The sequence below is a fragment of the Theobroma cacao genome, chromosome 3, assembly GCF_000208745.1.
Source record: "Theobroma cacao cultivar B97-61/B2 chromosome 3, Criollo_cocoa_genome_V2, whole genome shotgun sequence".
Taxonomy (NCBI): domain Eukaryota; kingdom Viridiplantae; phylum Streptophyta; class Magnoliopsida; order Malvales; family Malvaceae; genus Theobroma; species Theobroma cacao.
In genome coordinates this window covers 31,435,909-31,496,856 of record NC_030852.1, presented here as the reverse complement: position 1 = coordinate 31,496,856, position 60,948 = coordinate 31,435,909, and the positions used below count along the sequence as shown (strand labels likewise).

The window sequence follows — 60,948 nt, the reverse complement described above, 5'->3', positions numbered from 1 at the left end:
ATTCTTTGTATAATGTTACGCGATAAAATAATTTTTTAGAGAATAAATATTAACCAAAATCGACTATCTGCAACATGTAACAGTAAAATTTTTTTTTTTCAACATGACGTGTAATAATCTTTTTAACCATGACATATAACATATTTTTGTATAATATATTTTTGTACATGATGTATAACAATAATTTTTTTTTAGTATAACGTGTAATAATCATTTTTAATCATGACGTGTAACATGTTTTCGTATATGGCATGTAGCAATAATATTTTTTTTCAACATGATATATAATAACTTTTTTAATCATGATGTGTAACATCGTTAAGAGTAATTTTATTCAATTTAATTAAAAATAATTAAAATTGTAAAAGAGTTATTTTTAAAAATATTTTATTTGTAAGGGTTTTTTTAAAAACCCTTTTTAAATTATTGATAGACTTTTCTAGAATAGAAAAAAAAAAAAAAGAAAGAAGGGGGGCAAGAATATCCAGTTTAGAATGCGGAGAAAAGCCAACAAAAGTACAAACAGAGCGGTCCCCTTCTTGTTTGCATGCTTATCTACGGACCTGGTATGGTTCTCTGCAGTCTCTGGGTGTCATCAAGTTCTTGCAAAACTCCTGCCCATACTTCATGGACTCTTCTTCAACAATTAACTCTTTTGGTCCCTCCCTGACTGATCTCTTCTAGTCGTCTTCAACAATTTTTTATTTGTATATTTTCCTAGCCACATAAGTATATATATATATATATATAATTTTCATTTATTCAATGTTTTTCTGTCTTCAATACAATGATTGTTCATGCATCATTCTTATAATGATCCGAATTCAAATATTATTGATTTAATAATTTTTTAAAATTAAATTATGAGATGTTTAAAAACTTAAATTATTAATAATAATAGATTTAAACTTTTAAACAAATCTTAATAATTACAATTACGGGACATACAAATTGAAATATCATAATTCTGTACCTGCAGTCAAGAATTCTTAAAAATAGTATCAAAATCAGCTAATCTCAAGCCGTAGGTTGAACAAAAAGGATCTACCCTAGATTTCGATTTCTATTAGTAGCATGTAAACATTATGGGGTCTACAAAAGAGGAGAAAATGAACTTACAGCTAAAGAGTAGTTGAGTAGTTGAGGTGGCTTAGATGATGAGTCAGGCTTTAAACCACACCCTTAAAAGTTATAGTAAGTGGACATCTAGCAAAAATAAGCTTGTGGAAGTTGGTTTAACAGTAGCCTGCACATGGTCTAATGGCCCTCCAAAACACTAACAGGAGATGCAAATGCAATGTAGGACCAAAATAATTAAAGATGTAGACAGTAGAGAGTAGACCCCAAGTGTAGCCTTAACTTCCTAAACACCCAGAGGATGATGTATCAGTAGGATTGTGGCTTTCTGTTTCCTATACACATGGCTGAGAGGTTAGAAATTGTATTGCCCCGTGTTCATGACTTGTGCTATTCTTTTTTCTTTTTGTCATGTCTGTTTTTGATGATAATGATGATGCTGATTTGACTTTAGGGTATATCAAACTGTATCCATGTACAAAGCTAACAAAAAAGCGTATCGCAGAGATTTAGAAGATGGTTCTGATATCTGGTTTAGGCTTTGATCATAGGTCCACAAATAGATGAATCCGCCAAAAAACCAGCCAACGTCTGGAGAGGGAAATAATTGCCTGAAGATAGAAGATGCACACCCACCAAATCCCACGGTCCTGTCACAGTCACAGTCAGTCTCCAAGGCTCGGCCATCATAATGCAACGGGAACAGGACCACCAGCAAAAGGGTTCCAGGTTTTGCCAATATCAAACTAATTTGACAGACGGTCCTGATTGCCTTTTGCTGTGTGATGTGGTTGGCTGGTGAGCCCTCCATTTCTCCCATGGGAAAGGAAGCGCGTGGCTGATTGTAACACTCACGTGCATGCAATGTTTTACACTAAAAAAAGCAAAGCAAAGCAAAGCGACAGCGACAGAGGATGTGGGGCGCAGAGTTTCTGCCCCAAAGTTGATCTTGATATGCCACCAAGAGCAAAGGGCGTTAAGCAAACCGCCAATGACCATGACCAAGCCAATCAATTACTACGACCCGTACATGTACATGTGGGATTAAAATGAGTAAGATAAGGACAAAGTGAAAGTTCATACTGCAATAGTATTTTTTCACCAAACTGAACTCAGAAGGAAAACAATAAAGATCTCCTTTTACACCAGCTTCTTAATTTCACCAAGATAAGAAAATGAACTTTTTTTTTTTCTCTCTTTTGATAAGGTGAAAATGAAAGCTTTCAGTTGACATTTGCTCCCGAAGATGAACCTGATAAGGAACATAGTAAAAAAGATAAATCTTTTTTTTTAACAACTTTTTCTCTATCTTGGTCCGTTCTAAACTTAATCCTCTCTCTCTCTCTCTCTCTCTCCTACNCTCCTCTCTCTCTCTCTCTCTCTCCACTTCATCTGCAGACTGCAAACTGAACAGGTATGTGTTTGCTCCACTTCATTTTCATTGTTTATTAAGTGTCCTCAAGCTTCCTCTCTCTCTTTTTTTTTTTTTTTTTGCATATATCCATTTACACCATCTTCTATAATTCTATAAAAAGGTTTCCAAGTTGGGAATTAGGTATCTTGTTTGTTATGCATCTCTTTTACACTCCCTTCCCCATCATTTCCCTTCTCTCTAACGGTTAACTGGTATGATTTTAATTATAGTCCCTTCTGTTTTGCACTCTTAGCACTTTCTGAATTCATCGAAGTTGCTATATTTATGCTGTTTCTAAGTGTTGTTATTTTGTTTTCTTTTTGTCGACATGGTAAGAATGGGAGAGACATCGGTGCTCTCTGTTTTTGAGGTAGTGAAGTATTAGGAGCCAGGAAAGGAAAGTTGACCTCTGTCTGATTTTACAATGCCAGTTCCTCTTGCTCCATACCCGACACCTCCAGCGCCATACACTCCTCCTGCCAATGGTATCTTTTTCTGTTCTGCAGACAGATTTATCTTGAAAAATGTGAATCCTATTTACTGTTTAGTTGCTGAGACAAAGGGAAGGGCCTTCTTAAGAAACTTTGGTCAGCTGCAACAGCCAAGTGATAGTACAAATGCAGTCAGATTATGTATTTTCTTTCATTATCCTTCCTATCCTTCAGAGAAGAGTTAAGTCTCACTGTAACTACATACAGGAAAAGACAAAGGAAAAATGGATCCAAGCAGTATATACTTTTTTTGATAAAAATTAGGAAAAACAAATCTAGAACAAATACGAGTTCATAGTGTCTGCTTCATTTTTCTTTACCCTCTTCTCCCTTTTCTTTTTCTGATGTTTGTGTTGCAAGGACATGGCTATTGCATTAAGACACAGCTGGTTAGGGACGTAACTACCAACATTAGAAGTTTAGTTTCAAACTCTAGGTTGGATTCTAACAGGCTTGGCCTCGTTAACAAACTGGTCAAAGACAGGATATGCTGTGAATCTATCTTTCTGCACCGGAAAAAGTTATTGTGGTTCTATCTTTCTATTTTCACTGATCTAGTGACCAAAATCTACGTCATCAGGTGCTCAGAGCCAGCTTGTGTGTTCTGGATGTAGAAACCTATTACTCTATCCGGTTGGAGCAACCTCTGTGTGCTGTGCTGTTTGCAATGCAGTAACAGCCGTGCCGCCTCCTGGTACATCATCTGCTATTTATAGTACTATTTATTTCATAACTTTTTAATCTTATCATGTAACCCTGGAACATCACATCGTCTGAATCTCCCGTCTGTTTTAAGTTTGTTTCTATCTCTGTTAAATGAAAAAAACTGGGGAAGGGCTATGCCTAAATTGTAAGTCAAAACTCTAAACAGGCACAGAAATGGCCCAGTTGGTTTGTGGAGGCTGCCATACCTTATTAATGTACATCCGGGGGGCCACAAGTGTTCAATGTTCATGCTGTCACACCGTCAATCTGGCATTGGAAGGTATGCATGTTGTGGTTCCTTTTTAACTTAATAAACTTATGATGTTTCATAACTTCAACAATGCTTTTCTCAACCATAATTAAGATTGAAAACCTCGTAAATTAAGTTACTATTTTTCGGTCTAAGCTTCAAATGTTCCTTCACTTCTGACAGCAAATCAGGTGGCACATGTAAATTGTGGGAACTGCAGGATGCTACTAATGTACCAGTATGGAGCACGATCTGTAAAATGTGCAGTTTGCAATTTTGTGACATCAGTTGGGGTAAGTACAATATATTTTTTCTCTCACACAGTAACTGTTTAATAACCTTAGGATTCATCCACTTCTTAGAAGCCTCCATGTACAAATTTAGAGAATACCGAGTTCAATTTTGTTCTCTCTGCAAACCTAAGTAGGATTCCGTCACTGTGAAAAATGAATGGAAAAATAACAATGAAAGCCAAGTGCAATAAAAAACTTTGCTTGCAAGTTCTTGCTCTAATTTCATAAATATGCTGCACAGTGAAACCAATGCAGCAGTAAATGAAGTACAAGGAAGCAGATAAGATAGCTCCTATAAGATTAAGAAGTGTGTTGGTTGGTCTGATTTGTGTGCGTGTACATTCTTTTTTCTATTCCCTAAATATTCTCTAACACATCAACCGCTCAAAAAATCTGTACCTCTGATTTCTTCATGTAACTTTCTCAAGAAAAGTCATAAATCTTGTTTTTCTTACCCTTTGGCCTGTTCTCAACTTGATGATTATGCAGAGCTAATTTGTAGTATGTCCTTTTTAATCAATTTTAAAAGTGGATATACAGCCATTATGTAGGTCACTAAGAACACCTAGAAGAGAGCCACTGGGAAACTTAAAAAACAATTGGAACATCAGCTGCACTGCAATAGTTTTAGCTAGTTGGCAACCCATGTTTCAGTGTCTTATGCACATTGCAGAAACTGTTTCCTTCCTCTGAAAAGATGGTCTTGTCACTATTTTTGTTTTCATCCGCTTTGCAATGTTGTTCAATGTTGTTCTAATGAATGATGCAGGCCTCAGCCAGTGCCACTGAACAGAAGTTCAACAGCTAAAGATTTTATTTTCACACCCAAGTTGATTACTTAGAAGCTACAACTTCGGTTTTCCAACATTACAATGTCCTCGGCCACGGTTGCATCTCTCAGCAAAATAGAGGAAATCCCCTCCTCAAATGTATAGAGTTATTTTTCCTTGCGTGACCTATTTATGAATAAGCAGTTTTGGCGGCTGGTTGGATGTATGATAAGTGTTTCCATCAGAAAGACTTTCTGTTATCTTCCGATAAGATAAACTTGGTTTTCTGCTACTTTGCTTTATGAGTATGAGTGGCATTAAATACACGGCGCAAAGTTAATTTCTGATACTTTTTTCTGCTTCCTAATTGTCAATAGTCTAAGTTCAAACCATTGTTTCAGAGTTTTTCATGATACCATATATGTTGACCCAAGAAACTTACATAGGGGACCAAATAGATTTTTCGTAGCAAATGTTGAGGTGCAGATTTCTAGGGAATCTAGTTGATTGCATGGTAGATGATGTGTGATGACATCAACTAATAACCTCTTCAGAGTTCAGACTATCCAGTTCATAAAGAATCTCTAGATGAAAAAGACAGATTTACCCGGTTATGATCTGGAAAAACTTTTCGAAAGGTTAAAAAGAGAAGAACAAGCTGAGGAATTTTTCAGAAATTGTTTGATTCAGCCTGATTAACTCATAGGAAAGGAAGTATCAGAACCCCATTATTTGAATGTTAAAATTGTGAGATGAAACCAGAATCAGACTCATTGTTATCAAACCAATACTAAGTTTTATCTCAACTGCTTAAATCCTGGATTCTTTCAAGTTTCAACCATGTTTAACTCAGCATGGACTAGGTTGTTACCCATCCAACAGTCTCAGGATCAAGGATTCAACACCCCCTTCCTCCTGGCATTGTCCACGTGTAGTCCTCCGACCCACAACAAACAGATCTTTTCAATAAAGTAATGACAGTCCTCCATAAATGAGTAGCCAGGTGGACCTCTTCTATATCCAATAAATTATTCGTTTCCTGAATAATTGAAATTCCATTCATCTAGAAGAAACAGGAAAAAATTTGCTGCTAAGAGAGAATTGTGCAAGCTATTCTAAACTACCAAGTATGTACGTGTTTGCCTTTAGAGAGAAGTTTACAAGAAAAATGTTGGTTTTTCAGAGGTTATACGAAAAAATCTAGATTCTGAGCAACTTCCGTGACAGTTAAAGATGAAAGAATTCTTAGGAGAAGCAGGATAAGCCGAAATCAGTGTCTCTAATCTGTTCTTTGCAGCCCTCTAATCAGGATGATTGGTCATATTATACATCAAACACTAGATCCTTTAATGAAAATCGGATTTCCAGCGCAGACTATCAAAAATAGTACTAGCATTTGGTCTAGACTTGCCTAGTCGACCTTAAACTATCGGTGAGCACAAAATACAATCTACTGGACCCGAACACTGCAACACTCCTTTAATTCTTCTTGTCCGGTAATCTTTATTTTGAGAGATTATGCTGAATTCCTTTGCAACATTGTTTAATTCTAGCAGACATTACATATATCTGAAAAAGATTTGCTGATTTAATGAATTTTGCTGCTTTTGCCATGCCAATTTGTAAGTTCTCTGAGCACCCTCATAAGTTTCTTGTGCTAATCTGATGTCATTTTCAGATGTCATTCATCAAACTATAATATCCAGGGGGTATATTCTCTGACTGATAAAGTTGAGACCACACCATCTGTGGCCAAAGCTTATGTTATCTGCAGGAAGCAAAGCACCTAAAGTTTGGGTCTACGGACCGTAACTTGGTCCCAAGAAATGAAGCCTTGAGACCAATGCCAGCGAGGTCTACATAAGCCTATATTTCCTTATGTGGGGCCTCAAAAACGAGGGCTTAATAACCTAAACTTTCCTTCTCGTAATTAGATAATTGGCGTTAGCTTCACCAGAAAGTGAACTGTTTGCACCGGTTGACGCTTGATGTGAAACAACGGTTACGCCTTGAGACAAGTTGCCCTGTAGACAATAACTGAAAGTCACTGTTTTTGTACTGTTAACAATTTCCGTTTCAATAGTTCATTTCACTCGCTGTCTGGGTCTGTTCCGTTTCTGGCAAAGAAGGATAGGATCCTCAACCTAAGGTCGCTATCCAAATTCACCCGACGTCGCATCCTATCGTTTGAGGCAACCCCTCTCATTCCTGTTGAGTTCCATCAGTTGGCCGTTGGCCCAAAATCAAAATGAATCTCTCAAATGAAGTATGGTCAGAAAGCACATAATGCAAACTTCTATTTCAGGTGGTCCTTTATGAATTCTATCTCCTCGGGCACATGGACAAATATATACAGAAGGAGCCAGAAAGTGATCGGGAACTAAAGCCAACATACACATGAATTTAACTCTCTCTGTGGCCTGTCGAGTGTGCTACATGCAATAAAGTCAGTTCCAGGCATAGAAAACCTTCAGGAATAAGGTTATAATCGAAGAAATCTTTTCTGCAAAACCTTCCATATATAATAAGGGTAGCACACTAACCTCCTTTCGTTTGAATTTTAGTCCTCTCACATGTTTTGCCAAGCTGATCTAAATGGGGCATGTGCTTTTATATTTATTTTTATTTTTTAAGATTTAAGATAATATATTATAAAGACACTTGACACTTGCCACTTGACACTTGACACGTACATTTAATTAAATTGTAAATTAGATTTATTTTTAGATTTTTGAGGTTTAAGGTTAAAATGCACTTGGAATCATTGCATTGTTCTTTGTATCTTTTCGCCATCTGTGTTCTAACAATAACATCACAGTCACAGACCAACTCAAAAGAGAGATTTAACTTTTAAGATGAGATTCATACTTACAGAAAATGCATGCACGAGTAAGTGATTTGCAGACTAAAGTAGCATATATACGAAGGGCCTTCAAGCTTTGTGGTGGCAGCTGGGTGGGGCAAAGTAGAACAAGGTACGAACTCTAGGACAACAAACTTTGAAGCAGCGATAATACTCCACCATAACATGACTCATCATCTCCGAATAAGAGGATAGTCGAGACTGGATTTTACTCTATGTAACAGTCAATCTCTGCTCCCGACTAAGCCAGATCATGTCAGGCTAACTCTCTAGCATGACACTATCAATTTGTAATCGAAGATATGAGTCCAACGAAGCAGTTGGAAACCCCAAAATGTCTAAACCTTTGTTTCAAAACCTCTATTCCTCGGTACAGGATTGTTTTCCTCTGCTTCTGGAAAGTTACAGTTGTAGAGAATATGTGCTTTGTGGGTGGAATTTGCGATTCAGGGATTTTTATTAAGCAATTTTCCTAATATATGGCGATTCAATCCTTGATATCAAAAGATTAACCTTACAATGGGGCTGCTTCCGAAGAGAAAATGGAGGGTTTACCTTCCTTGTGTTCCATCGGAGTCTCGTGAGTGGAGTCTCTTCAATTCAACAACTTCAGCATGCATTTGGACATTCTGGCATTATCTCACTCCTTGCTTATCCAGAAAAGTTTCATCACCCCTTCTATTTACTCATGCTGAAGCTTGCTCGGAAGATGCTGGCCAGGTCACGATTCGACCAAGAATCATTTCAATGGGTATGTGCATGTGTAGAAACACCCATATATGCAGATAATAATCTTGTATGGAATAAAACAGAGATATAATTAACTGGAACTGAAGTATGGCAACAGAACTACTGAAAATGCTGGATTCGCACGGTGAAGTAAACATTGAAAAAGTTAATTTATGTAACTGAGCATGATCACAGTTCTATAAAATGGGAAACTACAGAATCCGCAGCAGGCTTTACATGGTTATGCTCACTTCCGCTTAGAAAATCTAAGTGGCTTATTCATCACCCATGGCTAGCTCCAATGCATAGTCATCCCTGTCCTGCCAAAGTTCAAAACATACACTTCTAAGATAACTTCAAAAGCTAAACAGTTTTAAATATTAAAACATCCTGAAAGAGAAAAATAACTGTGCATCAGCTCATTTCTATTTTCTCTATGGCATAAACTTCTCAAATTTTCAATTTTAACAATATCATTTTCCTTTACTACTACGAGTTGCATATTACTGTGTAACAAAAAGTTCTAGTGCTCAGAGCTTACAATTGGTCCTCGAGCAAAATATCGTCCAAATTGAAGCCAATACACCTGCACATGCCAGTAATTTCAGATTTTGACCCATATAGTTAGCACTGCTTTCTGTTTTTTAAAAATCAGATAAATGCAGATGGAGATGCATTCAAATGCCACAATTAACATTCGAGGCACTTTCCTTTTTTTTTTGCTCAGCCAAAATATGGATTTCATTAATAAACTGCATAAAGCAGTAATAGTTACAAGCACTGCTTAGTGCCTATGCAGCAATCAGCATCGTCTTTTTTCGTTGATCATCTCTGGTTTAGTTGTCGAATGGAGTTTCGCTTTTTCATTTGCTGGCTTCTCTGCTTGCGGCCTGATTTTCCTGCATGGGTTCTTTGGTGCTTTCTGCCTTCTTGATGGCTTCTTGGGTTGTTTCTTCTTGTTATCTTTGGGTTCTGTTTTATGGCAGCGATGCTTCTGTATAGGCTGCTTTTTCCTTTTATTGAGCAAAATGCTCTGTTTTATGTAGTTTAGATAGTTTCTTTGGTTCTTGTAATGCTACCACTACTCTTGAGTAGCAGACAAATGTTGGAAAATGTACAAAGTCCTCAACCTCACCAACTCCCTTACGCCATGAAGAGTCCTTTGCAGTCAAGCTTAAGACTCAAAATGGCAAATTGGTGAGGAGATCAATAAAAATCACTTTTTAAAAAAAAAAATCCAAAGAGCAGTTATTATTTGTAATGGATTGTTGCCATTTTTCACATTACCTCATCCTCATCCTGTGTTTCCACTTCAAGATCAGACGAAGGAAAACCAACACATAGAAGTGCATATCCCTACATTTAAGTATAAGAAAAAAAGAGAATCAATTTCCAATTCACTGCGAACATTAACACTATGTTTGATAGGAGGTAAAAAGGAGGAAAGGTAGTGGAAGGAAAATAGTGTTTCTTCCCTTCTCTTCCTTCATTTGGTAGAAGGGAAATCGGAGGGTGGAAGGGAAATGGATGGATTTTCACCTTTCCCTTCCCTCAAAATCTAATCCTTTAAAATTGGGAGGAAAACATTCTTTCTACTGAAGATAATCATTTTATTTGCAATTTTACCTTAGTTTCTTTCTTTCCCTCTATTTTCCATCCTTTATACGAAATACAAAGAAGGAAAAACAACTACCCTTCCTCTCCTTCATCTTTTTTTTTCCTCACCTTTTTTCCATCCTATTAAACATAGTGTAAGGTAATAGAATGATCATGAATGAAGTTTTAGATGAGGTAGAACAATACATTTATGGGCATGCAGTTAAGATAATGTATATTCGTAAGGGTAATGATGTTTTTTCTTTATTTGATACATTTATGACTCATAATTGTTCGTTAGCAAGATGAATAAGAAATTGCTGTCTGTGAATCCAATGAGTAAAAGGGTTGCAAGGGAGTCCTTTCAGACCTAGTGCGCCTCAAATGACTGTGGACACTAATTGAATTTTGTATTGGTTTGCTTTGGTCAGCATCTTGATAAATTGTAATGGTCATAACAAGGATCACATTATTGTTTTGTATTTTATAATAATTGCCTAATCAGTATTCCAGCAGTAATTTAATTGAAAAAAAAAAAAAAGCAAGATGAATAAGAAACTAAAGTGAAACGTGTTAACCAGGACATAAATAACTTTTGTTAAGAGGGATCAAATACCTCAACATCTAACTAGGAAGATTAAAGCTTCAACTGAACATTTATATGTTAGTATCCATTCAGTTATAACATCCAGAAATTTTCAACAAAAATTTAACAACATCAATTCGAAGAAGTTTACATGTCTTCCAAAATAGGTAACGATACTCATAATTTGATTAATTTAACTGAAACAAGGACTACATGACAGTCACAATCAAACCTGTCTTATGAATCTTCTTCCATTTATGCTCTCATTCCTAGTGCATTTATACAACATTTATTTATTTATCTTATTCGTATCCTATTTGTTAAATGACTAGAATTCTTAAAGTTACTCTGACTTCATATAGAAACCTATAGTATGGTCAAAATGATAACTAGATGATGAGAACACAATGAGATAGGAGCTTAATGTTTGAGTCGAAACTCAAATGCCAAATAATAAGCAAAACGAGCAGATGGATCCATGCCTTTGCTTTCAATTCAGTAGATATCCCAAGAGCTTCAGGCTGTCTTATTTGTCCAGACTTTACGCGTACGGCACAGCTAGTACAGCAACCTGCCATGTAAGGAGCTATTCATCAAAACCTATCCCATCCAATAAGAAAAGATTACCATTCAAAAGAATCAAAATAGCCTTAATGTCCAATTAATAAACTCCATTGCAGTATCTTAATGACGACCACAAACTCAAATCGTCAATAAATGTGACATGTTCGCGACATTTCAAAACATAACTTCTGCAAATTTTAAAGAACAATACCGTGCCTGCAAGCGAATGGAAGCGTAATGTTTTGGGATTCAGCCGTATGTAATATGTATTGGTCCTGCACTTGCAATCAAATATGCCCTAAATTAGTCTAATCAATCATTTAACAAGTTTGCTAGGTAAAGCATCAACTGTAAGCATAATAAATAAAAATGTGTGTCCGAAAAACTTTTTAAAAAATTGACAATTAATTGTTCTAACCAGAAAATAGGTCAAACTTCTGCATTTGATCGGGAAACAAACAGAGAGGAAGTCGTACCTCTGGAACTAGAAATTCGTGAACGACACCTTGTTTTCTGTCGTGGACAGTGACTTTATGAGTGGGAATTGAAGGAGAGAGGTTACCGTCTGGGCTGGTAATGCTCACCGGCGTCTGGAGCTCTGACGTTGTTCTGCGTCGGCATTTGAAGGAATTGAAGGGAAAACTGCAGCGTTTTGGAGAAGAGAGTCGCCGGTGAAGAGGCGGTTGCCGGTAAAGTGGAGTGCAGGAATTGCAGGGAACCACAAGGTCCATTGATACCGGTTTTAGAATCTAATCAGTTACTGGTCATGAGGAGATAAAACAATAAGGGGCAAGAGGTTTTATATCGTACTCCTCTTTGTACGCAATGTTTTGTAGAACTGAAACTTTCACCGTCCGATTTGATTTTAAAAAGCCCATTTTTTTTTTTATATTTTGGTACGCGAAACAGTTGCACTTGTTTTTATTTCCTATAAACAAATTTTATATAGACAAAAAGGAAGAAACCACCAATAAAAGGTCATTGATAAGAAGCTAATTTCGTTTATTGATGGATTTTTTAATAAGAAGAAGGTATTTAGTTTCATTTTCGCTTTTGATCTTAAAGACTCAGATTATTGGAAATATTTTTTCTTTTGCGTATCCAATTATTTTAGTTAAAAAATAAAAAAATAATTTTGATAATAAAAAATATAAAATAAAATAATATTTTTTATTTTTATCAATTTTTTGAGATTTATCTCATGTGATAGATTCGTTGTTTATATTAAAAAATTTAAAGTGATGATAAAATGCTTATAAAAATATCTGAAAATTTTAAATATAATAAAAATATTTATAATTATTATGATTATTTTTAAGTTGAATATTAGTTTTAAAATTAACGAGAGCAAGAGCAATGTGAAAGTGTGTTATTATTTATTATAACTTATCAAAAAGAGAAGGATCGCGCGTAAGTGGCTTGATAGATTGTCCAACGTGACAGCAAATCCAGGACATGATCTGCGTTGCATGGATGACGTGTGGCTATTGCATTAAACGTGGTTGATGTAATTTCGGGAATTATGATCTCCGGAATTTTGGGAATTAATAACATATTTTATTAAAAGAAAAATTGATGTAATAAAACTATAGAAGGTTGATGCTGATCTTTTTGTTCCTATTGTAATCGGTGAAGGAAAACAGAGGACTGCTTTGGAATCATTACACAGTTTAGCAGCTGAGAAAGATGCAGTCAGTGAAGGAGAAGATTAGCAACATGGCCGGTAGCGCCAAGGAACACATGAACATCGGCAAAGCTAAAGTTGAAGAGGATGTACTTCTTTCTTTCTTTCTTCCTTTCAAGTTTCTTTTTGCTTCTTTTGATTGTACACATATTGGAGTTGAAGAAAATGGGTTTACAAGTATAAGGGTGAATGTAGCAGATGGAGAAAGCTGCGGCTAGGACAGCAGAAGAAAAGAGGTTGGCTACTGAGAGTAAGAAAGCCAAGGAAGCTCGAGCAAAGATGGAGCTGCAACAGGATAAGGTCAGGCACGCGAAGGAGAGATTGAGGTCTAAACAACCGCAATATCTCCATGGCTATGGCTACGACCATGCGCCACCAGTCTCAGGCACTCATGGACAACAGACTGTCGGAAGTGCAGCTCCAGTGGGTGGAACTAATGTTCCTACCTATCCTCTTGTAGGGCATCCCCAACCTCATGGCCATAAGATGGGTTAATAAGGTTGTCATGGGACAGCTTACACACAAAACGGAGTGTTTTGTCACTTGTGTGCTTTACTCCTTTTAGTTTTGTTTGTAGTTATAAGAATGTGTTTTTTCTTTAAGCTTGTTCTTGTCCATGCTGAAATAGTAATTCAAACCACTCTCTTTATCTTATCATTTTGCCTATAACCCAAGAGTAACTGCATCCATGCAGAGACAAACAGACAATTTGACAATCTCTACAAATCCTCTAATCAACCAACTTAAAGGAACATCAAAGATGCAAGAAAGGCAAACATGAGAAAATCTATAATACGATCATTCAACATACCACTTACACAGAATGACTTCATTGATGGAACAGCCAAATCTGAAAATTCTGAACCAAAATCCTCTTAGAAACCACAAAAAAAAAAAAAAAAAACCTTTTTGTACATCATACTGATACAGTGAATGCAGGTTATTACCATTAATACAGAAGTTAGAAGAAAGAAAGAGAAAATCTAAATCTATTCAAAAGAATTAAATTGGTAACACGCTTTTTCGCTATATTAGACCAAACAAATGAAATATACCAACAATCATACCCACTGCAGACTTCCTTGGTACTCCACGCACTGCTGGATTTTCCCATCATGGGACAAGACCTGGGTCTTCACCTTAGCTGGTCTCGTAGTGTACTTCACTTTGAACTTTGGGAATGGCTTCTGCTCATTTTCTGCACTAGCTGCGCTTGATGTTTCTGGCAAGACTTCGTCAAGGAACTCATCTGCTACATCTCCATCTTCATCTATCCTAAGACGCTTTGCATACCATTTCAGACCCTGAATTGAAAAGTCAATACAGAAGTGTTAGCTACTTGAAGCAGGCTTGATGAAGATACATGATGTAAAAGAAGTAGCATAGCAGGTTGAGACAACCAAAAGAGGGGAAAGAAAATGATTACTGGTGAATGTATGCTGAGAACTCAGAACATGCCAATGAATGAAACCAACAGTAGGAGATACAACTACCAGCTGGTGTAAAACACCAAGATGCCAATAATGGCTACTGCATCTTCCACATGGACATTTATTTGACAAAGAGAACAATGGTAAATCTAAATACGAAAGTATTGTCATGCCCAGTAAATTATAGTTTGAATGACTAAGATTTCATATCTATTGTCAATTGCTTCTGTTTTCCAAACTGGTAGTGTTAGTTTTGTAACACTACTACTAATTGTACATAATATATCTTTTTCTTGATAAGAAGATTACTCATAAAAGTGAAAGAGTTAGAAAAAAACAATCAGAAGCAACAAAGTCCAATCATAAAATGAAACTAAATACCAATAATCTGACACCTTTATTTTTCATAAATCTAACAAGTGCTGGAGCAAAAGGACTAATCTTAATAAGAATAAATGAGTTGACATGCGCTTGGATGCTTTCAGACTTGTCCATGCATAGCACTATATCTTCTCAAAACAAAAACAGATGTGGAGAACAGCCATCAAAGTTTCATTCCCAAACAGAGAGAGAGAGAGAGATAGGGAGGGAGGCTGTTCCAGAAAAACTAAAGCAACTGACTTCTTTGCCTTGGTAGATTCAGTTACCTCAAGATAAAAGACTTTTCCAGTCTTGATAACAAAAAGATTTTAAAACTTCAGGAAATTAAGACATATAACAAACAGGCTTCAGTAATATTTGGTGGAACCACTACCACTGATGTTAGGACAGGAATTTGAGGGAGAAAGATTAAGCACAGTTCAAAAAGAGAAGGGAAAGCGTAGATCTTTTCCTCCATGTGTTTATTAACTGAAAAAAAGAAGGAAGAAAAGGATAAAATTAAATGATTGATAGTAGAAACGTAAGTTAAACAGAAGTAATGATTTACATGCAATACATAAATTAAACCTAAATTTAACCATGCGTTGGAATGCAGCTTCCTGAAATGAGCATCAACTACCTCTGGATCTAACCTATCCTAGCATTCTTTTCCTCATTGCATATTTTCCATGAACATCAGAAATAATAATGTGAAGGAATTTTGATAATTGACTCAGAATAGCCTCCTAGAAGGACTATTATTCTTGCTGCTTACTTTATATTAACCGTTAAAACTCAATTCCATCATAATTTACAACAGCAATCATGCATGTCACTTGATTTCATTGACAGTAGATTCAACTAAACGTTCCAGTAGCAAGTCCATGCTACAGATTGCAGATAACATCATATACAATCATTAACTTTGATAAACTTTCTGATGACATTATCAGTCAATAAAGACAATAGGAAAAAACAAAATAGCATGTCCATCATCCTCGATGAATGACTTCTACAAACTTACAAATATTATAATAAGCAACTTTAACAAAAGTTCTGGCATCTTTACAAAATTGACTTGAAAAAAGAAATAATATACACATAACACACATAACACCGGAAATGGACAAAGGAACTAGTGCAGAAAACTATCAGGGAGCTCAAAATTTTATAGACCACTTGTAAGACCTGTAGTGGAAATTTTAACCAACAGAAGCAGACGTTTTCTATTCAAGGCAGTAACATCAATGGACTTCAGACCAGCCCATTAGAAGAAAGTGTTACACAATGTAACTAAAACATGATTTAGGTTTTAAGATTAAGCAGTGATAGCATTTTGTTCATCACATAAAGACAACGAATCTAACAGGAGCAGCATTAGCGGAAAGGAAGCAATGGCAAAAACACATGTATGTAGGCCACTTCAAATTCAGCACATTATTGTAATTGTACAGGAAGAACATGATCTTGCCTGATAATGCCCTCTAAAACATCGGTCCCATATTCAAAGACATCAAAGATTCCGGATACCCAATTTACTAAGCAAAATGATTATAGTAAATCTTTAAAGCCCAGCAAACCTCAAGCTCTTTTAAACCAAATTAAACAATTCAAAGTCACTTCTTTCTTACATATGTTTAGTTATTCGCGCTATCTTGTCTTAATTCCAAACTAATTAGTTCGGAAATTGCTTTCTTCTTTAACCATGCTAAAAAGGATTAGCAATAATTAATCGCTTATGCATAAAATCACCTTAAAGCTTCCTAATTTTATTACCCAGAAGTCAACTCGTAACTACATTTACCATTAAAACAATACATCAAAAACCCACATCTTAGAAAGAAAAACACCAATAAAGAAAATGAAAGAATCTGAGATGGACCTGGACGCCGCCGTCACCGGAAGTGCAGGGGAGGAGCAGAGGGCCAGGCTGGGGACGATCGACGGCGACCTGAACAGGGACGCTGAATCCCCTTCGTGGAAGGCCAGTTTCTTGGAAAACGGGACGGTTGCTGGGCGGTTGATTATTGTTGTTGTTATTGCTGTTGTGATGGTCGTTCTCTTCTTTCACTTCGTGCCCATCGTCTCTGACAAACCCCAGAAGCCCCGCTATTCTTCTAAAGAATCGCATAATCAAAGATCAATTCTACTCGACCGATATTTCGATGAACTAAGCGAAAATAAGCTAAGTAAATCGATGTTTCAGGAAAATGAAATCTACAGTTTTGGAAGTGTTGAGAAGAAAGAAGCGAAAGATGGAGAGAGAGAGAAATGTTTAATTTCGGTCTTGTTCTAGTGGAAAGGAAGCTCAAGCATCCGAGAAGAAAAGCAATGCAAAGAATACTAGCGGAGAAACATGACTTAACAACACCATAAATTTCACATTTTGTAGCTTAATGAAGTGATAAAATTTCTTTGATAAATGAATAATCAATGGTAGATAAAAATTGACATAATTTTTAAATAAAATTTTAAATTATTTAAAAATAATTAAATAAGTTTATTTTTTTGAAAGGAAATTTTTATTAATTTCTAACAATTATTGAGAAACAAACTCCCAATACATCATTGAACATCCTTGAACTGATTTCTGGAGGTGATACATCAAACAGAATAAAGCTATTATCTAAATTAAAACCAATGTTAGTCATACCATCAACTATCATATTTAGTTCTCGATAAATATAATAAATTTTTACCTCTTAGTCAAGTTGCAACAGTCCATGAATAGCGTTTAGTAAATCAGAATTCGCACATGGATACAATGCACTAAAGGTAATTGCCTGAACCACGATTTTATTATCCACCTGTAGCCATATCCTATGAAATCCTTTATCCTTTGCTATACGAAGGCTATGTAGGACTCCCCATAACTCGGCCCTATAGGAAGAACACTTCCCCAATTTTGCAGCAGAGCCACCTAACCAATATCAGTTGTAGTCCCGTAAAACACCACCTGCAGCTGCCTTGTTTGTATTACAACGTAATGCACCATCAGTGTTTATTGCCACCCAACCTTGTGGAGGGTTTTGCCATCCAACTAGCATTTCTCTTTTATATCCATTCAGCCTACTATGTGTACAGAGAATTTGGACAGCATGATATGATGCAGCAACTAAGCCTTTTATCATCGATAACTTCCTATCCATGGGTATCAACTTTTCGTCAAAAACTTTTACATTCCTCCACTTCCAAATATACTAGCAAGTAAAACCAAATAAAATAGCCCAGGGAATACCATCAACACAAATATTATAATTTTTTAGATTAGTTAACAGTCAATCTGACAAAAATAAATCGAAGAAGTTCCCATAGCCCATTCGTGACCCCAATTTCAACCATACCTCTTTTGAGTGTGGGCAATCTCTTAAGAGGTGTAATACCGATTCATCTGATACTGAGCATAACGCACAAGTAGTCAAAGATGACATGTTCCTTCTCCTACGCTCTAAATTAGTCAATAACTTTCCATGAAGACATTGCACTAGAAAGGTGTGTATTCGTTGAGGACCATCCCACTTCCACGCAATAGCCCATTTTATGCTTTGTTGTCCTATGTAATTTGGATAATCTTCTCACAACACCTCATATGTTAACGCTATAGTACAAACCCCTGAAGCTGATGGAGCCTAGTATGGTGTATCTGGTTTGAAAGATAACGATGGAGGAAGAAACACCAGAATCTTGTTCACTAAATCACTAGGTAGGCAGGTAGCTAACTTCTCACGATTTCACTCATCAGTATCTAATAAGAATTCCCGAACGCAACAATTCTCACTTGTTACAATATTAGGAGTATGGCTTGTTCTAAAAGAGAGGTATCTTCAAACCAAATATCCTTCCAAAAGTGAATCGAGAGACCATCACCTAAAACCCATTGTAAATTATTGTTGAAGACATTCCACAGTTTACTCAGTGCATTCCAAGTATGCGATGCTCCATGACAATAGATTGATCATACTTTCCATTAATAATGCGAACCCACAGGGACTTAGGATGAGTCACTAGTTGCCATAACAGTTTCATCAAGAAGGCATTGTTCATCACGTGTAGCCTTTTCACACCTAAACCTCCTTCCTCTTTAGGTCTGCATATTTGATTCCACCTAATTAAGTGAATACGTTTATGATCAGCATCACCACCCCAAAGAAAATTTCAACAGTAACGTTCCATTTGTTAATATATTCAATCAAGTTAATATATTTTTATTTTAAATCATATAAGCTTTTATCACTAATGATTGATAATTGTCATTAGTTAAAATACCACCTATCATTTTATATCTACATAATACTAGCATTAATATGAAAAATAAAAAATACCATATGATCATATTATTATGTCAAAATAGCATGTCATGATATAATCAAGTATGATATACCAGTATATCACATCATCATCAATTATGATATTTTAGCATATAACGTCAACATTATGTTGTGTTAATGACAAATAACATTTTGACTAAGTTAATCATTAATCATAACAATATATTTGACTCAAAATAAAAATATAAGAACTTGATTGAACGTAATAAAAGTATAAAGATTTATTTATATCTTCTTAAATAATTTAGGATTTTTTTTATATATTATGTCATAAAAGTTTTAACTCAATAAAGTAATAGTAAACAAGAATTAAATAGAGATTATAATTTTGAAATGATACTACTCTCTCTAATTCTTTCTTAGTTTTATAAAGTGATATTTTGTTTAGTAAAAAAAAGTGATAGAACTATTTTATATAGTAACATTGGACATTTAAGCCAATAAATTTAAAAAATAAGTAAAGTATAAAAATAAGCCATTCATCTTGTTTATATATGATTTTTTTTCTTTTTATGGATTGTTATAAATTATATATTCAATTATAAATTTTGAATTCATATTTAATGCACTATTAATGTACAATATTTTATACATTATCATTTCGTTATAAAATGTCATCTCGTAAAACATGTAAAAGTAAAAATTCAAAATCATTCAAAGTTAATACATTTTAGATTATAAGTATTTATTTTTGAAGGTTCTATATTTTAAATTTATTTACTAATGAAGTGATAAATTTATTATATCAAATATAAATTTTAGAATTTTTTTAAAATGGAAAAAATAAAAATAAAAAATAACTAAAAATTTCAATTGTCATTATGTGACTAGTACTCATATAAATAAAATTTATCTTTCTATGTAGTATTTAACTATTAATATATAAATTACTTTTTGATAAATCTATATTGACAAGCAGAAATTTTTGACATTTAAGTGAATAAGTGGTGTTGTCCATACCATATCTTGTGAGGTGTTGTCCGCTCCCCTCTAGAAGCTGTCATTTCTCTAGATTTTGTCAACTTCTCTTCAATGTAGGATTCACATGGTTATTTGCTAAAACTGTGACATTCTCCCCCACTTCATTCTTTTCAATGTGAGATTCACATGGTTTTACACTAGGACCATGACATTCTCTCCCACTTTCAGAGCTAGCTTTTGGGTGAAGCCACCAAAGTAAGGGCTTTAGGTCTCCAATTTGGGAAGACCCCAAATTTGAAATGGATTTATAATTTTATAATAATTATAATATATTTAATTATATTAAAAATATATAATTATATTAAAAATATATATATAAGTAAAAAATAATTAATAAAATTATTTGTTCTCTTACTTTTCTAATTATGTGTCTAAGAAATCTCAATTGTCTATCACTTCTTTATTTTTAGAAGGCTATTAATTCTCAACTATATTCTCTAATTTCTAATTAACTAACGATCATATGTATTTAATTATCTCCAACAACTATTTTTTTCTCACTTATTTCTTTTATTTTCAATCAACTCATTTGATGATTTCCAACTGCTATTCTTTTTCTTATATATAAAACTAATTATTTTTTTTGTTTTCGATATAGTGGCAAAAAGTTGAAGTCATTAGATGACAATAGTTTGAAAAAATATTGCTTTATTCTTGAATGTTCCTTAAAATATAATAACTATTCTGATATTGATGATTTAGATTTATTTTTGAAGTTAAAAATTTTTAAAAAAATTATACAGGAAGAAAACAGTATAATTGACATACTTAATCATATAAGAAGACTCGATTCTTTTCCAAATGCATATATTGCTTTTAGAATAATGTTAACAATTTTAATAAGTGTTGCTTCAGAAGAAATAAGTTTTTCAAAACTAAAAGTAATAAAATCTTATTTAAGATCAATAATGTCTCAAGAAATATTAAATTGATGGACTATATTATCAATTGAAAAAGAAATATTAGAAGAACTTGATTATAAATGTTTAATTAAAAATTTTGTATCTCAAAAAGCTAGAAGAATAAAATTTTAATAATTTTTTTTAATTTCAATAATAAAAAACCTCATTTGAATATTTCGTTTTACATCTTTGAACTTATTGGGCCGCATTTGCCCACTTCATTTGCTCTCTTATAGGAGCTTCCACTTTTCTTCGATGTAAGGTGTTGTTTGCTCCATTTTAAGGGTGTTCACTTTTCTTTAATGTAAAATGGAATTCACATGATTTTACACTAAGACCGTGACATTCTTTCCTACTTCATTTGCTTTTTTCTAAGAGCTTCAACTTCTTTTCAATGTAAATTGAGATTCCCCTATGAGAGCTTATTCCTTCTAAGATATTTAACTTCTCTTCAATATAAAATGAGATTTCTCTCTAAAAGCTCTCACTTTTTTTAAATGTAAAGTGGGATTCACACGGACCGTTACATTTTCCACTACTTTATTCATTATGTTATAGGAGAGCTTCAACATCCCCACTTCATTAAGGGTTAATGTCTTTAATGGCACACTTCATCGTCAATACGCTCAGAATCTGCTATGATAACAACTGTCACAATCCGAATCATCTCTTTTCTTGCTGGCCTTACTATTTTATCTCACAAAAAACGCCTTACAGATAAAGGTGGTGTGATCTTTTAAATATCCAATATCATTCTAATACATAATCGATATGAGATTCATGGCTTCGCTCTATGACTATGATATTCTCACTTGACTCTTTTCTAATAGCTTATGCTCAATATGGATTTATGGTCATCCGTCTTGATAAGAATAAAAAATATTCTTCCTTCCATAAAAAGAAAAAACCACTTACTTATTTTTTTTTTACTTTCCTTTCCTATAATTAAGTTTCAAAAAGAAGTTTCACTTCAATCAAATTAATCACATATCTCTATTTTGACAATTTAATTTCATTAAAAGTAGTTAAATGAATTGTTAAATGTTAGTAGTTGTAAAAATATATTTAAAGATGAGTATTTGTCAATTCAGTGGATTTTATTTATATTATAAAAATATTAATAGTATTTATACTTAATATATAAAATACTTTAATAATTTTTATATTTAAAAATGTCAATAATATTTATACAAAAAAATATATTTAAAGATATATTATGAATAATCAATTTTTGATAAATTTTTCTGTAAATTTTAGATATTAAAATAATTAAATAAATCAATCGAAATAAAAAAATTTAAATCGAATTAACCAAATATAATTAATTTCAATTTAATTTAACCTTTAAAAATATTACATTATTGTACATATAGTATTTAAAATTCTGAAAAGATAGCTATATTTCGAAAGCTTAAAATAAAAAGACGGAAATGTCCCTTGACCATTAAAACTCTCCAACGGCGAACTGCACAAAACTGGTTTTCTGAAACAATTTCCATCTTCTCTTCAATTCTCTTGTTCACCGATGCTTTGATCACCAAACCCAAACCAAAATCGAAAGCGAACGCCATCTGTTTTACCAGATCCAGGTGCTTCACCGGTTTCAACCACCGCCGATCCAATCAATTCTCAATAGATTTCACTTCATTTGACGTGGGACACGATCCACTGGATCGAAGATGCCGGTGGCCGCTTCTGCCATCTACTTCTTGAATCTCCGCGGCGATGTCCTCATCAATCGTCTTTACCGCGACGATGTCGGGTAACTCTTTCTCTTTTTTCCTTCAATTCGAGCTATAACTTTGATAAATAGAATTAATTTCTGTGAGTTTGGCGTGAATGCATCTAGGTTTCTCCTAATAGCTAATTTTCATTTTCTATGAAACAGCGAGGTTTGAGTGAGGTTTATGAAAATTCTTTAGTTTCTTTTGGTATTGTTGTTGTGTGCGTTTGATTCGTATAATTTTCCATTTAGGGGAAATATGGTGGATGCCTTCCGAATGCACATAATGCAAACGAAAGAACTCGGTACATGTCCCGTGCGACAGATTGGAGGTTGCTCTTTCTTCTACATGAGAATCAGCAATGTCTACATCGTAATTGTTGTCAGCAGCAATGCTAATGTAGCTTGCGCTTTCAAGTTTGTTGTTGAGGTAGTCAAAGATATCTTGCTCTTTGTTTTTATATAGAAAAGATTTACCTCATATTCCTCTAGAAAAATGTGCAATTTGTTTTTTTTTTTTTCTATGGTGGTTGACAGTAACACTGTCGTTGTTGCTTCTTTTGCAGGCTGTTGCATTGTTCAAATCCTATTTCGGTGGTGCTTTTGATGAGGATGCTATTCGTAATAATTTTGTTCTGATTTACGAATTGTTGGATGGTATGTGATTTAAGGACAGTTAAATGTACCTCCTTCCTCATGCATTCTCTTGCTTAGTTTCTACTGTATTCAGACACTCTTCTTTTGGCTTGATGCATGATATCCTATTGCATTTCTATATTGTGTATTCACTACCACTGATTCTTGACTCATGGTTTATGGACTGTGTTAGGGAGCTTAGATTGGCATAATTAGTGGTAGCAGCTGAAACATATGAATATTACTTGCAGACTCAATTGGTCAATTAACTGACAGTTAAATAAGTAATTATAGTTTGTCTCTTTTAGGTTGCATGCTACCTTCTATACCAGACATTTATTCTACAGAAAGGAAGGTTGAAGAAAATCATTTAGCCGTGGGTTCAAATTGTTGTTTGATTGAATGATTAAATGTTTGATTTCTGCATTGACATTGCAGAAATCATGGACTTTGGCTACCCACAAAATCTTTCTCCTGAAATTTTAAAGCTTTACATTACTCAGGAAGGAGTGCGATCCCCATTTTCATCCAAGGTAAATTGTATTCTATGTTGTACAGGATTGTATTTTCAGGATTGATGCATGTGGATGATACATGTATGGAAGATCTAGGTCTAATTTGTGCTTTAAATTTTCTATAAAGTTGCGTTCTCATTAATCATTTTCATTTGCTGTGTGCAACAAATCAATAGCCCTCAGACAAGCCAGTTCCAAATGCAACATTACAAGTTACAGGTGCTGTTGGCTGGCGAAGAGAGGGACTTGTTTATAAAAAGAATGAGGTGATCTAGCTTCTGAGTTCTGTCAACTTCCTTTCTTTACTGAATGTGGCAATTCCGCTGGTTTTAACATTTGTTTGTTTTAGGTGTTTCTGGACATCGTGGAAAGTGTAAACCTACTTATGTCTTCAAAAGGTTGGTACTGGTTTTGAAAGTGTTTTTGTTTGTTGATGCCTTTTGGCTGATTATAAACCATTTGGGGATTGCAGGCAGTGTTCTGCGTTGTGATGTTACAGGAAAGATTCTTATGAAGTGCTTCCTCTCTGGAATGCCTGATTTGAAGTTGGGCTTGAATGATAAAATTGGGCTTGAAAAGGAATCACAACTAAAATCCCGTCCTACTAAAAGGTGGCTTCAAATTGCATTCATGTTTCATTGTATTCTGGTTTGCTTTATTCATATATCATCCTCTTGTTTTCTTTCTGGTCAATGTTGCATTTGTTATTTTCTAAATTTTTGTATTCTTTGTTCAATATATTGCTCCCATTTGCATGAAGTCAAAATTTTCTGATATTGTTTTCAAAGCATGAAAATTTAACTTTATGATTTCTATCTCTTACAATGCTACATTTTGCAGTGGCAAGACTATCGAGCTCGATGATGTTACTTTCCATCAGTGTGTAAATCTTACAAGATTCAACTCAGAAAAGACTGTTAGTTTTGTGCCACCAGATGGTGAATTTGAATTGATGAAGTAAGCTTAAAAGTCTTCTCCCATATTTTATTTTGTGGGTCAAGTTTATGTTATTTAATATGTAACTTCAGTTGTAGCAAAGTTTTGTTACTTTATATAATTGTGACGGTAAGGCCGTTGCATCTGGGACTGCCATGCTGCATTCAATCTTTGCTCACCATGTGACTTTCTGAACGCTTCTGTTGATCATTCAGATGCCATTTGAACCTAGAAATCTTTTTGATATAGATTGTGAAAATGAATGCTTAATGGTGTGGGGCTCTATCTGTTGCCTTTTCTATTGGTGGTGAATGATCTCAGTTTGCTATGTTTCTGCAATTCAAATTTCTTTTATATATGCTTGTTTAATGTTCCTTTTGACTTGATGAATGCATAGGTACCGTATCACTGAGGGTGTTAATCTTCCTTTTCGGGTTTTGCCAACAATCAAGGAACTTGGTCGAACACGAATGGAAGTAAACGTTAAGGTTTGCAATCATACATTTTGAAATTGGCCATAATGGAAGTTCATGGTTCCTTTTGGCTTATTTCTATTAATATTTCAGGTTAAAAGTGTCTTTGGAGCAAAAATGTTTGCTCTTGGAGTTGTCATCAAAATTCCTGTCCCAAAACAAACAGCGAAAACGAGTTTCCAAGTCACATCAGGTCGAGCAAAGTATAATGCTGCTATTGATTGCTTGGTTTGGAAGTAAGTGTTTTTGTTTGTTAATATGCGCATATCTTCTGTGTTCCACTTTAATATTAAGAATCTGCCTGCCTGCTTTCTTCTCATCTTAAGGGTGGATTAGCCAAAACATTTTGTGTGCTGCAGTCCCAACCACAAACCTCTCCATGCACCAATCTGTTTGCCAATTGCCCAATGAGTTTATTATCCTTTGCTAGTCATTTGTTTTCACTCTATATATGGTTTATCTTTAGATTGAGTTGAGTCATTGCTAAATGATATATTCATGTGATTTTTTAGGATAAGAAAATTCCCTGGACAAACAGAGCCAACCTTGAGCGCAGAAGTTGAGTTAATTTCCACGATGGCAGAAAAGAAGTCTTGGACAAGGCCACCAATTCAGATGGAATTTCAGGTGCCTAAGTCGATTACTTTTTTACTGTTTAATAATGTTAGACTCATTTTGCTTTGTTCTACTGCAATATTTTTTCTTGGAAAATATAGAAAAGATATTGCTGTTCTTGAAATTGTTCCTCTAGTTTCTTTTTATAAATTTCAAATAAAGATGCTGTACTTGTTAACCTCATTGTTTGTAATGTATGTCATCGGTCGTCTAGTTTCCCTTTTTAATCCTTTTAAAGGTAGTTGAATTTCCAGGTATGCTTGATGAGTTGAAAATTTGGAATTGGGGGGTGCAACATGGGATAGTTGGATGATCAATGGATTATAAAGGGAATTAAGGTTCTATTTGGTTCTCTAAACACATCTTTGAAAACAAAACCTCTTATTTGTATTTTTCATGAAAATGCCAAAGAGCATCAGTTTGGTGACTTAGGCAGGGAATCTTGACACCTTACCATGTTTATGGAAGACACTTAGACAAGCGAAATACAGATGTAACTTATTGGCATTTTTCTTCTCAGGTTCCAATGTTTACAGCCTCTGGTTTACGTGTCCGGTTTCTTAAGGTCAGAATTCTTATGTACTCTGAATGTATATGTGATTCCTTTAGGTGAACGCTGTGTTGACTTCATCAATATTTTGCAGGTATGGGAGAAGAGTGGGTATAACACGGTTGAGTGGGTTCGCTATATTACCAAGGCTGGCTCATATGAGGTCAGGTGCTAAAAACATTGGTGCTACTGTGAGATTGTGTCACAGAAGTGGAGCAGTGATGAGGATATTTTCTTGCTAGCTGTTTCAGCAAAGTGATTGTTGCATGTATTTTACCTTGAGGGCAAGGTGAATGAGCCTCCATTACCCCCTAAAGGATGCAGCTTGTGTTCATGTTTCTTGAATTATTAGGCATTTTTTCCCCCTCATAGTGGAGTTTTGTTAATATGATTATTTTGAGTATTTGGTTGTTATTTTTCTTGTAAAGGCTAGCCCTTATTTAGAACAAAAACACGGTCCCATTATTACATGATGCTGTATTACTTGTCGCAGATTATCACACATTTTGTTGTAACTATACGCAGTTTTAAACGAGTATGACCAGGATAGCTGGAACCTGGGAAGTTTGGATTTTGGAATTGGATTCATCTGAGGTCAGTGTAGATTATCCCGCTGCTTTGGGCAAGTAGTGAATCCCACTGCTTTGGGCTGCACATTGCTGCTCCCTTCCCAATGTTGTTGTGAAATTTCAAAAGGATTCGTTTCCATCAAACTTTTATGCTTTTGCTTTTCTTTAGTGGGAAAAGTTCTTTTCAAGGTGCTGTACAGCAATGAAAGGGTTATCAGCATACCCTTTTAAGCATCATTTCTAGTCTTTGCTCCATCATCCATGTTTCTGGGAGATTTTGAGGCACATCAATGTCTTTTACGCATAAAGAAGAAAAGAACATATTCAATTTCATTTTACTTGTAGGTGGTTCAATGCTCTCACCGGGTCGGGTCGTGATTCCTGAATATCGAATTTGAAATTATTGTGGGTGGGTTCTGGGCCTTTTTCCATATAGATTCTGACCCTTTTTAAGTTCAAAATTTTTTGCTCTTTGCAGGACAGCTTCCAAAACTTGTAGTATCCATTAAATGGATATGACATTATTATGGCAGTTACATCTGTATTTCATTCAAGCAGGCAAGCATCCATCAATGACTGTACATCGCTGGAGTCTTGTTTTTGTCTGTCAAATATGACACAAAATCACTATCATATCTACCACATGCCCCAAGCCTACTAAAAATTTTGTTACCAGGTATTTGGATCCTTAGCAAAAATTAGATTCATTACCATTTTATTCTCAATTACAAGAACAAGGCTCCCAATCTTGGGATCAAAGTCTACTACTCCCTTGCTTTTGTAAAAAGGGAAAAAAAATTAAAAAGAAGGCCAATCAAACTTTTTTTTTTTTTTTGCCTACTACAATAAGCAACATGAATTCTAATATACTATAAACTCTAAAATCAAATTCAAGATCGGTGTAGAATAACATAAGTATAAAACTTTTGCGAAAGACACACAGAGATTTGGTTTACGTAGTCAGGACATGCTCTGAACTCACTTTCCGCTGAAAAAAAAAAAACCCTTAACCCTCCCATAACCTGCCACGTTACCTTTTTAAAAATTACTGTAAAATTCAATCGGCTTCCCCACAAGAAAATCTGTGGGCAAATAAAGGGTACTTTAAAAAATCTAGTATTAAAACCCTAAAAATAAAAATAAAATAATAAAAAGAAAGAAAAAACCCTACCTGGAGGGTACAATTTTAGTCTATTTTATTATTATTATTTTAATTATAACTAAATGGGCTTATTTTCCGGCATTCATTCCCCAGTTTTTTAATTTTATTTGTACTCTTCCTTTTGAGTTCCTTCCAGTTCCCCAGTTCTCAAAGTAGATAACTCACACAAACTATTTAGAACTTGCTTCGCATTACACTTCTTTTTCGATTCTTCCGTTTCCCATTTTCTTTGGAAGAAAAATAAAGAATTTTAGTTTAGAAAAGAGAGAGAGAGAGAGAGAGAGAGAGAGAGAGAGAGTAGGTGNGAGAGAGAGAGAGAGAGAGAGAGAGAGAGAGGATGGAGTCGAGAGAAGTACAAGGTCCGGCGGCAGGGGGATTACAGGTACAACAACCGCAACAGATGGTAATGGGACCCACATCTTCATCATACCCTTCGAACTCCGGCATGATCAGCCCTAATCCGACGCCTGCCATCCCTCCTTCTTCCACCCCACGTTTCCCTTTCAACTCCTTATCTTCTCCACCGCCGCCGCCGCATCATCAGCATCATCAACACCATCAACATCAGCAGCAACCCAAGCCGTTGGATTCGCTCAACTCCGTCGGGTTTGATGGATCGCCGCAGTTACGGTACAACACGGAGCCGGCCATGAAGAAGAAGCGTGGCAGGCCTAGAAAATATGCTCCTGATGGTAACATTGCTCTTTTACAATTGGCACCCACCACTCCTATTGCTTCTAACTCCGCGAATCACGGTGGCGGTGATTCTGTCGGTTTAGGAAGTAGTAGTGGCGGAGGTGCTGCGTCAGAACCACCTGCTAAAAGGAACCGTGGCAGGCCACCGGGTTCTGGAAAAAGACAGATGGATGCATTAGGTAAGTAAGAGTTGAAGAGTCAAAGTTATAGTCTTTTTCCTATCATATTTTGTTGTATAATTTTTGTGTGTGTTTCTGTGAGCAGGTGGAGTTGGAGGGGTGGGATTTACTCCTCATGTGATCACCGTGAAAGCCGGCGAGGTGAGTTTGTTTTATAAGTAATATATGAAGTTATAATTGCTGTTGTTTCAGAGGGAATGGAAAATATTATGTATCTGAAGGCAGGCTTGAAATTGTGTGAGGGTTTCTTGGCTTAATGCATTTGTATTTGGGGGATAACTAAAAGTTCTTAAATTGAATTTTTAAATGTTTTAAGCTTCCTGTGTCGGTGAAATCATCCATTTTGTTTATTAGTACCGTGAAGGAATTTCTTCGAGCCCTTCGAAATGCAACTCTAGCATAATGATTTTGAAAAATGATTGAATAAGCAACTCATCCTATAATTCCTAAGTGGAGCACTATCAAGTGATTTAGCTCTAACTGGATGTTTGCACACTCCAAATGCTGGGCAATGGAAATTGTGTATAGGATGTGGAAAGTAGCTTTAGTCATGACATGTTTACCCTATTTTTTGTTGTTGAAGATTCATTGACAGAGATACTTCTATAATTGAGTGTTTAAGTGTGGTGGATGGATTAGTTTACATCTTCCAGTTGATAACTTGAGGCAGAATGCATACCGTTATTCCATCACTGATGGATCTATCTTAAATAGTATTGCACAACAAACTTGCGATACTTTCTTCTTGGAAATATTCTGATTGCTCATGTTTGTATTTCTTGAAACTTGTTATTTGTGCCTTATTGTGTAGTCTTTTGGTTTGCAGGATATAGCGGCTAAAATTATGGCTTTTTCACAGCAAGGACCTCGCACAGTCTGTATTCTCTCTGCAAATGGTGCCATCTGTAATGTTACACTCCGCCAACCCGCAATGTCTGGTGGTACAGTGACATATGAGGTAATTTTGACATCATTTAAGATTGATGTGATAAAGTAAGCTTAGGCCTATTAACGCATCTGCTCAGCACCTTGGCTTAGATAGGATTGCTTCCATATTTCCAAGGCTGCTGAAGGACCCTTGACAGAAAAAATAAAAGAGTTTCCTTTCTCTCTGTCTATGTCATGTGTGCGTATTGCACACACACCTTGGTGTCTTTCTCTCTTTGGGAGAATACTTTCTATATTTTCGCATTTAATTTTAAGAAAATGTATTTTTAATGTATTATAAGTTTCTTGTCACATGTTAGGATCACAGTCCAAGGACTCATTAGTGTGGCTACATTTTTTTTATCCAGTCTTCATATGTGCTAGTTGGGTTTTTTGGAGTGTGGTTGTGCTAGATGAATTCTTAGATACAATTATTAGGCTTAGAGCTAAAATTTCATGTCAATATGCGTGTAATAGGCAGTCACAGATATAGGATGTTAAGGCCAACTAATTGAGAAGAGGGAGCTGCAAGTAATATGCAGTTATCTGATCCCTTCTTGGACCTTGAGGAATTATTATGAGCCAAGGACAGTTTTGGAAGATCCTTGAAATTTGAGTCAATTGTTGCTTGCAAGAATTGGGGTAAAATATTGATACTTTGAATGGATGCTCCCTCCTTTTGTTTTGCCCTTCCATTCCCTATTATGCTGTTTCTTCCTAAATGCTACTAATTTGCTGAAAATACCATTACCACCAATTTAACAACAGCAACAGCAATAACAACAATCTTACAAAATAAAACATAAAGCATAGCTGCCATTTTTTTGAAGGATAGCTAACAAACCATCAAAACACTGCAATCCATATGCATAGACACATATGTCCATGTAAAAAACACCATATAGATTGTCTGTACCCAAAAAAGAAGAAGAAGAAGACAGCATATAGATTTTATGGTGGGAAACCTTACATTGGAAACCCATATACCAGAAAATGATACACACAAACCCAAATGAAATGCTGTCTTGGGTCAGTCTTCTCCTATGCACTGCTAATTCATGCATTGCTAATTCATATTCAAAGTATTGAACATCCTCCATTAATAAGAGCTAGCAAAAATAAGGTTGATGTGAGAGACAGGGAGTGGGTGAGCCAGCATGTGAAAGTGAGAGATTGAGAGGAGAGATGAATTAACATGTACAAATTGTTGACGTGAACAGAGGGAAATATGAACTGAAGAAGGCTAATAATCCTATGCAGCCATTGTTTTTTTTAAACTTACCGCATGGGTTTTATCACGAGTTTATTTCAGAGTTTATAGCTAATGGCATCAAACACACATTAAGCTGAAATCTCATCCTTATCCGGTTATAAAGACATGAAATATTTATTACCAAAATGGTCTATACAATTTTAGCAGTTTGAATTATTTTCCCTTTATCAATTATGCACAATTTAATTATGGCATCATTTTTTATTGCAGGGCCGATTTGAAATTATTTCTCTATCAGGTTCGTTCTTGCTTTCTGAAAATAATGGTAGTCGCAGCAGGTCCGGTGGCTTGAGTGTCTCCTTGGCTGGATCTGATGGTCGAGTATTAGGTGGTGGAGTTGCGGGGATGTTACAGGCAGCATCACCAGTTCAGGTATCTCTCTCTTACTTCTGTGTTTGCAATTGCCTTGTTCGTATGTGTAATTACTAATTACCGTAAAATTATAATAATATGATGACATATTTTCTGCATGCACACCTCAGAAGCCTTGAGCAGCTTGGGGTTGAAACTTAGTTGAATTTAGTTGTTTGCATCGCGGAAGCCATTACTTACTGTTTAACCATCTGGGTATCAAAGGAAGTGTCTGACTTGTCATGGCATGGCAAATAAGTCAATGTGTTTCGTTCATTCTTGTTTCATGACTGTTTTTTTATCTCCTGCCAGGTTATTGTTGGCAGCTTTATAGCAGATGGGAAAAAACAGAGCACAGATATTTTGAAAACTGGACCTTCCTTACTAACACCAAATATGCTGAATTTTGGAGCTCCAGCATCAACCAGTAGCCCTCCTTCGCAAGGGGGCTCAAGTGAGTCTTCTGATGAGAATGGCGGCAGCGCTCTTAATCGGGGGTCTGGATTCTACAGTAATTCTGCTCCATCTATTCATAATAACAACATGCAAATGTACCCACTTTGGACTGGCCACACTCCACAATGAAGATGCTACTGAATTAACAGTAGAGCACTTTGGGCATCAACTTGGTGATGGTTCTTGCATAACAGCTAGAGATCAAATTCCAAATGCTAACATGCCTTAAAGAATAGGAATGGTAGGGATTCATTTTTCTTCTAGATCGACTCTTTCCTTCTTTCTTCTTTTGAGTAGTTTTCAAGTTTTCTTCATCTCATCGAAACATGGCTGCTGTTGAGAGCTGAGAACATTCCACCTATTTCTTAGAATCTCAAATTTACTTTTTCCGAGTATTGTTTCTCTACTGGTTGCTGTTGGTAGGTTTCAGATGTAAAACTCATTTTAAGAATATGATTATCATAGGGAGTCCTCCATATATCACATAATTGATTAATTAATTTTATTTTATTGCTTTTCCTAACCAGTGTTCTTAGAGGAGAAATCTCTAAGATTGATTAAGATATCATTCATACTAATATTTTTATATTTAATGTTGCAAGATTTATATTCAAACATTAATAAACAAATTTTTTTAAAAAAAGAGTAAATCCGAATAGAAAGAAGACAAATCATTGTAAGACGGTGCTTGCATGTCAAAAACAGTGCATACCACCCAGAGTTGTAAAAGCTGTGGACATGTTCAAAGTCTAGGTCTGGGTGATCAATCTTCTGGAATCCTCTTTGACAGAACCAAGTCATTGAAATCATGGAGCACCAACGACCAAGGAAAGACTTGTAGTGTGGGCTTTTGAAACATGCTTTGTCTTAATGATGGAAGTGTGAATAAATTATTAATGATTAAAACCCATTGAAGCCACATGCAAAGCACAAGCACAGAAACCGCGTGAGGAGAAAGTCTGATACCACCCAAGGATCGTTGGGCGGCTCCTAACACAAGACTGTAAAGTTGGAACTGATTTTCCACCTTATTTCTTCATCATCACAATTTCATTATTCCAAAAAAAACCTAACAGGGTTTATGCATGTATACAACCTTACCTAAATTTTTGTTATTTTCATTTTTAGCCATATGAACCTTCTTAATGATGCTTGATGAACTACCTCAGGAAATTTCCTTCGGTTAATTGACCACATTTGTATATAAATGTGCCCGTCCTAATACGTATGCGGGAATTAACTGATTTTGGTTGTCCATTTGGTTTACCTCATCTATAAGTGAAGACAATGTTTAAGCTAAAAACTTTTTGTCAAGAAAATTAATGTATTGATTTCAATTTCATCACGCTTTTATGATTATTTGACTTTGATTAAAAGATATTTAGTTTTATGATTAAATTTTAAGAATGATGGGTAAACGAAATTTTGTATATATAAAAAAATTTATTGTAAATTGATTTAAGGATGGGATACTCCTTTTAAAATTTTACTAAATTTAAATTTTTAACTAATATAATGTAAAAACTCTACTTTTGTTTACGAAAAAAATATGCATAAAAAAGTTTGATATGTAATAATATCTATATATATAAAAAAAAAAAGAAAACAAATAATGTAATGGTGAATGAATGAATTGGATATATAGATAATATAGTGGGTGTTTTAACTCTACACGTAGACAAGAATTGCATGTAGGAAAGACACAAAACGCATAAATTTCAACGCGGACTTTTGCACATGACATCGCAATCGAACTTCAAACACAACGACGCTGCTGCTGCTGCCGCCTGACGCGGATCCTACACGGATATTGTCTCTTCCCACGCGCCTCTCAATTCTTTGCAGCTCGCACCGAAGTCAGTGCCAAGTGTTGCTGCATTTTTTCACCCTCTTCTCTGTTTTGCTGAATTACAATCTCCTTTGGCATAGTCTCCCATGAACTCAATGTTTCTGGTAAGACTGTGCGTTGCTTATTATCTTCAACAATTCAGCCCTCCTCGATGCCTTATAATCGAATATTATAAATTAAGTTGAGATTTAAATACCTCAAAATTAGAGATATCTTACTCTTTATGTAGCAATCCTGAGAATTGATGGGCACACTCGCAAGTGATTGAGAGTGGTATTTGCTCAATCACAAGTCTTATTCCAATTCCTACTACCAAAGAGATATGCTTGTACACAAGCCAACGGCTCTTTTGGCCAGCAAAAACCCTTTACTCCCAACCAAACATTACTACCTAAAAAACCCGTTAAAACACACACTACCATTTATAATTACCTTTTCCTTTGCTTTGCTTATAAATACTCCCTCCTTCTCTCTCTAGCCGTTGCTTGGCCTATTCAACCGGAACTTGTCAAACACCTTCCCCCCATTCAAAACCCTTCACGTTCACTCCCAAATCATAACAACCTCTCCAATCCCCATAATTTTCCTTACCTCGAAAACCCCACTTCCACATTTATATAACCTGTTCCATTGTCCTAGCCATAACACAGCACGCACCGTAAGAGTCATTAGCGTAATATTTTATCTTCCAACGTTAGTTAGTTTCATGGATTGCTTGGTCTTGCCTGTCTCCTTGTTGCGAAGGCGCTGCACGACATCAGGTCTACGCTACCGGCCTCTGAGGCAGGATGGATATGGCGATTTGGACCGACAAGTGACGGTGGTGGTAGGGAAAGAGAAGAGGGAATTTTTGGTTGACCCTTTCGTGTTGGAGGAGAGTCCATTCCGGGCTTTGATTGACACAATGAAGAAGGAATATGGAAGTCAAGTTGATGCGAGAAGGGAGAAGAGGAGGGTGATTTTCGTGGACGTGGATGCTATCTTGTTTGAGCATATGCTTTGGTTGATGAATAATGATTGCTCTTCTCTGTTTCAGCTTAACCTCGAGGAGATTATCGACTTCTATGCTCAGGATAATTAGAGTGGAGAAGAGAGGTACATTGGTGTAACCAAAATTTGAGTTGATTGACATATCCTCTTGTAATCTAAACACTACAAGCACTCACAGAAACAGAAACAGTATAACTATTTCTCTCTTTACTTATCCTCCTCTTTCTCTTCTTTGCCTCCTTTCTTTTCTTTAATTACCGGGAGATTGACACTCCATTTTTAATACGAATTAATGCTGATTCCTTTCAACTGGTTGATACTATTCAATCGATCCTTCTCCCAGGTTGTGATTCAGCCCTGTTCATGAGCCGTATCTTGCGTTTTACAGTGAAAAACAACAAACACGCTTATCTTCTTTGGGTGTTGAAGAAGTAATAATGTTTCTAACTTGATTTCAGCTTCTCCAATTGACCATTTATTTGGGTTAAGAGCAGTTCACGCAGATAATTACGGTTGAAAATAACCAGTACTAGTACTTAATTTAAGTATACTTTGAAAGTTTCAGCTCTCAGTTTTGTTAATTACTTCGCAATTGTCCTAATAATACAACTTTGTTGCAATTGTATGGAATGATGTGAATGGCGCAGATTTAGTCCATCTCTAACTCACCTAACGTTTAAGTACATTAATTCCAATCTCTATCACAAAGAGGTAAATGTACTCAATTAAAAACAACAAGAAGTCTACGCAACACTCGATGAAACAAAAGAACAATGCGTAATTTTCAAAAGCCCAAAGAAAACATGGGCGTTGTTTTCATGTGCTAATTAAGTAAACTATATTGGGACAAAATCTATCAGTCTCTTCTTTTTCTTTTTCTCTTTCTCTTTTATCATTCCAAACATAATTTTTTAGTACATTAATTCAAACAAAGACGTTAATTGAACAAAATTAGGGTCGAAAAAAATCATAAAAATATCATGTAAAAAAGTTAAAATCACAAAAAGTATAGGTATAATTTGCTTGATAAAAGTATCTTTTGTTTAATTCAAGACTTGGACCGATCTAAACCCAAGTAGATGCTGAAAACTTTGGGGTTGTTGGTGCATTAAGAGAAAGACTGAAGTTAAAATTATAACCCAAAGAAAAGAGAGGATTGAAGTTAAAATCAGGTCAAATGTTAGAACTTCTATTGGAAAAGCTACCCAGCACAAAACTTCAAGCCGCAAATTTCCCACAAGAATCTAGATTCAACAGAGATTTGACAGAAAAAGAAAGAAAAAAGAAACCCTAAGTCCCTAACTCGTTTATGTATAAACTCCATGTGAGCATATCCAAACTGGAACCTGGGTTTGGCGTTTTAGGCCCACTGGGTCAGGTTGGGTTGGGCCCTGAAAGCTTTCCATGACTAAAGTTCAGTTTTACATTGTGTATTTTTTTTTGGATAAATCCAAGTGCTTCAAATGGTCACTAGTGATTCAAAGACCTAAAATCCAAGTTAACCATAGATATATTCTTTTACTAAATTTGAAAATCACATTTATTAATGTAATTCAATTACAGAAATTCCTTCAAGAGGGAAGCACTAACAAATATCAAATCCACATCCATTGCTTTATTTTGGGGTGGGATGCCTCGTTTTTGTTTTCTTTTGTGTCTTAATGTCAGGGTATTGGTATGGAATAGGGGGTGTGGGTCTCAATTTGATTAAGGCATTCTGTAATTGAATTACATTAATAAAATCTCTTCCACTTTCAAAAAAACAAAAAAAAATTGAACTTCACATCAAAATTGCCCCAAGTAAACTTACCCTCATCATCTCCTTCTACTGTTTAGATTCTGAATCACAATCACATGCATGAATGACCCAAAGCTGGTTTGCTGTGCAATTTTTCTTTCAATGCACAACACAAAATTCTCCTACTTTTCCAACATCAAAGAAAGAAGGCCAGGATATTTGATTAAAATGCTGACTTTTTTTGCTTAGGATTTACATAATTGCTAATTGCTTTTAGTCAATGGTAATCATGATACACTTTGGAATTTATAAGCACTGTTGATTTGTTGTTAGGGACACCATCATTTCTTAGTATATCAATCTTAATTTCATTTTCCTGTCGTGGTTCGGATGAAGAATAATATTTTAATATTAAATGTTCATCATGAATTTGATTTGTCAATTACTATATTTATGCATTTTTTTAGCATCATTAATCAATGTTATTCAATAAACCGAACCCAAATTTGGGGTCAAGAAAGGGGACTCTCCGTGGTACGTTGTCATCATCGTTGTCGTCTACCCTATGATCACTGTCGTTGGGAGCCAGAAAACAAGCTACTTCTTGGAAATGAGGCTTAGCCCTAATCGATAATTGTTTATTGGGGGTTGAGAGTTGATTAAATTAAAATGAATAGAAAACAAACAAGGTTTTTTTCTTGTGAGAATAAAAAATTTTGATTATCCAGAAAGGTGACAGCTTAGAATCAAATGTTGTAAAGCCTAGGCATGATTTGATATTTAATATGTATTAGTGTACATATGACTTGGTCAGCTCTTGTTTGGAAAACCAGGTTTTGCTCATAATTGTTCCACCACACTTGCACTATTTTATTCATCTTGGTGTGCTAAGATCTTCATCTTCAGCTTCTAACTACTATTCAGCAAGCTTCTCAAAGTCATTTCATCATCATTTTGTTCTTTGCTTTCTCTACATCATCATCTTCATCCCTATCGCCGGTTGGTTATTTCGGTTTCGACCCAATTTTACTCAATACTAATAAGCTCAGTTAATGAAAATCTATATATCAAGCATGACTTAACCATTTAAGCAATTAAAAGATTTTTTTTTCTTGGCATCTTCCTATTTTGATTTATCCAAAAAAAAAAACTTTGGTTTACTTTCTATACTTAATTATCTAAACAAATTGACAATGATTTTATCGACCCAAATCTGGTTAATTTGACTATGACATAAAACACTGCTGCTTATGTTAATTGTACAATGTTATACCAATCATGTCTAGGGGAATTTTGTTTGTTTTCATTTTCTTATCACAAAGAACTATAAGTCTCACCTTCCATTTATTCTTGTCAGTAATTTAAGGTATCATACATATACAACGTAAGAAGGCATAAATGTTTCTCTTGTTATGCCACTTCTTGACGCTATTAGAATTGGATGGAGGATAACTAACTACAAGCACAAATCAAATTTGATTTGCTTAAATTTTAAAAAAAAAATTCAAATAAGAAAGAAACTTAATGATGGAAATTCTATATACATCACCAAAAGTAAATAATCAAATTAATCAAGAATTGTAGAATTCTCTTGACTAAATTATGAAGAATAGACAATCTTATTGTAATTTATGTATATATATATATATAATTACTCTCTTTTTTTTAATTTGGTACATAATTAGTATTGTTATTAAGTAGTATAGTACACCTATAGCTTTTAAATTAAGGGGTTGTATTTTTTGATCTCGATCCCAAAAACCAAGATGGAAGAAGTGAAGTAATAAATACGGGTTTAGTTAGATGCATCTAATGCTAAAAATGGTTATATATATATATATATATATATATATATATATATATATATATATATGTATATGTATGGATAAGTTTAGAAGACAATTAACATAAATATAACAAAATTATAGCATTTCCATTCACTCCAAGGTTACCATGATCGCTAATTAAGCTGTAGAGCATGTAAATTTGCTTCTGTTTTTTTCTTTTTGTGCAATTAGTTTGCTTTTGCTTTCAATACTCTCAGAAATTTTGCTAGATGAAATACTTTGGGAACACTTCTAAATATATCAAAACCAAAAGTATATATTATATCATGCAAGGAATGGTTCATGAACTGCGTTAACTCTTGGGTATGTGTATTCAACTTGTAAGATATTAGTGTTTAGTTCAAACAACGGACTAATCAAAACGAAACAAAAACCCCCCGGGAATAAAATGGGCATCTTCCAGAACTAAAGTTCTTTAGTACCAAAGAGACTAAAATACAATTCTATCTTAAGACAAAGCACAATGAGAATAATCTGTTTCAGCAATGTTGATAATTGGCGCAAGGCAAGCATTTTCTTTCTGCATAAAGGAACCTTGGTATAAGGATTCAAAGTGGAGAATAGATTCAGTCATTGACAATAATTTTTTACAAAATATATATTATTTAAGTGCACTATTGATAGAATACCTAACTGAACTAATGAAGATCATGGCTTATGTTATTTCTTAATGAAGCGTGGAAGGATTGATTTTGAAGAGGCTGTAATCGTAAGCAAGAAAGGAATCAGCATCAAGATGGATAAACAAGACCATTATTTGATCAAAATATGCAATCAGAAAAAGCTTTTACGGCCAATTTCTTTCGCATGAGGTATCTATGTCATAACATTTGTTAAATCATTGTATCGCTATCTTTATAAACAGGAAATTCAATCTTCTGATTGAACCATGTAAACTTTAATCCTATCAGTCAGATGGAGGATGATCTTATGGAAAATGCCTAACTCTTATAATTAATAGTTAAAAAAAATATGCATTGATGGTATTTAAGTAAAAACTAAACAAAGGTTATAGGATTTGGGAGCATGCATAGCTGCCAATGCTATGAATGGAGAGGACTGTTGGTGGAAGAAAGTCTCTAAAATCAAGTATGTGCAGACGGAAAAGCCTAAATAAGTTAATATATCCTTTTCCATGTAAGAGTACTGTTCTTCATTTTTAAACCATTGCCCAACTGTACCAACACCGAAAAGAATATTTGAATATATACAGAGACACTTGCTTTAATTAAGATATTTAACATAGACGACCTTTATAATTAAAGAGTGCCCCATGAGTTCAAAACATTTTGACATTATTACTTATAATAATTTAAGTATACAACTATTTATTTAGAGACTTACTTATTAAAGCAAAAACAATGTTTAAGAAATTATATAATAATTAAGATAAAATAATATCTATAATATTTGTTTGTGAGGACATAAATTTGTCATCCATCCCATTGATAAGGAGAGGGAGAGATACTATATGTTGTGTTTCTTTTGGTTCTCCCTGGAAACTAAGCCAAGGCTGATCTTTAGGGAATTCTAAGGAGGGTGTTGAAAGATTTAAGGACACCATTTTGATTCTTATAGTGCACACTCCCACCCCAAATGGGTTTCCAAAATTATCAGAAACAGAAGTACTGGAATCTGAGTAGACAGCCACAAAGCAATAGTGTTTCAAGCTGAATGTATATATGAATGACTCTTGGCTCAACTACATATAAATTTTGATCACCTAAGCTAATAAGACTCCATCTCTAATTATGTGACCAGAAAAAGGCTTCTGTTACCATCTTGTTCATGGAGTTATTAATGGAAGCTTGTTTTTGAAACAATAATTGGTTTATAAAGGAGCAGTTTAGTACTTGTTAATGGAGAGGGTGCTTAGATTTTTGGTTATGTTTTGGTTTAATTCAAAAAGATTTTAGAAGAGAAGAATTTCATCTGATAGAAAAAAAAAAAAAAATATATATATATATATATATATATAGGAAGGAGCTTATTCCCAAGAGAACTAGATATCAAGAAAGTTAGCTTGAACATCAATGCAAAAACTCATGTTGGGTCAGGCACCATCCGAACAAGAAGAATCCCCCAGCGATGAAACCCTTGCTCTTAATTATATTTTATACTGTTTTATTTATTCTCTCCTGAAAACAATGCAAGAAAACACAATCCCATGTTACCAAGACTTCTACAAGATTTGCTTTGGAAGCCTTTTACTACTTTGTTAAGTCTTGAGGAGAAACTGTTGTAAACAAGGATGACAAGAATAGTATGTGTTGGTCCATGTAGGGGATGAAAGACTGATGTGATGCAAACTTAAAAGATGAAAATTAAAGACAGGAAAACGAAAAAGGAAAACCCTAGTTGATCTGTTAGTAACACTGAAATTCAGTGACTGATATTATCCAACAAAGGTTAATACATCATCAAACCATTTCTTATAGAGAAGAAGAAAGTCGTTTCACCATGAACAGGAGGGACTATTTCCAGAAATCATAGAGTCGAAAAATCCAAAAAAAAAAGGAAAGAAAGAAGAAAAAGAAGAACTAAAACAAGGATTAAAGAAAAAAAAACCCTAAAATTAACATCAACATCAGAAGAAGTGGAAGTGGAAGAGGAAGAAGAAGCATGATCATGATGATGATGACGATAACTAGTCCATAAATTTCCTGACCTTTATGATCCAAGAATCCCGTTTCCATCAATGCAAACTGCTTCTCAACAGAGCTTGAATTTTCCATCCATAGATCACATTCCACCCAAATCTCTCAAAACGGAGGCCTACCACCTGAGTTTCCTGGCCATCCTTCAACCGGTAACTGGACATTGGGAGGCATATTGAGCGGCAAATTGAAGAAAGGCAACCCCCCTGCGCCAGCTCCCCCATCAGCAAACATGTTATTTCCTCCTCCACCTCCGCTGCCGCCGCCTCCACTTTGCATCTGCAACTGTTCATCTTCATCCAAGGGCAGCCTCTCGTAGGCTACATTTGTAAAGGATGCAGCTATGACAATAACGGGTCCTGCCGCCATCAGTTCCCCAACCACACTTCCTCCTACAACCTGGCCTTGTCCACCAGCCAAAAAGATTGTCAAACTGGTGGCACCTGGAGGAGCTGGTGGTGGCAAAAATGAACCTGAAAGTGATAATATTTCAAATCTGCCATGAAGAGTAACTATAGCTCCAGCTGCAGCCGGTTGCCTAATGCTCACGTTGGTCACCGTACCACTCCCACTCAGTATACAGATTCCTCTTTGCCTTCTCCGAGCGTAGTTCGCAACACAGTCAAACACATCGCAGCCGTTCCCAACTTCAAGAATGTGAGCTCGGAGCGTGTTTGCACTCTCCCTTGTGATGATGACTGGAGGCTTCGGTTTGTTTTTGGAACCTGGAGGACGGCCTCTTGGCCTGCGGGCTACAAGGTCACCTGGGCCTGAGTTGCCTGCGTTGACTAGGTCCAGAGCATGGTGAGAGCCATCGTCTTGTTGATGGTCAGCTGAGCCATACTGAGAACCACCTCCTCCACCACCAACACGGTTGTGCGAAGCTTCGTGGTCTTCAGGTTCAGGTTGGTGTTGGAGGTGAAGGTCGGGTCTGTGAAGCTGGTGAACGTAGCGAGAAGCAGTGCCTAAATCAAGACCGGCCATGCCAGCATCAAAGGACAACAGAAAACAAGGAAAAACAAAGGATTAAAAATAAAAATTAAAAAAAAATTATATATACTTATATAAATTAAGTGTAGATTAAAAACTGTTTATGGGGGTTTGTTTATTTTAAGGGGAAATTATAAAGAAGAGGAAAAAGAAAGGGAAAGGCAAGGTCTCCCTCCGGGACTAGAAAGAAATAAAAGATTTGAATAGAGGCGAAGAAAGGGTTTTCCTTTTTGTTTTTTTAAAGAAAACCAACAACAAGAGGGGAGATCGAGTGCAGGGACAGGAAAGGGAAGAGGAAGGGGAAGAAGAAGAGGACGGAGAGGGGACAAAGTCTCTAAAAAAAAAACGCAGTCATTTCTCACCCCCAAAAAGTTTAAATATATACATAAAATAATAATTGGTTGGGAAATTTTTTTATTTGCTTTTCCTATTTTTTGAGACACAGGCTGGTGGATGCCAAGCCCATTCTCAATTTTCGGAGCGTGTACTTCAAAACATTCAGTGTGCGTACGTATATATGTAAACAAAATTAAATTGTATTATTAAATTAAATCGTCTATAGATCAAGAAATGAGTGACCAAATAGAGAAAAATAAAAAGAAAAATATTCCTACTACTTCAAAGAAGCTTTTGTTCTTCCTAAAAGGATTTCTTCTACATTAATTATCATGTTACCGTGAAAACTAATTAAGAAATTAAAAAGAAAACACACATAAAAAACAAATGAATGTTTTAAATATATACTACCCAAGTTTCCATTCTATATTATACATATATTCATGACCTCCCTTTTTTTATAAGTGGAGAAGTCCTTTAATTAAAGAAATAACTTGATGCTGAAGACAAAATGGTTTTGGTTTTGGATAAGAATTCCAGAGCTTGGGGAGAATTTTTTGAAGAAGATGAAGAAATATATATATATGTATATAGTATATATTTTAGTAATTAAGTGCTTGATTTTGTTATTGGATTGGATGGTGGGAGGGTCACGCGGCAGAAAGAGTGAGTAAGGGTGGTTGTTTCTTATGATGGTGTGATCTAATGATAAGAACATTTGAGCAAATGAACCCTAGACTGGGGAGGGGATTGTGTGGGTGGGGTTAGATGATAGATGTTGGTCATGGGGGTTTGGACTTTGATGGCAAGGAAGAAATCTTAACCATGGTTAGCACTATACAAGTTGACCAAAGTATGGGTTAAGAAGAGAGAAAGAGGCACAATTACACAAAAGTTAGATAGAAAAAAAAAACCAATGGGGGCAAGTGGGCAATGGTGCTGCGGCGCCTGGGTGCCATTTTTGTCGCCTCCTCCCACTCCCTGGACGGCATTCTCCTCCTCCTAGCCGTCACTGCCCCTTGCTTTGCTCAATTTGTATCATAATTTTATACTATCAAATATCAGATATTAATTCGCATGCATCTCGTTTGCAATTACTAAATTCAATGCCTTTTATCAATTGGTAATTGACTTCAGTTTGTTCCTCCTTAAAGGGAAAATTCAGTTGCGTTCTTTTTTAGATAGTCTTTTATTGTTAAATTTTATATTGCTTTTATATATAGTGAAACTAATGCTTATTTATCACATAAATTATAACCCTCTCTCATGAATTTTAATTTGTCACTTTCATATTAAAGTATTCTATAATTAATTGCTGGATTATGCTAATTCCATAAGACGACAAAAGTTGAGGAGTTAAGAGCTAGAATTTAATAGTAGATGATTAATTTGTTGACAATCTCTTATCTTCCATTTCAAGGAAACTACATATGACCAATAAAATGAAAAAGATTGACCCAAATTTAATACAACTGCTGGTTGATTTGGGTTTAAATATATACTATTTGCTGCTAATTAATTAATTAATTACTAGTATGTCCTATAAATCTTTAATTAATTTTTCTTTTCGCCTCTTAGGTACAAGGAGAGGTGCAAGCTCATGCTGAGCAGCCCTTGAAAGTGAAAGCCTAACCAATTGCCATGACACCTTTGGAACTGTAATGGTGGTCTGACCAGGCAGTTAGGTTTTTCTTCTTAGAGATTAGGGTTTCATACTTTGTTATCTATATTATTCTATATTTTTCAACAATAACAAATTAAGATCATTAATCAGTTTTCCAATCCAATGCCTGATTAAATCATGGGCGTGGCTTATATATTCCATAAAGCCAAAGAACCATTTGCAGAGACGCCTGATCCATTGATCTCTTTGTTTTTTTTTTCTTTTAATTTGAAATTATAGAATAGATTAATGTTTATTAACAAAGATTATTTAAATCTCTCGTCTACATTGGATACCTGACCACCTGTTCAAGAATGCATATATAACATAATTAAACTACAAATTTAATTAAATGCTTTACTTAAATAATTGTGCAATTGATAAGACCCTTATTTATTCAGTATAAGTTGCTCAATAAATTAAATATTTGACGTTTATAGATTGCCAATCTTAATACAACATAGGAAGACATGAGTTAAATTTGGTGTATCATTTTCCCTTTGTATATATATAGCACCACACAAATAAAAATTTAATTATTAGGAAACAAATATATATATATATATATATATGTATATATATAAGTCAGTGAACATTATTATATATTATATCACATTCATAAATGGTAAACCACTTTCGATTATTTTGTTTGTTGGCTTTGCAACTTGTTAACTTGCTAATAACAAACTGTATCTTGTTGTTATATATATATAAAAAAATGAGAAGAAGAGAAAGGACCTTCTTTTTTGATATGGGACTGGTCATAGTTGATAACTATATAAGTCAAGTTATAATTAGTTTTTGATTCAAGTGACTTATGAGTCAAATAAAGTAATTAATTTGTAAAATATTTTGTTTATAATGTAAAATTTATAATTATAAATGGTTTTTTTATATAATTTATACACAACATGATTTAGCTTCTATATAAGAATGGTGCTATAATAAGAATAATTTAACAAAATCAGAAAGCCAATATTTAAGGGTTACTTCATTCCATAGTTGAACCATTGGATAAGAAAAGAAAAAAAGCTTCCATAGTTTTAAAAGGGTAAAGCTAGAATAAAACAAAATGCATGCATTTAATTGGTTGCATTAGCATATGGTCTCCAACAAATTACATTGATCAGCTTCCACAGCAATCATGTGTCCAATGGGAAGAGTGAGCAATTTTGTTTGGAAAATTTGCTTTTGGTGTTCAAGAGGCAAAGCTACAAAGCAAAGAAGGCGGCATTTGCAAGCGTGTAAAAGTCTAAAAGGCTCCCAACATAGGGATTTTTTATTTTCTTGCATGAGTTACTAAATTTCACTAGACCACACTTACCTAACTCCATATGGGAAACATGTACAAGTCAATCAACAAAGAAAGAAAAGAAAGAAATTTTCTTGGTTTGAAGCAAAGTACATATCTTTTATATATTATATCTAAAATAAAAGAAAGTGTTCATATTCCCATTCAAACCACGAGGTCATTTGGAGGCGTTGAAATTTACCAATGTACATATTTGACTAAATTAATTCCCTTTATTTGACAAAAGTCTCTTCTTAAACTACTTTAGGTGGCAATTTTTTCTTTCTTTGAGTAGAATAATGGTAATTAATTTGGCCTTTGCAAAGCTTTTTAACTATTTCTTTTTCTCTTCATGAAAAATATGTACTTATTAGCTAGGCCAGTGCCAAAAGCCCACTAAGGATTTCTCTATCTACCCATTTTTTAAACCAAGAGTATAAGCTTGCTAGCTAGGATGCTTGACAAAAATTTTCCCCTTATGTTTTGTTTGTATATGATTAACGTCCACTAAAATAAATTCTAATTTGACTTTAATTATATTTTTTTGGATGACATATCATTTTATTTTGTAAAATTTTAAAAATCGTAGCTATTTTAAATTGTAGTTACACTTTGTTCACATTAATTTAGTAGTAATATCAAGAGTACAATCTTTATTAATGTAAGTTATTTTTATAATTATATTTTATTTATAATGCTGTTAAAAATTCATATAATGTAATTAAATTTATAAAAATTTTGTAAAAAATATACAAAAAGTATTACTAAAAATATTTTAATTGCATATTTTAAAAATGTATAATCTTAAATCAAATTTGTTGTAATGATAGTAATATATATTATATATAATACCATTAACCTTTCTTTCTGCTTTTCCCGTTTTCAAATTGTTTCTGTTGATTCAGAGATATCTCTAGACATTTTTGTTTACTTTTATCAATATCTATCTTAAATTTGGAAAGAGTTCTGTCTTTTTTATAATATTGGGTTGGGAAAAAGAGGGAGCAAGAGAATAGGCAGTGGGGTTTAAGGTGTATGTCCGTACCATCACGTCCATCATCAAGAGTTAAAATAAATAAAAAAAATTATTGTTGTTTATACTATTTATTTTTTTAGAATTTTTTATTATGTTAGCAGCAATTTATACATGAAAACAATCATTGTCGATTTCTTAGTCTCAAAAAGTTCTAGACTAAAAATGAGTTCTTAAATAACTGAAACATATATATATATATATATATATATATATATATATTTATTTATCCTCCCAAACATACTTTGTACTAATGAATTGATTGTTTAATTACCATTGTTGTTGTTGAAAGATTAATTAATTAATTAGTTAAGCCAGCATTACAACAATATATATATATCTAACATAAGAAATAAAAAAATGCTACTACAATAAAGTTGCTCATGCACACTTCTAGGAGAGACTAAAGTTGATAGGTGAACAATTTTTTTCTTCTTCCTACTTGTTCAATGTTCACAAAACCATATTCCTTTCAAAGATCATCATAACCCTCATATCCACTATCAAAGAAATTATGAAAATATGAGTAGTCCTTCCGTGTTCAAACCTCTTTGAAAATTTCATATTTGAATTTTTACATAAGAAGGGTAAAATATTTTTGAGATAAATGATATTTTAATGTAATAATTTATTTTTTTAACTTAATTAATTATACATAGGGTATAAAAAATTAATTTCCACCCAAAATTTTTTTTGATTGATATAAAACAATCTCAACACACTTTTGTTATTTTCCTTTTAACAATTAAAAGATACAAGATTGTATAAAGAAATATTTGTCTACAGTTATTGGTGGGAAAACAAGAAGTTAGAATAAATGTAAACTTAAATAAATGTATGGCAACAACCTTGGTTTAACATTTAGTTATTATAGGACACTAAATTAAAAGGAATTGGGATTTCTGGGAAGAACCCCTACTTAAGGCGCGTTACGATCACATTGAGATCAAAGGAGAGTAAAGGTAGCCGGTGAAGGTTTCTTGCTTGTTACAGTTGTTTCTTAGTACTTTCAAAGGACCCCAGGAAAGAAAGAAAGAAAGAGAACAAGGTTTTGGCACACGAATCACTAACGTCAAATCCAACTCTTGGATCCACGTAACCTCGACGCAGACTCTAGGGTTTATATACCTTGTCGTACTATTTCTTTATAGAGTAATTTTGTACAGTCCTTTTAAATGTTCTTGAAATGATTATTTTATATTTATTTTATATCTATATATACACACGCATATTAATTATAAGAGAATTATAAACTCATTTCTAAAATATGAAAATTATTTAATGGAACGATGTGTCCGTTTAACAATAAGTTCATTATCTTACTGGACTGTAATTTGATTTGAATACCTTTAATTATGATGATTCAATAAGACACCAAGATTGACCAGTAAATGAAGAGTGTTTAATTTATTCAAAGGTATAGTTCTAAAGTAGGTGAATTTGGGGAGGGGGGTTTGCCAATTTAAAATTTATTTGACTTGCAAATAGCAACATGTCAGGCTAACTTAACCCAAGGCTAAGATTGGCCCTTCCAAAAAAATAAAGACAAAAAATAACTGGGGATAAGATATGTGGTGTAGGAAGCCATAGACTTTTGTACTTGTATTTCAATGGAAGATCTTGTCATTTTGTTGGAAATTATACTCACCTGCCAAAGCTGAAAAAATTGGGCTTTGATTATTGGTTGAAGTTCATCGTTATCTATCTTCAAATTAGTTGACCGGGGTCACACATGAACATGGGAAATCAATTATTGAATGTGATTTCTTTCTCTTTTTTTAACAAGAGTAGAGTGCTTGAGACTTAAATTTAAATATCTGCCAAAATTTTTCAACCCAGTTTGAGATTTTAATTTAAAGGTTTTGAATTTAAATTCTGAGATTGAAATACTACAAAAATTGATAAAAAATTATTTATTATTATGTAATCTAAACAAAATTGTTTTTCAACATGATAAAAAATTTGTATATAATTTCATTTTATTTTTATCAAATTAACAATTTTTTTAATTATACTAAGTTACATTAGATACAAAATTTATTTATATTAATAGAATAATCTGATTAATTATTTTAAAAAATCTGCTAGTATTTCTTCTCATGCATGGGGTATATATTTTTTTTCCATTCTTGTAATGAAAAATAAAAAATAAAAAAAAACACAGACTATGTGTGGTAGTTAATAGTCGTGAGGTACAGGCCACAGAGTTCCTCGGACAAAGCTTAAATTGTAGTGGAAAACAGTGGTACGAGGTTGTGAACTGGGGAAAGAAACCATGCCCATTCTTTAAGCTGTTTCCAACCGATAGAATCCAGAGCGTAAAAGAAAGAAAGAAAGAAAGAAAGCAATAGTTTCAAACTGTTTTTATAGTTAAATAAAAGTCCAAAGTCTATGCAAATTTGAAAGGCTAGGGTTTCTCCCTTGGAATAAATTAATCGCTTAATTAAGACTTGGCAACATTTCCCTTCTAAACAAAATAAACAAGGACCACCAAATTTAAAAAATTCTAAGATGCACCAATTGTAAGATTAACACTTTCAAAGTGCAAGTGGCACATTGGACTTGACGTCCCGATTTGGGTTTGGTTACAAATTGTGTACCTAAATTGATTTCAATGGTCAAAATTTGTAAGGTGACCCTAATTTCAATACTGTTGTAAAAACTTAATTTAGTAAGTAAAAATATGATCATTGAGAAATATAAAATTATATGGGGGGTTTAAGATGTTTGCAAAAACCAATGAGGAGATTTGAGGGACAGGTAAAGAGAGAGGTGAAGGACGGGTTCAGGAATGAGAGATTTTGTGATCACAATGCGCAGCAACAGGGCATGTAATTCGATCAGTCGGGGTGGTCAGTGGTCAGTGGTCAGTGGCCAAAGACCAAGGAAGCTACCTAGTAACAGGAAGAGAGGAGAGGCCAAGGAAAGCGAGTTAGGTGGTTTAAAGCTGGGGCTAGCTGTCTTTGTCTTCATGAGTAAAAACTGATCGCCACCTTCTCTCTCTTCCTGGGTGGAGTCTGGAGAGTGTGTGAGGGGTGGGAACAAGTTGCACAGTGTAAGTTTTGTTCAAGGGGAGATCACGTGCGGCCGGTGTCCCAAGTCAAAACGCAGGGAAAGGCCACCGTATAGCTGTCGGCCACGAGGCAGCTGTCACTTTCATCGGGAATTGCTCTCTCTTTCTTTCAAAAAAATTTTTTCTTCCCCTTGAATTCCGGGGGGACTGTAAGAAACGAAAGCCAATAGCCCTGCAATCACCTGCCCCACCATTTTTTTCACCTTGCTTGCTTGCTGCTGGCCCTTTCTGCACCACTCTTTCTACCATTAAATTGTCACTCGCATTTATAGTAACAAAACCCAAAAGCCAAAGAAAAAATATACCAATTTTTTCATAATTTATACTAGTAACAAGCGTTGGTTTATTACAATATTCATAAAACTATTTAAACAGCAGATTATTGTCAAGGAATAATGTTTACTATCTTTAAAAAAACCCTTTTTATTTCGTTAATCAAAATATAAGATTAAAATATAATTTCTTTAATCGGACAAAATTAAGGTTACCCCTGTAATTAGGAAAACAAAAATAAAAGCTGTGGTGGTGGTTTGGAGTATAGAGGAGGATTGATAGACACGCGAGTAATGAGTGCGTGGAAGAAATTAATAAATGTCATTGACAAGTCTGATATTCCTGTCCTGAGCAGGTAGCAAGTAATTTCTTTCTACCTAGGTTGCTTTGGCAAGAAAGAAAAAGGCATAGCAAGAACCTTATCCTTTCGAATCCTAGAAAAGTGCACCCTCTCCTCTCCTTTCCTCTTCTCCCGCCCCCCGAATTCTCGGTCCCCAGAGCAGAGCAGAGCTGAGCTTCAGTTCCTGATTAGTCTCCACATCAAACTTCTCCTTCACCCTAAAATCTGTAGTCTCAGAGGTTGGGCGAGTGCGTGTAGTATGACTTTTTGAATCACAAAAGCCAAACCCACGAGAGGGCTAAAGAACCTTCAAAAGAAACAAGGTGAGGAAAGAGAGGTTTTTTGACATGTGATGGAGACATTGAGGGATTTGGGAAGCAGAGTTGGTGGATCTTCCAAGGACGGATCGGGTCAAATCAAGGAACCAAGCCAAGTCCTTTTGGCTTTTTCTCCTCCCTCTTTTTCTCTTTCTCAAAACAACACAACACCAAAGGCAAAAAAGTGTCAACGAATTACCATTGGCTAGGCTCTGAAAAATACGATGGACATCTTCCTATATTCACGGGCTGCAGCCCGTGAGAGATGCCGTGAGCTGCTCTTGCGTTGCATGGGGGGTTTCCCAGCATTCTTGTTCGTCTCTTGGACTATTCCACTGAACCTGCAGCTTGTAGTTCTTTCTATTAAACTTGGATTAGATATTGGATAGTACGATAGCTGGCTATTCTTTTGGTTTGAAATAACTCCTACTTGTCCAAAACATGCTTTTGTAACTCATAATAAAACGATGTGCCATAGATTATGAATTTCTTGTTATCGAACCACGACATTAAATGCAATTTTTAGTCAATTACTTCAAGCTTGAATTCCAAGCGAATCCAAATTTTGGTCAATAGGAGGGATCAAACTCTTCTCTCTGAAAGCCTAAGGCCTCCTATGACTGACAAGCTCTCCTTTGTTGCTTTTCATAATTTCATCACAAGGAAATCAATGCATTCAATTTGTAATCCTACGAATAGGTATCATCAAGACAAAAAAATAATCTGATGTGCATCGCTTGGGGCTACTACAATAGGTCAAAGAACAACATTAATTTTGACATTTACTGGGGAATCTTCATTCTCTTTTCATTTTAAGATGGTAAACTTTGGGCTGCGAGATGCGACTATGGAAAGATCAATCATAGTTGTCTTCGTCCCAAATTGACCACCTCAAATAATTGAGACCACTAGGCTTCGTATGATTCTTCCAAGGAAGTGCTGGCATGGAGTTTAAGTTCGTGCGCTAATTTGTCATCTTTTGAAATAAAAAAAATTAACAATATCTTTTAGGTAATCTCAATGAAAACATCTACGTCAGCCAATTAGACTGCGTCTTCGGACTTGAAACGAGTAATTAACTTCCCTAATCTATGCTTAAATCCGAGGTCCCGCTAGTTTTTGTTTCTTTAATTCAACTTGATTAATTTAATAATCCATGATCACACAACCTTGTTACCAAATATCAGCTTAATTAATGTATGCAATTCACATGGAAAATTTTTTGCTTCTTCTTCTTCTTCTTAATTATGATGACAATCTTCGACGGTCGTGAGGTTTTTGGTCTTTATGGTTCACAAAAAAGCACAAAGTGTGAATGAATCTTTTAATCACTGATTTCAAAATTTAACTACCTTCATTTAAATAATCAAGACTTAACAAAGTGAACAGTTTCAACATGTTTATTTATTTTGCTTAAGATCAAACAGAAAGATATAATGAAATGTTGAAGAACTGTTTCCTTAGGTATTGATTAGTGGTGGAGTTTCAAGGATTAAAAAAATACTAGCTACTTTCTCTGATTTTTAATATGTTTTTTTTTATTATTTTGATTAGGAAAGATTGGGATATATAAATGAAAAAGCCTAATCCTCGGATAAATTTTCTTGTCCAATCATTATACGATGAGCACGTCCTTCCTTAAGGTTTGTAAAGAGAAAGTATAATATATATTAGAAAATTTAAAAAAAAAATCTGCAGACCCTATTGGATCTTTCTACTACAAAGTAACATTCTCTTTTTCTTATTATAAGTTAAATTCAATTAATATAATTACTATATATGTTAGTTTAATAATTCTCTCTTTCATCAAAAAAGAATATTATACATATGAAATAAATAAAGACTCTACCATACAAGGGAACAGCCTCATTTGGTTTTAGTGTATATTAATTTTGAACAAAAGAACATAACAGATCATTAATTATTACAATTTTGAGGTCAAATATTAAACTATGTCCTGGGTTTCCAAAAAGGTTGTTTTATGAAATATTATCACACTGAAAATGAAGGATGTGATGCCTATCATTATAAATAAGCAATTTGAATTTTCAGCAAACAATGTTGGATCTCAGTAAATCTTCACTAGATATTGTAGAATACTAAGATTTTTTTTAATGATATAAAATTTTTTTTTGACTTAGGACATTTAATTAGTGAGAAGTGATTAAATATAAGTAAAAGGTATCAATGATAGTGTCTTGGACTCTAGAGTACAAATAACAAAGATACAATGATTTGTCAGTAAATCGCTCCAATTCTGATTTTACACTATGATTTGAAACGATTGATTATTTTCATTTATCCTGATATTTTTTTGGTTCCTATAGTGTATTTAAATTTATCTTGTTTAATTTCTTCTTCATTTCATTTTTGCCTCTATCACATGGCATGGGATGTTTCTGGGGGGAAATCATGTTGCTTGATGAATGTAAGGTCCACATGTATACATATATTTGATTTGGAGTTTGTACAGTATATAGATTAGGATAAACAGAGAGAGAGAGAGAGGGGGGGGGGGGTTGTTAATCTTCATATATATGTTTATATGTTTTTTATTTTCCCCATCTTATTAACAAAATAAAACGTGTGAATAAGGTCAATTTTAGTGATGTTGCATATGCTTTTCCTCCCATTGTTTCATATATAATTTGGGGGGTGAGGGAATTTCTACTTGGATTTTCCTCTCTCTGCTTCACATTTCTATGGAAGAGCCTTTGATGTCAATTCATGGGTTCCATTTCTTTTACATCATAGAGGGTGTTACAACTGACCACCTACACAATCATCTGTGAAGCTTGCTATTTCATCAAACTATGATACTGCTTTTCTTTTTCCAAATGCTTAACCAGCAAGCAAGTGGAAGACATTTTTTAGGAAGCATGGACTGGATAAATATATATATATAACTCAATTACATTCTTAACAACCATGGACTCTTATCATCTACTTTTGCACTTTATATGACACAGAAAAGTTATGTAACTTTAGTTAAATCCTTAAATTTTGATAGGGTCATTTCATTTTGATTGAACTTAAAAGTACCTAAGACCTTAACAGAAATCCAAGATCTCATTTAGGTACTAGAATTTCCTACAACTTTTCCAACTTATAATTATTGATCAGTCACAAAAAACTCCTAAGAGAATTCTCCACATTTCCCAAGTTGTGGCAAAATTATACTATTGGAATCTGTCTTGTCTCTTTTATGACTCTCCTTCTTTGGGTCAATTGGGAGGCATTAACCATCATGATATGACACTGTTTCTATCATTATACAGTGAAATGGAAAATTGCTTACTGTTTTTTCTATCAAAACACACATTCATATTCAGAAATCTGGAGTAGTAAAAACTGATTATGTTATGGAATTTGGAGGCCATATGATACCAAGATTGCAAGGCCAGAAAGGATCAAGCCAAAAGGGGAAACTATAGCTTTAATCTGTCTGAGCAAACAATTCCCATTGTAAATCATATTAGCTGTATTGCTTTTGAAAGACTTGAAATTAAACACATCATCAGCATCATTTTGACAAAACACAATAACCCATCCAAACCATCTTTTTGAAAAATGCTTCACTAAAGCCAACTTGTAAAACAGCATATCTATTATTCAATCAATCATAGTTTAATATTAATTCCTTTGTAGCTTTCAAAAAAGGCCCTACACTTAATAAAATAATCTGCATAAACAAACCCATTAGCCCATAGATTCCATGGTGTTTAAAATGTTTATTAATCAAAAAGGAAAAGTTAAAAAGGTGAAAAAAAAAATCATGGGTGCAACACTATGAGCATGAGGGAACCACGTGGATGATTAAGACTTCATTGTCGTTTTATTATCATTTTGCGTGGACTGGGGTGGGCTCTATCTTGTCCACTTGCATTACTTTTAAAAACGTCTGGTTATCTGTTCGTACAACGGAAGAAAAACTTGTATTTAAGATATGGTCAAGAAATCAAGGCAATTTAATTTAATTTTTTTAGCTGTGGAATTAAGGAAATTAATAACTTAAATCAACCATTGTCTCCTCGTCCAATGTTTTGCCACATTCTTAAAACATGCTAAATATATAGCATGTAATTAAATAAGAATGATACAGAGAATTTAATCTTAAGAAACCTTTCCTTTTATTGACAAACGTTCCCCCCATAAAAAACTGCCTGTCAGCTTGTTAAGAAGACATAATTTTATCAGGGTCCTAACTAAGAGACACAGCAAATGTGATGTTGCGGTTGAGGGGGCTGGAATAGAGAAATGAGTGCTTTTATTTGGACTTGGCGCATGATGAGCTTACTGTTTATCTCTTCACGGATGCAGCAGCTTTTGTGTATCAAAGCAAACATTGCTTGCTTCAATGCATGTTTTCCCTTAGAATGCAGGATACGCCTATGCACTTCTTCAAGCTATTACCCTCGCTTTTAGGTCAGCTTTGCACAATTACCCATAGCTTAAGCTCGTGTTTATCCAAATGGATATAGAAATTAATCAAATTCGGTTTGTTTCTAGTAAGAATTTCTACCCCCTACCACTTTAATTTCCTTCCTCATATTTGGCATGAGAACATCCCTAGTTTATTATTTTTGAGAAATATCTAGACATATCAAAGTTTATCTGCTGCAAAACACATTTGCCATTATCATTTCTTTGGACAGCCTTAACACCAAGTGATTACAAGATCAGATGAAATTAATTAGAGTAATCAAACTCGAGTAAATAACATAATCAATAATGATGTCGTAAAGATATGCCCACAAGGCCACAACAACCTGATAATGTTAAATTTATCAAGTAGCAAAGTTCATAGTAATGATTTGTTTTCCTAAATTTAAGGCAAGAAGGTTGAAGAAAATGGATAACTTTTCTTAAATTAAGTAGTTTGCCCATCTATAAAGAAAACAAACAAATAAAATTAAAGAAGTTTGGTTATGTGATTGTTTTCCATCTCTTATTCAAGTCAGCCTACTATTGATGATGATTGCATATGATAACTATTAAAACAAAATTAATTTGTTAAATATTATCTTTTCAAGAATTATTCAACTTTTGTGCTTTTGAGTTCGGCACTTCATGAATTTATATTAAAAGATTATACAGATCCCTTTAATTTGTTCTCTTTCCTTGAAATTCTCCCTTTAATTCCCTACTAATAGGTGGATGCATGGTGTCGAAAGTGGCCTTCGATTTGACATGAATGCAATTAAATACTCCCTTATTTCCCTCACGCTACCAAGAGGATCCGTAAAATCTTAGAAATGATCAAAGGCAAACTAATAAAACTACGATCCCGTCCACTCGACAATCTGCCCAACAATTTTTGTTTTCCTAAAATGAGTAACAATATCATTTTGTTCAAATAGTTGGATTGTTGGATAACAAGCAAATGATATAAATATAATAAATAATAAATTTATAAATAATTTGACAATCGAATGTTTTATTTAATTTTTGACAAATAACGAGTCATTATTACAATACATATGAAATAATATATAAAAAGACTAAAATCTGAACATCATGGGTTATATAATGGCACTAAGAAAAGCTTGAAATGGTTAACCATCATTTATTGACCAAGAAAATTAAGAGAAAAATCAATTTAGATCAAAGATAGGAAGATGGGGAGGCAATTACAATGGAGGATCGGAGCATATAAAATATTAGGAGTCATGAAAAGGTCCAAAAGTCATCACTCAAAGTTTGCCACGTGACCCTCTTGAGCACGTGTCAATGAAGAGGCCCAAACATCAAAGCGATCCCATGTGCGTTTTGGGTTTCGGGGGGCCTTATTCCTTCCACGCTCCCACGTGACAACCAGTTTTTTGCAGCTCTTACATTTCAGATCTGCTGGGGTCCCCTCTGCTTCAGGATCCATTTTGCACTTTCTGATAATTAAATCCTAATTTTAGCAATTTATTAGGACCATAATTGCAATTAAATGACCTCTCCGGTGTGAACGATGCACTGATCAAATCTATCTTCTAGTGTTTCCTCAACCTCTGGAAGATAGTTACATTTCAATAAATAAAAATATTAATCCAATACGACAATTTAGTGTCTCATTTTATATCCTTTTCACCGTTTGTTTCTATTAGTAATTTAAAATTTAAAATTTTTTATTGATCATATAAATTTAAATACCTGACTTAAAATTATGTAAAAAATTCCTCAGGAGACGTCCAAAGATAGAAGATTTTTACAATCTCGTCTTCTTTCCTCTTACGCCAATTACCATGATTAAGTCCATAAATAGGATTCTATCTTTATGCTTTGGTTTGAATCTCATCTGTTTGTGGACTAATGCAAATAAGATGCTTCCAATAACCAATTTCCTTGTCGTCAGAGGTTTACAGTTTGGGTTTAGGATGGAAAATCGTATAGTAGTGCAGAGGCAGTAACTATGAAAGGTAAAAGAAGCACCAGTCAGGGATAGAAATCACTTGGCTGGGATTAGCCAGGTAGACAGAAACAGAAGCACCTCGGTCCAGACCCCCGGCCTCTTGAAGAAAAGCATTTCCATTGCTGTATAACTTTTAAGAATTGATCAAAACCCATCATTAATCTCAATAAAACATGTCCTTAGCTACAAAAGAAAGATCAATGGAGAGAGAGGGCGAATATTGTGCCACTGATAATGACGACACCATTTCCATAGCTTTTCTGTTAATTTTTTTAATATGAACCCCTCGAAGCTTTATTCAATTGGGTTTCTTCCAAGAGATAATTAAGACTTTTCATGAATGGAACAGGAACCGTTTCCCAATATTAAACTCAAATAAAGACGACTACAAAAGTCTTAACCAGAAAGATTATATATTAATTAAGAGAATATAATAATAGGGAAATGGAGGTAAAGCAAAAGAAAGCATAGTTAATGGAGCCAAAAGAGTCCAAATAAGAGGCCTCCTTTTGAGGAGCGGAAAGCATATGCAAATGCAAGCTGGGGTACATGGTGCCAAGAGTGGGTGGAGAGTGACGAGCCGTGAGAAGCGCTCTTTTCCTCACTACGCATTGATTCTCCATCTCTCAGTATTGCTGGCACAGTTGGTGGGTGGCCGGTGCCAACGCCCTCAAACTTGTTATGGACTCCAAACACAAGGCTCATTGAGCATTACCCTTGTTAATTCCCTCAGGTCAACCAGGGCTGCTCCTCGTGTGCCAACATATGCGAAGCGAGAGAGAGAGAGGTCTGCCACTAAGAAAGATTGACTTGCTATATGCTAAGGTTTACAAGCTGAGGATGCCTTGACAGAGGTGAACAAAATAGAGATAAGATAAACGAATTGAGTGCGGGCCGGATCATATGAGGAAGCTAGGTTGAATATGCATCAGCATGACAAATAATTAATCAACAAAAATGACTATGAAATAAATGCAAGTATGCAACAAGTATCAGCTATGATTGTGAGCTAATATCATCTGCTCTTTCAATCCATTCATTCCTAACTTCTGTACCCGACTCTTTGGACAGTAATTCTTCTTCATGACATTCTTTTTGACCAACATTTCCCCTCAATGTCATGCACTCAGCCCAATGTGCTAGCAGCTTTTTCAAAACAAATTGTTTTTGGTCCATCTACCAGGCTACCAAGATCAGAGGGTTGTAACTGAAATCCTGGGTTGAACCATCATCAACTATTCTTTCTTTATTGCCCGAGAAAGTTTCACATTGCTTTTAGCGGCAAAAACGATCTTGATCATGCGATACACCACAATTTTATCTACGAAATTTGCTACAAGTAACTCATACACAATGTTCAATGCCATACCAGATACATACATCTGTGCTACATCAGACTTTGCGGTTGGTTAACATTTCAGTGTATTTAGGTTTTGCATGGCTTGTTCGGTTCTCTAGAACGAAGTTCGAGGACTTGGTCTGGTTGCGGATTTGGTCCACTGTCAGTCAGATAGGGACAACTTCACCTTAAAAAGCCCAAATGTATGTACTGGTTCGCGGCTTACAATGGACCATCAAAGCTCAAGCCTTCCTGGCCAGCTAAATGATAATTCAGAGTTCATGACTCTTCCATCCTCATAGAGACTCGAATTGCTCTTACTGAGCATTTTCAAAGCGCACATAGGGAAATGATAACCGATTTTTAGCTGCCCTCCAAATAGTTAGTACGAGGTTCTTGTGTTTCCTGAAGTTCTAATAATTTCATTAAAACATTGAGTTATTGACAAAGTTGCATGGAAGCCCCAGAAACCAAGGAAAATGAAGATGCATTCAAGATCTTTAAAGCCCTATATTGAAATCATTGGGCACCTCCAGTAACATTAATATTAGAGAGGAAATTTTCTGCAATATTGGTGCTTAAAATTTAACTTCTGTACGATAGGCGCTATAGCTAGCTGCTTGAAAAAAAAAATTCTTACATTGAAATTCCCCCGACTAATTATTTGTTTTTAAATTTACATTTAGCTAATACTTTCACTTTTTATTTTTATATTTTTGCAAAAAATGAATTACAAGCAAAAAGTTAGAAATAGGAAAAAATATCAAAGACAAATAGCGAAAAAGCAAAAACACCAATCACACACAGGCTTGATTTCTAGAAAGTGCTAAAACTGCAATAAAATATGCACATCTGAGGAAATCTGATGCTACCCAAAGAAACCTTAGATATAGCAGAATGAAATAGATTGTAGAGCACTAGGGTAAACCAAGAACAATGCGATATCAAACGTTCATGAAATTCATGAAAGATGGCTTCCCCTTGAAAATAGATTCATTAATAAATATCTTAACAGGCTTGTTATGACACTAGAACAGCATGGAATCTCCAAAAGCTAGTATTATAACTGTAAATTATGCAAACTTAGGAATGAGAAGGCATTAAAGAGAAAATACTAATCTTAAATGGGTTAGTTATCTTGTTTTATCCCAGAGGTTTTGGTTCTAGTAACAATTTAGAAGATAGTTGAGGGTCCAAGTAATTAAAAAGAAAGAATAAAACAGAAAAAGACCATAATAAGGAAGCTATTAGAGATAAAGAAGAAAATCTGGGCATCTACCTGGAAATAAGCTTATGAAACTGTAAATTTCAATAGTACCATGCACATTAAGACATGAACCACAACTAATTCTCTTTCCACTACTTTTTTTTAGCACCATCCCTTCCCACCTGCTGTTTCATATCGACTTCGGATCCACCCTAATGCATACTTCCAGAAAAATCTCTGTAATTTATTAAACACATTACCACAAATAGATGCAAATAGATATTTGATCATTGAGCGTAGACAGGTTGAAGCTGACTTAACACCTTCAGAGTAACACCAAATTCACACTCTCCAAACCCTATCAACTACAGAATTCAAACGCCCTAAATTGTAAAACAACCAACAATAAACTCCAGTAAGTCATTGGCAAATGGCAAGAAATACACTTTACAAGCTAAAGTGCAAGCCAAATCCCAACCCTTTAAAACTATCCTGCTGGAAGTCCTTCACAAATTTCTACAATCTCAGAAAGCACTTGAAGATAAACTGGACAATTATCAAAGACAAAAGATGCACTTGCACAATGTTAAAAAGGAATGAAATATGAAAAATAGGCACATTCCTTGTATCCAACTTGGCACTTCAAAAACTAAGTCTTTTTTTTTTCATCTAATAAGTGCCTCCATATGGGTGTATAACTACCAAAAAACTTTCAGACAGACTATGATTTCGAAAACTAAAACCGATTAAGGTATCCACATTTATATGACCAATGCATCTTAGTAATTAAGACTTTACAGTTCACACCATTTTACCTGAACTTGTAGGCTAGCTCAAACATAATCTTAAAGTTCATTAAAGGAATTTCCACATTTCTCAATCTTCTTTCCATTTTCTCACGCATGATTTCTCTGACGATGGCTCGTAGCCTATATCTAAAACCTTTAAACTTATAAAACAGACTAATAGATGAAAATATACGTAATATCATGTTCCCCTCAATGGGGAAAACACTACTTTGCCTCTTCTCTTCCCTCCTTTTCTTGGGATACCAAGGAAAATTGACTAACAAATTTACTGAAAGAGAGCAGGGATATCTAAGAAATTCTAACAAGCTCATCTTGCAATGCGTATGTTGGATACCCAAATATTAGATCTCTTAAAAATGGATATAAACCATAAGTTAGAAATTCAAAACAATCTACAAGTCCATCATTTCCCAAAACCCATCTATAGTTTGATTGTAAGTTTCCACAACACACCTAGCAATCTTGGGGATAGTATCAGATAAACAAGTGATGTCATTAATTTCTAATAATTGGTAATTAGACAAAATTCTCATGTATAAGCCTCTATATTCGAACCAGGATTACTTATGCCCAAACTTCTAAAAAACATAACAAGTTATAGTCAGATAAAATGAGATATGAGGAGTGCAAAATATATATATATATATGTATATTGCTGTTGCTAGTTGCATAGAGAAGCATCTTTTCTATCTCTCCTCCCTCGTGCCATTCA

The 60,948-nt window shown here is 34.5% G+C and overlaps 8 protein-coding genes and 1 long non-coding RNA gene across 11 annotated transcripts in view; 5 read left to right on the top strand and 4 right to left on the bottom strand.

Annotated features, from left to right (window-relative positions):
- LOC18606063 (protein LOL1) lies at positions 2,450-5,349 on the top strand. Of its 2 annotated transcripts, none has more exons than XM_007039471.2 (6): positions 2,450-2,491; positions 2,828-2,976; positions 3,563-3,676; positions 3,854-3,967; positions 4,121-4,230; positions 5,000-5,349. In XM_007039471.2, the coding sequence occupies exons 2-6, from the start codon at positions 2,916-2,918 to the stop codon at positions 5,036-5,038; spliced, it is 438 nt and encodes a 145-aa protein (XP_007039533.1). In that variant the 5' UTR covers positions 2,450-2,491; positions 2,828-2,915; the 3' UTR covers positions 5,039-5,349. The 2 variants fall into 2 exon arrangements, with proteins under 2 accessions (XP_007039533.1, XP_007039534.1); XM_007039472.2 differs by lacking the exon at positions 2,450-2,491 and adding an exon at positions 2,512-2,703.
- LOC18606061 (ferredoxin-1) lies at positions 8,658-12,199 on the bottom strand. The gene is made up of 6 exons (XM_007039469.2): positions 11,815-12,199; positions 11,550-11,613; positions 11,257-11,345; positions 9,880-9,948; positions 9,134-9,178; positions 8,658-8,912 (listed from the first exon to the last, which is right to left on the bottom strand). The coding sequence occupies exons 1-6, from the start codon at positions 12,067-12,069 to the stop codon at positions 8,868-8,870; spliced, it is 567 nt and encodes a 188-aa protein (XP_007039531.2). The 5' UTR covers positions 12,070-12,199; the 3' UTR covers positions 8,658-8,867.
- LOC18606060 lies at positions 12,904-13,676 on the top strand. Of its 2 annotated transcripts, none has more exons than XM_007039468.2 (2): positions 12,904-13,111; positions 13,218-13,676. In XM_007039468.2, the coding sequence occupies exons 1-2, from the start codon at positions 13,025-13,027 to the stop codon at positions 13,515-13,517; spliced, it is 387 nt and encodes a 128-aa protein (XP_007039530.2). In that variant the 5' UTR covers positions 12,904-13,024; the 3' UTR covers positions 13,518-13,676. The 2 variants fall into 2 exon arrangements, with proteins under 2 accessions (XP_007039530.2, XP_017972709.1); XM_018117220.1 differs by having other exon boundaries at positions 12,906-13,111; positions 13,221-13,676.
- Positions 13,809-17,191, bottom strand: LOC18606058. Its single transcript, XM_018116853.1, has 2 exons — positions 16,695-17,191; positions 13,809-14,326 (listed from the first exon to the last, which is right to left on the bottom strand). The coding sequence occupies exons 1-2, from the start codon at positions 16,941-16,943 to the stop codon at positions 14,084-14,086; spliced, it is 492 nt and encodes a 163-aa protein (XP_017972342.1). The 5' UTR covers positions 16,944-17,191; the 3' UTR covers positions 13,809-14,083.
- On the top strand, positions 22,459-27,059 carry LOC18606057 (AP-2 complex subunit mu). The gene is made up of 13 exons (XM_018117930.1): positions 22,459-22,785; positions 22,999-23,176; positions 23,313-23,403; positions 23,821-23,915; positions 24,074-24,163; positions 24,247-24,295; positions 24,370-24,508; positions 24,738-24,854; positions 25,231-25,321; positions 25,400-25,542; positions 25,819-25,933; positions 26,442-26,486; positions 26,566-27,059. The coding sequence occupies exons 1-13, from the start codon at positions 22,703-22,705 to the stop codon at positions 26,644-26,646; spliced, it is 1,317 nt and encodes a 438-aa protein (XP_017973419.1). The 5' UTR covers positions 22,459-22,702; the 3' UTR covers positions 26,647-27,059.
- LOC18606056 (AT-hook motif nuclear-localized protein 13) lies at positions 28,508-32,584 on the top strand. The gene is made up of 5 exons (XM_018117931.1): positions 28,508-29,077; positions 29,163-29,218; positions 29,904-30,035; positions 31,488-31,649; positions 31,941-32,584. Exons 1-5 carry the CDS (start codon positions 28,540-28,542, stop codon positions 32,211-32,213), a joined length of 1,161 nt encoding a protein of 386 aa, XP_017973420.1. The 5' UTR covers positions 28,508-28,539; the 3' UTR covers positions 32,214-32,584.
- On the top strand, positions 34,375-35,337 carry LOC18606055. Its single transcript, XM_018116875.1, has one exon. It carries the CDS (start codon positions 34,640-34,642, stop codon positions 35,012-35,014), a length of 375 nt encoding a protein of 124 aa, XP_017972364.1. The 5' UTR covers positions 34,375-34,639; the 3' UTR covers positions 35,015-35,337.
- LOC18606054 (AT-hook motif nuclear-localized protein 23) lies at positions 40,969-42,162 on the bottom strand. Its single transcript, XM_007039457.2, has one exon. The coding sequence runs from the start codon at positions 42,147-42,149 to the stop codon at positions 41,271-41,273; it is 879 nt and encodes a 292-aa protein (XP_007039519.1). The 5' UTR covers positions 42,150-42,162; the 3' UTR covers positions 40,969-41,270.
- Positions 57,281-60,948, bottom strand: part of LOC18606052 — a 5,065-nt gene continuing 1,397 nt past the window's right edge. The window contains exon 2 of the long non-coding RNA XR_001926925.1: positions 57,281-57,725. This is a non-coding gene — a long non-coding RNA (uncharacterized LOC18606052). The remainder of the gene's footprint in view (positions 57,726-60,948) is intronic.

What these genes read in the sequence shown, in the direction of transcription:
- LOC18606057 (XM_018117930.1), top strand. Translation starts at nt 22,703, where the DNA reads ATGCCGGTGGCCGCTTCTGCCATCTACTTCTTGAATCTCCGCGGCGAT. An exon ending in GATTTACGAATTGTTGGATG is followed by an intron (nt 23,404 to 23,820) that starts GTATGTGATTTA and finishes TTGACATTGCAG; the next exon opens with AAATCATGGACTTTGGCTAC. An exon ending in ATTGATTGCTTGGTTTGGAA is followed by an intron (nt 25,543 to 25,818) that starts GTAAGTGTTTTT and finishes GTGATTTTTTAG; the next exon opens with GATAAGAAAATTCCCTGGAC.
- LOC18606058 (XM_018116853.1), bottom strand. Translation starts at nt 16,943, where the DNA reads ATGCGATTCTTTAGAAGAATAGCGGGGCTTCTGGGGTTTGTCAGAGAC. An exon ending in CCGGTGACGGCGGCGTCCAG is followed by an intron (nt 14,327 to 16,694) that starts GTCCATCTCAGA and finishes TTTTCAATTCAG; the next exon opens with GGTCTGAAATGGTATGCAAA.
- LOC18606054 (XM_007039457.2), bottom strand. Translation starts at nt 42,149, where the DNA reads ATGGCCGGTCTTGATTTAGGCACTGCTTCTCGCTACGTTCACCAGCTT.
- LOC18606061 (XM_007039469.2), bottom strand. Translation starts at nt 12,069, where the DNA reads ATGGACCTTGTGGTTCCCTGCAATTCCTGCACTCCACTTTACCGGCAA. An exon ending in ACGAATTTCTAGTTCCAGAG is followed by an intron (nt 11,614 to 11,814) that starts GTACGACTTCCT and finishes TTGCAAGTGCAG; the next exon opens with GACCAATACATATTACATAC. An exon ending in ATTTTGCTCGAGGACCAATT is followed by an intron (nt 8,913 to 9,133) that starts GTAAGCTCTGAG and finishes GAACTTTGGCAG; the next exon opens with GACAGGGATGACTATGCATT.
- LOC18606063 (XM_007039471.2), top strand. Translation starts at nt 2,916, where the DNA reads ATGCCAGTTCCTCTTGCTCCATACCCGACACCTCCAGCGCCATACACT. An exon ending in ATACACTCCTCCTGCCAATG is followed by an intron (nt 2,977 to 3,562) that starts GTATCTTTTTCT and finishes CTACGTCATCAG; the next exon opens with GTGCTCAGAGCCAGCTTGTG. An exon ending in AACAGCCGTGCCGCCTCCTG is followed by an intron (nt 3,677 to 3,853) that starts GTACATCATCTG and finishes AACTCTAAACAG; the next exon opens with GCACAGAAATGGCCCAGTTG.
- LOC18606056 (XM_018117931.1), top strand. Translation starts at nt 28,540, where the DNA reads ATGGAGTCGAGAGAAGTACAAGGTCCGGCGGCAGGGGGATTACAGGTA. An exon ending in AAGACAGATGGATGCATTAG is followed by an intron (nt 29,078 to 29,162) that starts GTAAGTAAGAGT and finishes TTCTGTGAGCAG; the next exon opens with GTGGAGTTGGAGGGGTGGGA. An exon ending in GTGGTACAGTGACATATGAG is followed by an intron (nt 30,036 to 31,487) that starts GTAATTTTGACA and finishes TTTTTATTGCAG; the next exon opens with GGCCGATTTGAAATTATTTC.
- LOC18606060 (XM_007039468.2), top strand. Translation starts at nt 13,025, where the DNA reads ATGCAGTCAGTGAAGGAGAAGATTAGCAACATGGCCGGTAGCGCCAAG. An exon ending in AAGCTAAAGTTGAAGAGGAT is followed by an intron (nt 13,112 to 13,217) that starts GTACTTCTTTCT and finishes GGGTGAATGTAG; the next exon opens with CAGATGGAGAAAGCTGCGGC.
- LOC18606055 (XM_018116875.1), top strand. Translation starts at nt 34,640, where the DNA reads ATGGATTGCTTGGTCTTGCCTGTCTCCTTGTTGCGAAGGCGCTGCACG.